Raw genomic sequence first — 72,089 nt, 5'->3', positions numbered from 1 at the left:
ACGCGGCGTTGTGTGTGTGGTAAATAATGAGGAGGACGCAGCGTTGTGTGTGGTAAATAATGAAGAGGACGCGGCGTTGTGTGTGTGGTAAATAATGAGGAGGACGTGGCGTTGTGTGGGGTAAATAATGAGGAGGACGCGGCGTTGTGTGTGTGGTAAATAATGAGGAGGACGTGGCGTTGTGTGGGGTAAATAATGAGGAGGACGCGGCGTTGTGTGTGGGGTAAATAATGAGGAGGACGCGGCGTTGTGTGTGGGGTAAATAATGAGGAGGACGCGACGGCGTTGTGTGTGGGGTAAATAATGAGGAGGACGCGGCGTTGAGTGTGGTAAATAATGAGGAGGACGCGGCGTTGTGTGTGGGGTAAATAATGAGGAGGACGCGGAGTTGTGTGGGGTAAATAATGTTGAGGACGCGGCGTTGTGTGGGGTAAATAATGAGGAGGACGCGGCGTTGTGTGTGGGGTAAATAATGAGGAGGACGCGGCGTTGTGTGTGGGGTAAATAATGAGGAGGACGCGGCGTTGTGTGTGGTAAATAATGAAGAGGACGCGGCGTTGTGTGTGGGGTAAATAATGAAGAGGACGCGGCGTTGTGTGTGAGGTAAATAATGAGGAGGACGTGGCGTTGTGTGTGGGGTAAATAATGAGGAGGACGCGGCGTTGTGTGTGTGGGGTAAATAATGAGGAGGACGCAGCGTTGTGTGTGGTAAATAATGAAGAGGACGCGGCGTTGTGTGTGTGGTAAATAATGAGGAGGACGCGGCGTTGTGTGTGTGGTAAATAATGAGGAGGACGTGGCGTTGTGTGGGGTAAATAATGAGGAGGACGCGGCGTTGTGTGTGTGGTAAATAATGAGGAGGACGTGGCGTTGTGTGGGGTAAATAATGAGGAGGACGCGGCGTTGTGTGTGGGGTAAATAATGAGGAGGACGCGGCGTTGTGTGTGGGGTAAATAATGAGGAGGACGCGACGGCGTTGTGTGTGGGGTAAATAATGAGGAGGACGCGGCGTTGAGTGTGGTAAATAATGAGGAGGACGCGGCGTTGTGTGTGGGGTAAATAATGAGGAGGACGCGGAGTTGTGTGTGGGGTAAATAATGAGGAGGACGCAGCGTTGTGTGTGGGGTAAATAATGTTGAGGACGCGGCGTTGTGTGGGGTAAATAATGAGGAGGACGCGGCGTTGTGTGTGTGGTAAATAATGAGGAGGACGCAGCGTTGTGTGTGGGGTAAATAATGAAGAGGACGTGGCGTTGTGTGTGTGGTAAATAATGAGGAGGACGCGGCGTTGTGTGTGTGGTAAATAATGAGGAGGACGCGGCGTTGTGTGTGTGGTAAATAATGAGGAGGACGCGGCGTTGTGTGTGGTAAATAATGAAGAGGACGCGGCGTTGTGTGTGGGGTAAATAATGAGGAAGACGCGGCGTTCTGTGTGTGGTAAATAATGAGGAGGACGCGGCGTTGTGTGGGGTAAATAATGAGGAGGACGCGGCGTTGTGTGGGGTAAATGAGGAGGACGCGGCGTTGTGTGTGTGTGGTAAATAATGAAGAGGACGCGGCGTTGTGTGGGGTAAATAATGAGGAGGACGCGGCGTTGTGTGGGGTAAATGAGGAGGACGCGGCGTTGTGTGTGTGTGGTAAATAATGAGGAGGACGCGGCGTTGTGTGTGGGGTAAATAATGAGGAGGACGCGGCGTTGTGTGTGTGGTAAATAATGAGGAGGACGCGGCGTTGTGTGTGGTAAATAATGAGGAGGACGCGGCGTTGTGTGTGGTAAATAATGAGGAGGACGCGGCGTTGTGTGTGTGGTAAATAATGAGGAGGACGCGCCGTTGTGTGTGGGGTAAATAATGAGGAGGACGCTGCGTTGTGTGTGGGGTAAATAATGAGAAGGACGCGGCGTTGTGTGTGGGGTAAATAATGAGGAGGATGTGGCGTTGTGTGTGGGGTAAATAATGAGGACGCGGCGTTGTGTGTGTGGTAAATAATGAAGAGGACGCGGCGTTGTGTGGGGTAAATAATGAGGAGGACGCGGCGTTGTGTGTGGGGTAAATAATGAGGAGGACGCGGCGTTGTGTGTGGGGTAAATAATGAGGAGGACGCGGCGTTGTGTGTGGGGTAAATAATGAGGAGGACGCGGCGTTGTGTGTGGGGTAAATAATGAGGAGGACGCGGCGTTGTGTGTGTGGTAAATAATGAGGAGGACGCGGCGTTGTGTGTGTGGTAAATAATGAGGAGGACGCGGCGTTGTGTGTGTGGTAAATAATGAAGAGGACGCGGCGTTGTGTGTGGTAAATAATGAGGAGGACGCGGCGTTGTGTGTGTGGTAAATAATGAGGAGGACGCGGCGTTGTGTGTGGGGTAAATAATGAGGAGGACGCGGCGTTGTGTGTGGGGTAAATAATGAGGAGGACGCGGCGTTGTGTGTGTGGTAAATAATGAGGAGGACGCAGCGTTGTGTGTGGGGTAAATAATGAGGAGGACGCGGCGTTGTGTGTGGTAAATAATGAGGAGGACGCAGCGTTGTGTGTGGGGTAAATAATGAGGAAGACACGGCGTTGTGTGTGGTAAATAATGAGGAGGAAGCGGCGTTGTGTGTGGTAAATAATGAGGAGGACGCGGCGTTGTGTGGGGGGTAAATAATGAGGAGGACGCGGCGTTGTGTGGGGGGTAAATAATGAGGAGGACGCGGCGTTGTGTGGGGTAAATAATGAGGACGCGGCGTTGTGTGTGGGGTAAATAATGAGGAGGACGCGGCGTTGTGTGGGGTAAATAATGAAGAGGACGCGGCGTTGTGTGTGGGGTAAATAATGAGGAAGACGCGGCGTTGTGTGTGGTAAATAATGAGGAGGACGCGGCGTTGTGTGTGTGGTAAATAATGAGGAGGACGCGGCGTTGTGTGTGGGGTAAATAATGAGGACGCGGCGTTGTGTGTGGTAAATAATGAGGAGGACGCAGCGTTGTGTGTGGGGTAAATAATGAGGAGGACGCGGCGTTGTGTGTGGGGTAAATAATGAGGACGCGGCGTTGTGTGTGGTAAATAATGAGGAGGACGCGGCGTTGTGTGTGGGGTAAATAATGAAGAGGACGCGGCGTTGTGTGTGTGGTAAATAATGAGGAGGACGCGGCGTTGTGTGTGGTAAATAATGAGGAGGACGCGGCGTTGTGTGTGGGGTAAATAATGAGGAGGACGCGGCGTTGTGTGTGGTAAATAATGAGGAGGACGCGGCGTTGTGTGTGGGGTAAATAATGAGGAAGACGCGGCGTTCTGTGTGTGGTAAATAATGAGGAGGACGCGGCGTTGTGTGTGGGGTAAATAATGAGGAGGACGCGGCGTTGTGTGTGGGGTAAATAATGAGGACGCGGCGTTGTGTGTGGGGTAAATAATGAGGAGGACGCGGCGTTGTGTGGGGTAAATAATGAGGAGGACGCGGCGTTGTGTGTGGTAAATAATGAGGAGGACGCGGCGGCGTTGTGTGTGGTAAATAATGAGGACGCTGCGTTGTGTGTGGTAAATAATGAGGAGGACGCGGCGGCGTTGTGTGTGGGGTAAATAATGAGGAGGACGCGGCGTTGTGTGTGGGCTAAATAATGAGGAGGACGCGGCGTTGTGTGTGGGGTAAATAATGAGGAGGACACGGCGTTGTGTGTGGCGTAAATAATGAGGAGGACGCGGCGTTGTGTGTGGGGTAAATAATGAGGAGGACGCGGCGTTGTGTGTGGGGTAAATAATGAGGAGGACGCGGCGTTGTGTGTGGGGTAAATAATGAGGAGGACGCGGCGTTGTGTGTGGGGTAAATAATGAGGAGGACGCGGCGTTGTGTGTGGTAAATAATGAGGAGGACGCGGCGTTGTGTGTGTGGTAAATAATGAGGAGGACGCTGCGTTGTGTGTGGTAAATAATGAGGAGGACGCGGCGTTGTGTGTGTGGTAAATAATGAGGAGGACGCGGCGTTGTGTGTGTGGGGTAAATATTGAGGAGGACGCGGCGTTGTGTGTGGTAAATAATGAGGAGGACGCGGCGTTGTGTGTGGGGTAAATAATGAGGAGGACGCGGCGTTGTGTGTGTGGGGTAAATAATGAGGAGGACGCGGCGTTGTGTGTGGGGTAAATAATGAGGAGGATGTGGCGTTGTGTGTGGGGTAAATAATGAGGACGCGGCGTTGTGTGTGTGGTAAATAATGAGGAGGACGCGGCGTTGTGTGTGGGGTAAATAATGAGGAGGACACGGCGGCGTTGTGTGTGGTAAATAATGAGGACGCGGCGTTGTGTGTGGTAAATAATGAGAAGGACGCGGCGTTGTGTGTGGGGTAAATAATGAAGAGGACGCGGCGTTGTGTGTGTGGTAAATAATGAGGAGGATGCGGCGTTGTGTGTGGTAAATAATGAGAAGGACGCGGCGTTGTGTGTGGGGTAAATAATGAGGAGGATGTGGCGTTGTGTGTGGGGTAAATAATGAGGAGGACGCGGCGTTGTGTGTGGTAAATAATGAGGAGGACGCGGCGTTGTGTGGGGTAAATAATGAGGAGGACGCGGCGTTGTGTGTGTGGTAAATAATGAAGAGGACGCGGCGTTGTGTGTGTGGTAAATAATGAGGAGGACGCGGCGTTGTGTGTGGTAAATAATGAGGAGGACGCGGCGTTGTGTGTGGGGTAAATAATGAGGAGGACGCGGCGTTGTGTGTGGTAAATAATGAGGAGGACGCGGCGTTGTGTGTGGGGTAAATAATGAGGAAGACGCGGCGTTCTGTGTGTGGTAAATAATGAGGAGGACGCGGCGTTGTGTGTGGGGTAAATAATGAGGAGGACGCGGCGTTGTGTGTGGGGTAAATAATGAGGACGCGGCGTTGTGTGTGGGGTAAATAATGAGGAGGACGCGGCGTTGTGTGGGGTAAATAATGAGGAGGACGCGGCGTTGTGTGTGGTAAATAATGAGGAGGACGCGGCGGCGTTGTGTGTGGTAAATAATGAGGACGCTGCGTTGTGTGTGGTAAATAATGAGGAGGACGCGGCGGCGTTGTGTGTGGGGTAAATAATGAGGAGGACGCGGCGTTGTGTGTGGGCTAAATAATGAGGAGGACGCGGCGTTGTGTGTGGGGTAAATAATGAGGAGGACACGGCGTTGTGTGTGGCGTAAATAATGAGGAGGACGCGGCGTTGTGTGTGGGGTAAATAATGAGGAGGACGCGGCGTTGTGTGTGGGGTAAATAATGAGGAGGACGCGGCGTTGTGTGTGGGGTAAATAATGAGGAGGACGCGGCGTTGTGTGTGGGGTAAATAATGAGGAGGACGCGGCGTTGTGTGTGGTAAATAATGAGGAGGACGCGGCGTTGTGTGTGTGGTAAATAATGAGGAGGACGCTGCGTTGTGTGTGGTAAATAATGAGGAGGACGCGGCGTTGTGTGTGTGGTAAATAATGAGGAGGACGCGGCGTTGTGTGTGTGGGGTAAATATTGAGGAGGACGCGGCGTTGTGTGTGGTAAATAATGAGGAGGACGCGGCGTTGTGTGTGGGGTAAATAATGAGGAGGACGCGGCGTTGTGTGTGTGGGGTAAATAATGAGGAGGACGCGGCGTTGTGTGTGGGGTAAATAATGAGGAGGATGTGGCGTTGTGTGTGGGGTAAATAATGAGGACGCGGCGTTGTGTGTGTGGTAAATAATGAGGAGGACGCGGCGTTGTGTGTGGGGTAAATAATGAGGAGGACACGGCGGCGTTGTGTGTGGTAAATAATGAGGACGCGGCGTTGTGTGTGGTAAATAATGAGAAGGACGCGGCGTTGTGTGTGGGGTAAATAATGAAGAGGACGCGGCGTTGTGTGTGTGGTAAATAATGAGGAGGACGCGGCGTTGTGTGTGGTAAATAATGAGAAGGACGCGGCGTTGTGTGTGGGGTAAATAATGAGGAGGATGTGGCGTTGTGTGTGGGGTAAATAATGAGGAGGACGCGGCGTTGTGTGTGGTAAATAATGAGGAGGACGCGGCGTTGTGTGGGGTAAATAATGAGGAGGACGCGGCGTTGTGTGTGTGGTAAATAATGAAGAGGACGCGGCGTTGTGTGTGTGTGTGGTAAATAATGAGGAGGACGCGGCGTTGTGTGTGTGGGGTAAATAATGAGGAGGATGTGGCGTTGTGTGTGGGGTAAATAATGAGGACGCGGCGTTGTGTGTGTGGTAAATAATGAGGAGGACGCGGCGTTGTGTGTGGGGTAAATAATGAGGAGGACGCGGCGGCGTTGTGTGTGGTAAATAATGAGGACGCGGCGTTGTGTGTGGTAAATAATGAGAAGGACGCGGCGTTGTGTGTGGGGTAAATAATGAGGAGGATGTGGCGTTGTGTGTGGGGTAAATAATGAGGTGGACGCGGCGTTGTGTGTGGGGTAAATAATGAGGTGGACGCGGCGTTGTGTGTGGGGTAAATAATGAGGTGGACGCGGCGTTGTGTGTGTGGTAAATAATGAGGAGGACGCGGCGTTGTGTGTGGTAAATAATGAGGAGGACGCGGCGTTGTGTGTGGGGTAAATAATGAGGAGGACGCAGCGTTGTGTGTGGGGTAAATAATGAGGTGGACGCGGCGTTGTGTGTGTGGTAAATAATGAGGAGGACGCGGCGTTGTGTGTGGTAAATAATGAGGAGGACGCGGCGTTGTGTGTGGGGTAAATAATGAGGAGGACGCGGCGTTGTGTGTGTGGTAAATAATGAAGAGGACGCGGCGTTGTGTGTGTGGTAAATAATGAGGAGGATGTGGCGTTGTGTGTGGGGTAAATAATGAGGAGGACGCGGCGTTGTGTGTGGTAAATAATGAGGAGGACGCGGCGTTGTGTGTGGGGTAAATAATGAGGAGGATGTGGCGTTGTGTGTGGGGTAAATAATGAGGAGGACGCGGCGTTGTGTGTGTGGTAAATAATGAAGAGGACGCGGCGTTGTGTGGGGTAAATAATGAGGAGGACGCGGCGTTGTGTGTGTGGTAGATAATGAGGAGGACGCGGCGTTGTGTGTGGTAAATAATGAGGAGGACGCGGCGTTGTGTGTGGTAAATAATGAGGACGCGGCGTTGTGTGTGGTAAATAATGAGGACGCGGCGTTGTGTGGGGTAAATAATGAGGAGGACGCGGCGTTGTGTGTGGTAAATAATGAGGACGCGGCGTTGTGTGTGGTAAATAATGAGGACGCGGCGTTGTGTGTGTGGTAAATAATGAGGAGGACGCGGCGTTGTGTGTGGGGTAAATAATGAGGAGGACGCGGCGTTGTGTGTGTGGTAAATAATGAGGACGCGGCGTTGTGTGTGTGGTAAATAATGAGGAGGACGCGGCGTTGTGTGTGTGGTAAATAATGAGGAGGACGCGGCGTTGTGTGTGGTAAATAATGAGGAGGACGCGGCGTTGTGTGTGTGGTAAATAATGAGGAGGACGCGGCGTTGTGTGGGGTAAATAATGAGGAGGATGCGGCGTTGTGTGTGTGGTAAATAATGAGGAGGACGCGGCGTTGTGTGGGGTAAATAATGAGGAGGACGCGGCGTTGTGTGTGGGGTAAATAATGAGGAGGACGCGGCGTTGTGTGTGTGGTAAATAATGAGGAGGACGTGGCGTTGTGTGTGTGGTAAATAATGAAGAGGACGCGGCGTTGTGTGTGGGGTAAATAATGAGGAGGACGCGGCGTTGTGTGTGTGGTAAATAATGAGGAGGACGCGGCGGCGTTGTGTGTGAGGTAAATAATGAGGAGGACGCGGCGGCGTTGTGTGTGGTAAATAATGAGGAGGACGCGGCGTTGTGTGTGTGGTAAATAATGAGGAGGACGCGGCGTTGTGTGTGTGGTAAATAATGAGGAGGACGCGGCGTTGTGTGTGGGGTAAATAATGAGGACGCGGCGGCGTTGTGTGTGGGGTAAATAATGAGGAGGACGCGGCGTTGTGTGTGGGGTAAATAATGAGGAGGACGCGGCGTTGTGTGTGGTAAATAATGAGGAGGACGCGGCGTTGTGTGTGGGGTAAATAATGAGGAAGACGCGGCGTTCTGTGTGTGGTAAATAATGAGGAGGACGCGGCGTTGTGTGTGGGGTAAATAATGAGGAGGACGCGGCGTTGTGTGTGGGGTAAATAATGAGGACGCGGCGTTGTGTGTGGGGTAAATAATGAGGAGGACGCGGCGTTGTGTGGGGTAAATAATGAGGAGGACGCGGCGTTGTGTGTGGTAAATAATGAGGAGGACGCGGCGGCGTTGTGTGTGGTAAATAATGAGGACGCTGCGTTGTGTGTGGTAAATAATGAGGAGGACGCGGCGGCGTTGTGTGTGGGGTAAATAATGAGGAGGACGCGGCGTTGTGTGTGGGCTAAATAATGAGGAGGACGCGGCGTTGTGTGTGGGGTAAATAATGAGGAGGACACGGCGTTGTGTGTGGCGTAAATAATGAGGAGGACGCGGCGTTGTGTGTGGGGTAAATAATGAGGAGGACGCGGCGTTGTGTGTGGGGTAAATAATGAGGAGGACGCGGCGTTGTGTGTGGGGTAAATAATGAGGAGGACGCGGCGTTGTGTGTGGGGTAAATAATGAGGAGGACGCGGCGTTGTGTGTGGTAAATAATGAGGAGGACGCGGCGTTGTGTGTGTGGTAAATAATGAGGAGGACGCTGCGTTGTGTGTGGTAAATAATGAGGAGGACGCGGCGTTGTGTGTGTGGTAAATAATGAGGAGGACGCGGCGTTGTGTGTGTGGGGTAAATATTGAGGAGGACGCGGCGTTGTGTGTGGTAAATAATGAGGAGGACGCGGCGTTGTGTGTGGGGTAAATAATGAGGAGGACGCGGCGTTGTGTGTGTGGGGTAAATAATGAGGAGGACGCGGCGTTGTGTGTGGGGTAAATAATGAGGAGGATGTGGCGTTGTGTGTGGGGTAAATAATGAGGACGCGGCGTTGTGTGTGTGGTAAATAATGAGGAGGACGCGGCGTTGTGTGTGGGGTAAATAATGAGGAGGACACGGCGGCGTTGTGTGTGGTAAATAATGAGGACGCGGCGTTGTGTGTGGTAAATAATGAGAAGGACGCGGCGTTGTGTGTGGGGTAAATAATGAAGAGGACGCGGCGTTGTGTGTGTGGTAAATAATGAGGAGGACGCGGCGTTGTGTGTGGTAAATAATGAGAAGGACGCGGCGTTGTGTGTGGGGTAAATAATGAGGAGGATGTGGCGTTGTGTGTGGGGTAAATAATGAGGAGGACGCGGCGTTGTGTGTGGTAAATAATGAGGAGGACGCGGCGTTGTGTGGGGTAAATAATGAGGAGGACGCGGCGTTGTGTGTGTGGTAAATAATGAAGAGGACGCGGCGTTGTGTGTGTGTGTGGTAAATAATGAGGAGGACGCGGCGTTGTGTGTGTGGGGTAAATAATGAGGAGGATGTGGCGTTGTGTGTGGGGTAAATAATGAGGACGCGGCGTTGTGTGTGTGGTAAATAATGAGGAGGACGCGGCGTTGTGTGTGGGGTAAATAATGAGGAGGACGCGGCGGCGTTGTGTGTGGTAAATAATGAGGACGCGGCGTTGTGTGTGGTAAATAATGAGAAGGACGCGGCGTTGTGTGTGGGGTAAATAATGAGGAGGATGTGGCGTTGTGTGTGGGGTAAATAATGAGGTGGACGCGGCGTTGTGTGTGGGGTAAATAATGAGGTGGACGCGGCGTTGTGTGTGGGGTAAATAATGAGGTGGACGCGGCGTTGTGTGTGTGGTAAATAATGAGGAGGACGCGGCGTTGTGTGTGGTAAATAATGAGGAGGACGCGGCGTTGTGTGTGGGGTAAATAATGAGGAGGACGCAGCGTTGTGTGTGGGGTAAATAATGAGGTGGACGCGGCGTTGTGTGTGTGGTAAATAATGAGGAGGACGCGGCGTTGTGTGTGGTAAATAATGAGGAGGACGCGGCGTTGTGTGTGGGGTAAATAATGAGGAGGACGCGGCGTTGTGTGTGTGGTAAATAATGAAGAGGACGCGGCGTTGTGTGTGTGGTAAATAATGAGGAGGATGTGGCGTTGTGTGTGGGGTAAATAATGAGGAGGACGCGGCGTTGTGTGTGGTAAATAATGAGGAGGACGCGGCGTTGTGTGTGGGGTAAATAATGAGGAGGATGTGGCGTTGTGTGTGGGGTAAATAATGAGGAGGACGCGGCGTTGTGTGTGTGGTAAATAATGAAGAGGACGCGGCGTTGTGTGGGGTAAATAATGAGGAGGACGCGGCGTTGTGTGTGTGGTAGATAATGAGGAGGACGCGGCGTTGTGTGTGGTAAATAATGAGGAGGACGCGGCGTTGTGTGTGGTAAATAATGAGGACGCGGCGTTGTGTGTGGTAAATAATGAGGACGCGGCGTTGTGTGGGGTAAATAATGAGGAGGACGCGGCGTTGTGTGTGGTAAATAATGAGGACGCGGCGTTGTGTGTGGTAAATAATGAGGACGCGGCGTTGTGTGTGTGGTAAATAATGAGGAGGACGCGGCGTTGTGTGTGGGGTAAATAATGAGGAGGACGCGGCGTTGTGTGTGTGGTAAATAATGAGGACGCGGCGTTGTGTGTGTGGTAAATAATGAGGAGGACGCGGCGTTGTGTGTGTGGTAAATAATGAGGAGGACGCGGCGTTGTGTGTGGGGTAAATAATGAAGAGGACGTGGCGTTGTGTGTGGGGTAAATAATGAAGAGGACGCGGCGTTGTGTGTGTGGTAAATAATGAGGAGGACGCGGCGTTGTGTGTGTGGTAAATAATGAGGAGGACGCGGCGTTGTGTGGGGTAAATAATGAGGAGGATGCGGCGTTGTGTGTGTGGTAAATAATGAGGAGGACGCGGCGTTGTGTGGGGTAAATAATGAGGAGGACGCGGCGTTGTGTGTGGGGTAAATAATGAGGAGGACGCGGCGTTGTGTGTGTGGTAAATAATGAGGAGGACGTGGCGTTGTGTGTGTGGTAAATAATGAAGAGGACGCGGCGTTGTGTGTGGGGTAAATAATGAGGAGGACGCGGCGTTGTGTGTGTGGTAAATAATGAGGAGGACGCGGCGGCGTTGTGTGTGAGGTAAATAATGAGGAGGACGCGGCGGCGTTGTGTGTGGTAAATAATGAGGAGGACGCGGCGTTGTGTGTGTGGTAAATAATGAGGAGGACGCGGCGTTGTGTGTGGGGTAAATAATGAGGACGCGGCGGCGTTGTGTGTGGGGTAAATAATGAGGACGCGGCGGCGTTGTGTGTGGGGTAAATAATGAGGACGCGGCGGCGTTGTGTGTGGGGTAAATAATGAGGACGCGGCGTTGTGTGTGTGGTAAATAATGAGGAGGACGCGGCGTTGTGTGTGTGGTAAATAATGAGGAGGACGCGGCGTTGTGTGTGTGGTAAATAATGAGGAGGACGCGGCGTTGTGTGTGTGGTAAATAATGAGGAGGACGCGGCGTTGTGTGTGGTAAATAATGAGGACGCGGCGTTGTGTGTGTGGTAAATAATGAGGACGCGGCGGCGTTGTGTGTGGGGTAAATAATGAGGACGCGGCGGCGTTGTGTGTGGGGTAAATAATTGGCGCAGGATATTATGTGATTTACATGGTGGTAGCGCTGATGTTTTGCGCCGGTTATAATGGTGATACCAGAACGTGCGTCGTGTCATCGCTGCGGACATCTTCGGTTACGTCAGCGGGGGATCCCGGGAACGTCAGCGCTGCAGCGGTTTTTTAGGGGTTTGTTGGACGACCCCTTGGAGGTGCGGCGGGTCCTCGGAGAGGTGACCCCGGGGTGACTGACTGATGCGTGCATCTCGCCGCCGTAGTGTTATATTATGCGCCATTGTGTAACCTCATGATGGTCGGAGGGTCCTCGCCCGCTTGTACCCCGGTTCCTCCCTGGGGGGATGGTGCGGCATTACACAGGGTACAGATGGGGCGCCCTCTTTTTAATGACAGGAGTCGGTGGGGGGTCCGTCCTCCTCGGGATAGACTGTTCTATAATTCACGTCACTGGAGAAAAACTTCTGATGTGTTAAATGTTAAGGGTATGTGCACACACACTAATTACGTCCGTAATTGACGGACGTATTTCGGCCGCAAGTCCCGGACCGAACACAGTGCAGGGAGCCGGGCATCATAGTTATGTACGATGCTAGGAGTCCCTGCCTCGCTGCAGGACAACTGTCCCGTACTGTAATCATGTTTTCAGTACGGGACAGTTGTCCTGCAGCGAGGCAGGGACTCCTAGCATCGTACATAAGTATGATGCTAGGAGCCCGGCTCCCTGCACTGAGTTCGGTCCGGGACTTGCGGTTGAAATACGTCCGTCAATTACGGACGTAATTAGTGTGTGTGCACATACCCTAAAAAGAGCACGGCCGTCCACACCAGCGCGCGTGCCCGCCCCGGATAACGAGCTCTGCAGCCGGGAGGGATACAAGGCTGCACACATAACTTCCGCTGCGTGGATTCAGTCTCCATGGTAACCGCCGTCTCTTCCTCTCTGCGTGTCACGCCTCGTCTAATGTGTCTTCTAATTAATTCAGTCGGAAAACACGCCCTCTGCTGGGCGGGGCTTTACCTGTACAGCCGTACGGTGAGCGGGATGTGGAGTGGACTGCTGCCCCCAGGTGTGACAGAGAGCGACCTCTCACCCGACGACGAGGGAGGTGACCCGGAGCCCAGCACCTCTACACCCGATACACCCGCGGTGCCTGAGAAATGCGTCACTGTACGTCCTGCTGTAAACACTTCACCCGGAATCACTTACCCGGCGCCCCAATATCTCCTTACAGCTTGACCTGTACCCCGGTATTTATCCCCTCACCCCCTCATTACTCACCTGTACCCCGGTATTTATCCCCTCACCCCCTCATTACTGACCTGTACCCCGGTATTTATCCCCCTCACCCCCTCATTACTGTCATGTACCCCGGTATTTATCCCCCTCACCCCCTCATTACTGACCTGTACCCCGGTATTTATCCCCTCACCCCCTCATTACTGAGCTGTACCCCGGTATTTATCCCCTCACCCCCTCATTACTCACCTGTACCCCGGTATTTATCCCTTCACCCCCTCATTACTGAGCTGTACCCCGGTATTTATCCCTTCACCCCCTCATTACTGACCTGTACCCCGGTATTTATCCCTTCACCCCCTCATTACTCACCTGTACCCCGGTATTTATCCCTTCACCCCCTCATTACTGACCTGTACCCCGGTATTTATCCCCCTCACCCCCTCATTACTGAGCTGTACCCCGGTATTTATCCCCCTCACCCCCTCATTACTGAGCTGTACCCCGGTATTTATCCCCCTCACCCCCTCATTACTGACCTGTACCCCGGTATTTATCCCCCTCACCCCCTCATTACTGACCTGTACCCCGGTATTTATCCCCCTCACCCCCTCATTACTGACCTGTACCCCGGTATTTATCCCCCTCACCCCCTCATTACTGAGCTGTACCCCGGTATTTATCCCTTCACCCCCTCATTACTGACCTGTACCCCGGTATTTATCCCTTCACCCCCTCATTACTGACCTGTACCCCGGTATTTATCCCCCTCACCCCCTCATTACTGAGCTGTACCCCGGTATTTATCCCCCTCACCCCCTCATTACTGAGCTGTACCCCGGTATTTATCCCCCTCACCCCCTCATTACTGAGCTGTACCCCGGTATTTATCCCCCTCACCCCCTCATTACTGTCCTGTACCCCGGTATTTATCCCCCTCATTACTGACCTGTACCCCGGTATTTATCCCCTCACCGCCTCATTACTGACCTGTACCCCGGTATTTATCCCCCTCACCCCCTCATTACTGACATGTACCCCGGTATTTATCCCCCTCACCCCCTCATTACTGAGCTGTACCCCGGTATTTATCCCCTCACCCCCTCATTACTGTCCTGTACCCCGGTATTTATCCCCCTCACCCCCTCATTACTGACCTGTACCCCGGTATTTATCCCCCTCACCCCCTCATTACTGACATGTACCCCGGTATTTATCCCCCTCACCCCCTCATTACTGAGCTGTACCCCGGTATTTATCCCCTCACCCCCTCATTACTGAGCTGTACCCCGGTATCTATCCCCCTCATTACTGACCTGTACCCCGGTATTTATCCCCTCACCCCCTCATTACTGAGCTGTACCCCGGTATTTATCCCCCTCATTACTGACCTGTACCCCGGTATTTATCCCCCTCACCCCCTCATTACTGAGCTGTACCCCGGTATTTATCCCCCTCATTACTGTCCTGTACCCCGGTATTTATCCCCCTCATTACTGACCTGTACCCCGGTATTTATCCCCCTCACCCCCTCATTACTGACCTGTACCCCGGTATTTATCCCCCTCACCCCCTCATTACTGTCATGTACCCCGGTATTTATCCCCCTCACCCCCTCATTACTGACCTGTACCCCGGTATTTATCCCCCTCACCCCCTCATTACTGTCCTGTACCCCGGTATTTATCCCCCTCACCCCCTCATTACTGTCCTGTACCCCGGTATTTATCCCCCTCACCCCCTCATTACTGTCCTGTACCCCGGTATTTATCCCCCTCACCCCCTCATTACTGACCTGTACCCCGGTATTTATCCCCCTCACCCCCTCATTACTGTCCTGTACCCCGGTATTTATCCCCCTCACCCCCTCATTACTGTCCTGTACCCCGGTATTTATCCCCCTCACCCCCTCATTACTGTCCTGTACCCCGGTATTTATCCCCTCACCCCCTCATTACTGACCTGTACCCCGGTATTTATCCCCCTCACCCCCTCATTACTGACCTGTACCCCGGTATTTATCCCCCTCACCCCCTCATTACTGACCTGTACCCCGGTATTTATCCCCCTCACCCCCTCATTACTGACCTGTACCCCGGTATTTATCCCCCTCACCCCCTCATTACTGACCTGTACCCCGGTATTTATCCCCCTCACCCCCTCATTACTGACCTGTACCCCGGTATTTATCCCCCTCACCCCCTCATTACTGACCTGTACCCCGGTATTTATCCCTTCACCCCCTCATTACTGACCTGTACCCCGGTATTTATCCCCTTCACCCCCTCATTACTGACCTGTACCCCGGTATTTATCCCTTCACCCCCTCATTACTGAGCTGTACCCCGGTATTTATCCCCCTCACCCCCTCATTACTGAGCTGTACCCCGGTATTTATCCCCCTCACCCCCTCATTACTGAGCTGTACCCCGGTATTTATCCCCCTCACCCCCTCATTACTGAGCTGTACCCCGGTATTTATCCCCCTCATTACTGACCTGTACCCCGGTATTTATCCCCTCACCGCCTCATTACTGACCTGTACCCCGGTATTTATCCCCCTCACCCCCTCATTACTGACATGTACCCCGGTATTTATCCCCCTCACCCCCTCATTACTGAGCTGTACCCCGGTATTTATCCCCTCACCCCCTCATTACTGTCCTGTACCCCGGTATTTATCCCCCTCACCCCCTCATTACTGACCTGTACCCCGGTATTTATCCCCCTCACCCCCTCATTACTGACTTGTACCCCGGTATTTATCCCCCTCACCCCCTCATTACTGACATGTACCCCGGTATTTATCCCCCTCACCCCCTCATTACTGAGCTGTACCCCGGTATTTATCCCCTCACCCCCTCATTACTGAGCTGTACCCCGGTATTTATCCCCCTCATTACTGACCTGTACCCCGGTATTTATCCCCTCACCCCCTCATTACTGAGCTGTACCCCGGTATTTATCCCCCTCATTACTGACCTGTACCCCGGTATTTATCCCCCTCACCCCCTCATTACTGAGCTGTACCCCGGTATTTATCCCCCTCATTACTGTCCTGTACCCCGGTATTTATCCCCCTCATTACTGACCTGTACCCCGGTATTTATCCCCCTCACCCCCTCATTACTGACCTGTACCCCGGTATTTATCCCCCTCACCCCCTCATTACTGTCATGTACCCCGGTATTTATCCCCCTCACCCCCTCATTACTGACCTGTACCCCGGTATTTATCCCCCTCACCCCCTCATTACTGTCCTGTACCCCGGTATTTATCCCCCTCACCCCCTCATTACTGTCCTGTACCCCGGTATTTATCCCCTCACCCCCTCATTACTGACCTGTACCCCGGTATTTATCCCCCTCACCCCCTCATTACTGACCTGTACCCCGGTATTTATCCCCCTCACCCCCTCATTACTGACCTGTACCCCGGTATTTATCCCCCTCACCCCCTCATTACTGACATGTACCCCGGTATTTATCCCCCTCATTACTGACCTGTACCCCGGTATTTATCCCCCTCATTACTGTCCTGTACCCCGGTATTTATCCCCCTCACCCCCTCATTACGGAGCTGTACCCCGGTATTTATCCCCCTCATTACTGACCTGTACCCCGGTATTTATCCCCCTCATTACTGTCCTGTACCCCGGTATTTATCCCCCTCACCCCCTCATTACTGACCTGTACCCCGGTATTTATCCCCCTCATTACTGACCTGTACCCCGGTATTTATCCCCCTCATTACTGTCCTGTACCCCGGTATTTATCCCCCTCACCCCCTCATTACTGACCTGTACCCCGGTATTTATCCCCCTCATTACTGACCTGTACCCCGGTATTTATCCCCCTCATTACTGACCTGTACCCCAGTATTTATCCCCTCACCCCCTCATTACTGAGCTGTACCCCGGTATCTATCCCCCCACCCCTCATTACTGACCTGTACCCCGGTATTTATCCCCTCACCGCCTCATTACTGTCCTGTACCCCGGTATTTATCCCCCTCACCCCCTCATTACAGACCTGTACCCCGGTATTTATCCCCCTCATTACTGACCTGTACCCCGGTATTTATCCCCCTCACCCCCTCATTACTGTCCTGTACCCCGGTATTTATCCCCCTCACCCCCTCATTACTGTCCTGTACCCCGGTATTTATCCCCCTCACCCCCTCATTACTGACCTGTACCCCGGTATTTATCCCCCTCACCCCTCATTACTGACCTGTACCCCGGTATTTATCCCCCTCATTACTGACCTGTACCCCGGTATTTATCCCCCTCACCCCCTCATTACTGACCTGTACCCCGGTATTTATCCCCTCACCCCCTCATTACTGACCTGTACCCCGGTATTTATCCCCCTCACCCCCTCATTACTGACCTGTACCCCGGTATTTATCCCCCTCATTACTGACCTGTACCCCGGTATTTATCCCCCTCACCCCCTCATTACTGACCTGTACCCCGGTATTTATCCCCCTCACCCCCTCATTACTGACCTGTACCCCGGTATTTATCCCCCTCACCCCCTCATTACTGAGCTGTACCCCGGTATTTATCCCCCTCAACCCCTCATTACAGACCTGTACCCCGGTATTTATCCCCCTCATTACAGACCTGTACCCCGGTATTTATCCCCCTAATTACTGACCTGTACCCCGGTATTTATCCCCCTCACCCCCTCATTACAGACCTGTACCCCGGTATTTATCCCCCTCACCCCCTCATTACTGACCTGTACCCCGGTATTTATCCCTTCACCCCCTCATTACTGACCTGTACCCCGGTATTTATCCCCTCACCCCCTCATTACTGACCTGTACCCCGGTATTTATCCCCTCACCCCCTCATTACTGACCTGTACCCCGGTATTTATCCCCCTCATTACTGACCTGTACCCCGGTATTTATCCCCTCACCCCATCATTACTTACCTGTACCCCGGTATTTATCCCCCTCATCACTGAGCTGTACCCCGGTATTTATCCCTTTCACCCCCTCATTACTGACCTGTACCCCGGTATTTATCCCCCTCATTACTGACCTGTACCCCGGTATTTATCCCCCTCATTACTGTCCTGTACCCCGGTATTTATCCCTTTCACCCCCTCATTACTGATCTGTACCCCGGTATTTATCCCCCTCATTACTGAGCTGTACCCTGGTATTTATCCCCCTCACCCCCTCATTACTGAGCTGTACCCCGGTATTTATCCCCTCACCCCCTCATTACTGAGCTGTACCCCGGTATTTATCCCCTCACCCCCTCATTACTGAGCTGTACCCCGGTATTTATCCCCCTCATTACTGAGCTGTACCCCGGTATTTATCCCCCTCACCCCCTCATTACTGAGCTGTACCCCGGTATTTATCCCCCTCATTACTGAGCTGTACCCCGGTATTTATCCCCCTCACCCCCTCATTACTGAGCTGTACCCCGGTATTTATCCCCCTCACCCCCTCATTACTGAGCTGTACCCCGGTATTTATCCCCTCACCCCCTCATTACTGAGCTGTACCCCGGTATTTATCCCCCTCACCCCCTCATTACTGAGCTGTACCCCGGTATTTATCCCCTCACCCCCTCATTACTGACCTGTACCCCGGTATTTATCCCTTTCACCCCCTCATTACTGACCTGTACCCCGGTATTTATCCCCCTCACCCCCTCATTACTGAGCTGTACCCCGGTATTTTCCTGAATTTATTTTTTTTTTCTTCCCAGAAATTCCTGGATCTTCAGAGGAGACGCTCAGAGCTTCAGGCCAAGTCGTGGGGGAAGAGGCGGAGACACAGGACAGGTGACTCCTCCCCCTCATCTATCTGTAATCACGTCTGTACAGTAACTGACAATCCGATTGGACTAAGACACTGATTTTACCCTTTGACTGCCAGGGACCTAACGTCCCGGCGGGAGGACGGGGAGCGCTTCTATACTGTAAATGACAGCGGGGGGTGTGCTGGCAGCATGCAGGGAGGGGAGGAGAATTGGAGGGTGTGCTGGCAGCATGCAGGGAGGGGAGGAGAATCGGGGGGTGTGCTGGCAGCATGCAGGGAGGGGAGTAGCGGCGGGGGTGTGCTGGCAGCATGCAGGGAGGGGAGGAGAGGCGGGGGGTGTGCTGGCAGCATGCAGGGAGGGGAGTAGAGGCGGGGGTGTGCTGGCAGCATGCAGGGAGGGGAGGAGAAGCGGGGGGTGTGCTGACAGCATGCAGGGAGGGGAGGAGAGGCGGGGGGTGTGCTGGCAGCATGCAGGGAGGGGAGTAGAGGCGGGGGTGTGCTGGCAGCATGCAGGGAGAGGAGTAGAGGCGGGGGTGTGCTGGCAGCATGCAGGGAGGGGAGGAGAGGCGGGGGTGTGCTGGCAGCATGCAGGGAGGGGAGGAGAAGCTTTTTGCCTACTCCTGTCCTTGTCTGGCTGTAGATGACACCTGGGGGAGGGGTCTTTTCTTTTTTTTTCCAGAAAAGGAGTGAGAAGATGAGCAGGGGCTCAACCAATCACCTCTCTGCGCCTCATTAGGCCGTTGATTGACTCCATGAGTGTAACGTTTCCCAGCGGCGTCACGAGACGCACTTGCACCGCACACAAATATCAATCCATTTTACGCTGTCTGGGCCTAGAGAGCAAAGTCTAATATATTTCTGATGGATGGGAAAGATTTCCACCACTCAGAAAATACATTTTAGTCTACGGACGTTCGCCGTGAAAAATCGTCTCCAACTAGTTCAACTAAAAAATATCCGTACTAGTCCAGGCATCCGAGAACAGCGACCGCCAAGTCCCCACAAGAAATAAACCGAGCGAGGAGAATGATTATTAACCTGGCGTTGGATCTTCTCCCTCCGTGGCCTCGTTCTTGGAGCAGCGGGGGGGGGGTCTGTCTCAGAGATGAGAACTACACTCCCTGCGCGAGTCTGAGAGGGCGGCGGCGGCCTCGTGTGATGGAAGACAACAGAGCGAGGAGAACCAATAGGATGGACACCTGGCAAGTTAGAAATCATTCTATTTTCACTATTTATTTTTGTGGTGCCAGTGTTTCCTATGGCAGCCGGGGGACCTAATAAAGGCCCCCGCTCTGCCCCTAGTTATGGCGGCTCTGCCCCTAGTTATGGCGACTCTGCCCCTAGATATGGCGGCTCTGCCCCTTGATATGGCGGCTCTGCCCCTAGATATGGCGGCTCTGCCCCTAGATATGGCGGCTCTGCCCCTAGTTATGGCGGCTCTGCTCCTAGATATGGCGGCTCTGCCCCTAGTTATGGCGGCTCTGCCCCTAGATATGGCGGCTCTGCCCCTAGTTATGGCGGCTCTGCCCCTAGATATGGCGGCTCTGCCCCTAGATATGGCGGCTCTGCCCCTAGATATGGCGGCTCTGCCCCTAGATATGGCGGCTCTGCCCCTTGATATGGCGGCTCTGCTCCTAGATATGGCGGCTCTGCCCCTAGTTATGGCGGCTCTGCCCCTAGTTATGGCGGCTCTGCCCCTAGATATGGCGGCTCTGGCCCTAGTTATGGCGGCTCTGGCCCTAGTTATGGCGGCTATGCCCCTAGATATGGCGGCTCTGCCCCTAGATATGGCGGCTCTGCCCCTAGTTATGGCGGCTCTGCCCCTAGTTATGGCGGCTCTGCCCCTAGTTATGGCGGCTCTGCCCCTAGATATGGCGGCTCTGCCCCTTGATATGGCGGCTCTGCCCCTAGATATGGCGGCTCTGCCCCTAGATATGGCGGCTCTGCCCCTAGATATGGCGGCTCTGCCCCTAGATATGGCGGCTCTGCCCCTAGTTATGGCGGCTCTGCCCCTAGTTATGGCGGCTCTGCCCCTAGATATGGCGGCTCTGGCCCTAGTTATGGCGGCTCTGGCCCTAGTTATGGCGGCTATGCCCCTAGATATGGCGGCTCTGCCCCTAGATATGGCGGCTCTGCCCCTAGTTATGGCGGCTCTGCCCCTAGTTATGGCGGCTCTGCCCCTAGATATGGCGGCTCTGCCCCTTGATATGGCGGCTCTGCCCCTAGATATGGCGGCTCTGCCCCTAGATATGGCGGCTCTGCCCCTAGATATGGCGGCTCTGCCCCTAGTTATGGCGGCTCTGCCCCTAGTTTTGGCGGCTCTGCCCCTAGATATGGCGGCTCTGCCCCTAGATATGGCGGCTCTGCCCCTAGTTATGGCGGCTCTGCCCCTAGTTATGGCGGCTCTGCCCCTAGTTATGGCGGCTCTGCCCCTAGTTATGGCGGCTCTGGCCCTAGTTATGGCGGCTCTGGCCCTAGTTATGGCGGCTCTGGCCCTAGATATGGCGGCTCTGCCCCTAGTTATGGCGGCTCTGCCCCTAGTTATGGCGGCTCTGCCCCTAGATATGGCGGCTCTGGCCCTAGTTATGACGGCTCTGGCCCTAGTTATGGCGGCTCTGCCCCTAGATATGGCGGCTCTGCCCCTAGATATGGCGGCTCTGCCCCTAGTTATGGCGGCTCTGCCCCTAGTTATGGCGGCTCTGCCCCTAGATATGGCGGCTCTGCCCCTAGATATGGCGGCTCTGCCCCTAGATATGGCGGCTCTGCAACTAGATATGGCGGCTCTGCCCCTTGATATGGCGGCTCTGCCCCTAGATATGGCGGCTCTGCCCCTAGATATGGCGGCTCTGCCCCTAGATACGGCGGCTCTGCCCCTAGATACGGCGGCTCTGCCCCTAGATACGGCGGCTCTGGCCCTAGTTACGGCGGCTCTGGCCCTAGTTACGGCGGCTCTGGCCCTAGATACGGCGGCTCTGCCCCTAGATACGGCGGCTCTGCCCCTAGATACGGCGTCTCTGCCCCTAGTTACGGCGTCTCTGCCCCTAGTTACGGCGTCTCTGCCCCTAGTTACGGCGTCTCTGCCCCTAGTTACGGCGTCTCTGCCCCTAGTTACGGCGTCTCTGCCCCTAGTTACGGCGTCTCTGCCCCTAGTTACGGCGTCTCTGCCCCTAGTTACGGCGTCTCTGCCCCTAGTTACGGCGTCTCTGCCCCTAGTTACGGCGTCTCTGCCCCTAGTTACGGCGTCTCTGCCCCTAGTTACGGCGTCTCTGCCCCTAGTTACGGCGTCTCTGCCCCTAGTTATGGCGGCTCTGCCCCTAGATATGGCGGCTCTGCCCCTAGATATGGCGGCTCTGCCCCTAGATATGGCGGCTCTGCCCCTTGATATGACGGCTCTGCCCCTAGTTATGGCGGCTCTGCCCCTAGATATGGCGGCTCTGCCCCTAGATATGGCGGCTCTGCCCCTAGATATGGCGGCTCTGCCCCTAGATATGGCGGCTCTGCCCCTAGATATGGCGGCTCTGCCCCTAGATATGGCGGCTCTGCCCCTAGATATGGCGGCTCTGCCCCTAGATATGGCGGCTCTGCCCCTAGATATGGCGGCTCTGCCCCTAGATACGGCGGCTCTGCCCCTAGATACGGCGGCTCTGGCCCTAGTTACGGCGGCTCTGGCCCTAGTTACGGCGGCTCTGGCCCTAGTTACGGCGGCTCTGGCCCTAGTTACGGCGGCTCTGGCCCTAGTTACGGCGGCTCTGGCCCTAGATACGGCGGCTCTGGCCCTAGATACGGCGGCTCTGCCCCTAGTTACGGCGGCTCTGCCCCTAGTTACGGCGGCTCTGCCCCTAGTTACGGCGGCTCTGCCCCTAGTTACGGCGTCTCTGCCCCTAGTTACGGCGTCTCTGCCCCTAGTTACGGCGTCTCTGCCCCTAGTTACGGCGTCTCTGCCCCTAGTTACGGCGTCGCTGCCCCTAGTTATGGCGTCTCTGGCCCTAGTTATGGCGTCTCTGGCCCTAGTTACGGCGTCTCTGGCCCTAGTTACGGCGTCTCTGGCCCTAGTTACGGCGTCTCTGGCCCTAGTTACGGCGTCTCTGGCCCTAGTTACGGCGTCTCTGGCCCTAGTTACGGCGTCTCTGGCCCTAGTTACGGCGTCTCTGGCCCTAGTTACGGCGTCTCTGCCCCTAGTTACGGCGTCTCTGCCCCTAGTTACGGCGTCTCTGCCCCTAGATACGGCGTCTCTGCCCCTAGATACGGCGGCTCTGCCCCTAGATACGGCGGCTCTGCCCCTAGATACGGCGGCTCTGCCCCTAGATACGGCGGCTCTGCCCCTAGATATGGCGGCTCTGCCCCTAGTTATGGCGGCTCTGCCCCTAGTTATGGCGGCTCTGCCCCTAGATATGGCGGCTCTGCCCCTAGATATGGCGGCTCTGCCCCTAGATATGGCGGCTCTGCCCCTAGATATGGCGGCTCTGCCCCTAGTTACGGCGTCGCTGGCCCTAGTTACGGCGTCTCTGGCCCTAGTTACGGCGTCTCTGGCCCTAGTTACGGCGTCTCTGGCCCTAGTTACGGCGTCTCTGGCCCTAGTTACGGCGTCTCTGGCCCTAGTTACGGCGTCTCTGCCCCTAGATACGGCGGCTCTGCCCCTAGATACGGCGGCTCTGCCCCTTGATACGGCGGCTCTGCCCCTTGATACGGCGGCTCTGCCCCTAGATACGGCGGCTCTGCCCCTAGATACGGCGGCTCTGCCCCTAGATACGGCGGCTCTGGCCCTAGTTACGGCGGCTCTGGCCCTAGTTACGGCGGCTCTGGCCCTAGTTACGGCGGCTCTGCCCCTAGATACGGCGGCTCTGCCCCTAGATACGGCGGCTCTGCCCCTAGTTACGGCGGCTCTGCCCCTAGTTACGGCGTCTCTGCCCCTAGTTACGGCGTCTCTGCCCCTAGTTACGGCGTCTCTGGCCCTAGTTACGGCGTCTCTGGCCCTAGTTACGGCGTCTCTGGCCCTAGTTACGGCGTCTCCGGCCCTAGTTACGGCGTCTCCGGCCCTAGTTACGGCGGCTCTGCCTGACGCTTGGCCTAGCGGATGACGGGCAGTAATACAGAAGTATTGCAGTGTATTAGAAAAGTGATCGGATGATCGCAGAGTGCAGTCCCCTAGTGGGACTAGTAGGAAAGTTACACATATTTGGTATCGCCGCGTCCGTATCGACCCCAGCTATAAAGTTATTACGTTATTTAACCCACGCGGTGAACGATGTAAAACAATAAAATAAAAAACAATGCAAAAATGGCTGTTTTTCTGTGAATCTTGCCTTAAAAAAAAAAAAGTGATCAAAAAGTCGCATCTACTCCAAAATGGTACCAATAAAAACGACAGGTCGTCCCGCAAAGAAGAAGCCCCCACACAACTGCATCATGGGAAAAATAAGTCACGGCTCTTCAAATATGGAGACACAAAAACAGATGTTTGGGAAAAAAGTGTTTTCACTGTATAAATATCCATATAACGTGGGTATCGTTGCAATCGGAACGTTCCGCTGAATAAAGTTATTGTGTTATTTATACCGCACAGTAAATGGCGTAAATTTAGGATGCAAAGTGTGGCGAAATTGCTGTTTTTTTCTATCACCCCCCAAAAAAAAGTTAATAAAAGTTCATCAATAAATATGTACCTGAAAATGGAGCGACTTGTCCCGCAACAAACAAGACCTTATACAGCGACGTCAACGCAAAAATAAGTTATAGCTCTTGGAATGAGACGATGGAAAAACGTAAAAAATAGCTGGGTCATGAAGGGGTTAATATCACATGACCGGTATAGGGGCGGGACTTATTAGCGTGTATCGTCTATAAGACCTTGGTTTCTTCTGCAGAGAAATGAACCAAATAAAATCTTCGTGTTAGCGCAGGAAGCCCGATCCCGTCCGTCTCGCTGATCCGGCGTCCCTCCCCCCTCTTACCCTGATCTTTTGTTCTTCATATTCTGTATCATTAGGGAGACGCCACCGGCGACCTCCGGAGGAGCAGAAGAAGGATGAAAGGTGCGGGGGTGTGATGTTTGGGGGGGATTCTCCACCGTGTAATATCCTGACTTCATGTCCTGTTGTAGCCCGGCACCAGAGAAGCTCGCCGCCCTGGACACCCTGCACAAATACTTTGGGGTCAATGATCGTCTTGACCCTCCTGTGTGTAACAAGGTCCTGAAAAAGGTGAATAATTACTCCCCCTCCCATAGTATATAAACCTGCAGTGTGGGGTCTCCACCTATAGATCTCAGGGTATATTATATCCTCCATAGTAGAGGTGTGTGGTGTCTCCACATATAGGTTTCAGGGTACATTATATCCTCCATAGTAGAGGTGTGTGGTGTCTCCACCGATAGATCTCAGGGTACATTATATCCTCCATAGTAGAGGTGTGTGGTGTCTCCACATATAGATCTCAGGGTACATTGTATCCTCCATAGTAGGGGTGGCTCCACCTATAGATCTCAGGGTACATTATATCCTCCATAGTAGAGGTGTGTGGTGTCTCCACATATAGGTTTCAGGGTACATTATATCCTCCATAGTAGAGGTGTCTCCACCTATAGATCTCAGGGTACGTTGTATCCTCCATAGTAGCGGTGTCTCCACCTATAGATCTCAGGGAACATTATATCCTCCATAGTAGGGGTGGCTCCACCTATAGATCTCAGGGTACATTATATCCTCCATAGTAGAGGGGTCTCCACCTATAGATCTCAGGGAACATTATATCCTCCATAGTAGGGGTGGCTCCACCTATAGATCTCAGGGTACATTATATCCTCCATAGTAGAGGGGTCTCCACCTATAGATCTCAGGGTATATGATATCCTCCATAGTAGGGGTGTCTCCACCTATAGATCTCAGGGAACATTATATCCTCCATAGTAGAGGTGTGTGGTGTCTCTACATATAGATCTCAGGGTACATTATATCCTCCATAGAAGTGTGTGATGTCTCCACCTATAGATCACAGGGTACATGATATCCTCCGTAGTAGAGGTGTGTGGTGTCTCCACATATAGGTCTCAGGGTACATTGTATCCTCCATAGTAGAGGTGTCTCCACCTATAGATCTCAGGGTACATTATATCCTCCATAGTAGGGGTGGCTCCACCTATAGATCTCAGGGTACATTATATCCTCCATAGTAGGGGTGGCTCCACCTATAGATCTCAGGGTACATTATATCCTCCATAGTAGAGGGGTCTCCACCTATAGATCTCAGGGTATATGATATCCTCCATAGTAGGGGTGTCTCCACCTATAGATCTCAGGGAACATTATATCCTCCATAGTAGAGGTGTGTGGTGTCTCTACATATAGATCTCAGGGTACATTATATCCTCCATAGAAGTGTGTGATGTCTCCACCTATAGATCACAGGGTACATGATATCCTCCGTAGTAGAGGTGTGTGGTGTCTCCACATATAGGTCTCAGGGTACATTGTATCCTCCATAGTAGAGGTGTCTCCACCTATAGATCTCAGGGTACATGATATCCTCCATGCTAGGGGTGTCTCCACCTATAGATCTTGGGGTACATTATATCCTCCATAGTAGAGGTGTGTGGTGTCTCCACCTATAGATCTTGGGGTACATGATATCCTCCATAGTAGAGGTGTCTCCACCTATAGATCTCGGGGTCCGTTATATCCTCCGTAGTAGGAGGAGGACGCAGCAGGTTCCTGCCTGGTCTTGGGCCCCTCCAGACATCCTGGTGTTTCCGCCTCTGGTCACGGTTTCTTCTTCTATTTGCAGTCACGGCTGGAGCAGAACTTGGATGAAGCTGTGGAGAGGGGAGACATGGCAGAGGCGGAGGAGCTGAGTGACCGCCTGGCCACTCGAGAGGTGAGTGTTGGGGGAAGCTCTACAGCCCGGTGCTAGGTCGTGGTGTTCTCAGCGGCCGGAGCTCCTGGGATGTGTCAGGCGGTGCCTCCTTGTCTTACTCAGGTTTCCAACCTTCAGGTATCTCTTCAATAGCCATGTCCTACTAATTTATAAGTAACATCTTTTCTCCATATAGAGGGGTAGAGGGGGAGCCACTGGGTTGTCCCACTCCATGGGGGGACCCTGCACCATAACCCCAGCATTAGTGGATGACCTGTTAACTAATAAGAATCCGCTGCAGAGTTTTTCTTGTAGAGTTTCCGACATAGCACTAAATACTGGGGGCTCGTTGCTTACCTGCTCCAGCCGACACTACTGCTACACCTGCGTATATCACAGCAAATACCAGGAGGCCGCTCACTATGTGATTACAAATGTAAGGGGGGAGTCTGACTGCTAAAGTCTGCCGAAATTGGTCTGTCCTAGTATGTCCTGTTCTTGCTAAGAGTTGTAGTCTCCTATTACACTTATTGCATAAACTTAACTGAACGGACTGCACAATGAACCCATCTCTAGTGACTCTGGTGACTGTTATTGGGGAGGCAATGTAGTGATGTCACTGCTGTATATAACTTATATCTGGAGGGTGGTGATGTCACTGCTGTATATAACTTATATCTGGAGAGCGGTGATGTCACTGCTGTATAATATATCTTATATCTGGAGAGCGGTGATGTCGCTGCTGTATAATATAATATATCTGGAGAGCGGTGATGTCACTGCTGTATAATATAACTGATATCTGGGGAGCGGTGATGTCACTGCTGTATATAACTGATATCTGGAGAGCGGTGATGTCACTGCTGTATATAACTTATATCTGGAGAGTGGTGATGTCACTGCTGTATATAACTTATATCTGGAGAGCGGTGATGTCACTGCTGTATAATATAACTGATATCTGGAGAGCGGTGATGTCACTGCTGTATATAACTTATATCTGGAGAGCGGTGATGTCACTGCTGTATATAACGTATATCTGGAGAGTGGTGATGTCACTGCTGTATATAACTTATATCTGGAGAGTGGTGATGTCACTGCTGTATAATATAACTGATATCTGGAGGGCGGTGATGTCACTGCTGTATAATATAACTGATATCTGGAGAGCAGTGATGTCACTGCTGTATAATATAACTGATATCTGGAGAGCGGTGATGTCACTGCTGTATAATATATCTTATATCTGGAGAGCGGTGATGTCACTGCTGTATAATATAACTGATATCTGGAGAGCGGTGATGTCACTGCTGTATAATATAACTGATATCTGGAGAGCGGTGATGTCACTGCTGTATAATATATCTGGAGAGTGGTGATGTCACTGCTGTATAATATAACTGATATCTGGAGAGTGGTGATGTCACTGCTGTATAATATATCTGATATCTGGAGAGCGGTGATGTCACTGCTGTATAATATAACTGATATCTGGAGAGCGGTGATGTCACTGCTGTATAATATAACTTTATCTGGAGAGCGGTGATGTCACTGCTGTATAATATAACTGATATCTGGAGAGCGGTGATGTCACTGCTGTATAATATATCTTATATCTGGAGAGCGGTGATGTCACTGCTGTATAATATATCTTATATCTGGAGAGCGGTGATGTCACTGCTGTATAATATAATATATCTGGAGAGCGGTGATGTCACTGCTGTATAATATAACTGATATCTGGAGAGTGGTGATGTCACTGCTGTATAATATAACTGATATCTGGAGAGTGGTGATGTCACTGCTGTATAATATATCTGATATCTGGAGAGCGGTGATGTCACTGCTGTATAATATAACTGATATCTGGAGAGCGGTGATGTCACTGCTGTATAATATAACTGATATCTGGAGAGCGGTGATGTCACTGCTGTATAATATAACTGATATCTGGAGAGTGGTGATGTCATTGCTGTATAATATAATATATCTGGAGAGCGGTGATGTCACTGCTGTATAATATATCTTATATCTGGAGAGCGGTGATGTCGCTGCTGTATAATATAACTGATATCTGGAGAGCGGTGATGTCGCTGCTGTATAATATAACTGATATCTGGAGGGCGGTGATGTCACTGCTGTATAATATATCTGATATCTGGAGAGCGGGGATGTCACTGCTGTATAATATAACTGATATCTGGAGAGCGGTGATGTCACTGCTGTATAATATAATATATCTGGGGAGCGGTGATGTCACTGCTGTATAATATAACTGATATCTGGGGAGCGGTGATGTCACTGCTGTATAATATAATATATCTGGAGAGCGGTGATGTCACTGCTGTATAATATATCTTATATCTGGAGAGTGGTGATGTCACTGCTGTATAATATAACTGATATCTGGAGAGTGGTGATGTCACTGCTGTATAATATATCTTATATCTGGAGAGCGGTGATGTCACTGCTGTATAATATAACTGATATCTGGAGAGCGGTGATGTCACTGCTGTATAATATATCTTATATCTGGAGAGCGGTGATGTCACTGCTGTATAATATAACTGATATCTGGAGAGCGGTGATGTCACTGCTGTATAATATAACTGATATCTGGAGAGCGGTGATGTCACTGCTGTATAATATAACTGATATCTGGAGAGTGGTGATGTCACTGCTGTATAATATAACTGATATCTGGAGAGCGGTGATGTCACTGCTGTATAATATAACTGATATCTGGAGAGCGGTGATATCACTGCTGTATAATATAACTGACATCTGGAGAGCGGTGATGTCACTGCTGTATAATATAACTGATATCTGGAGAGCGGTGATGTCACTGCTGTATAATGTAAGTTCTGTTGTTCATCCCGTTGCTTCTCTCCTCCATGTCTGATTTTTTTTTCAGCGCGGTTTCTTTATGATGTCGTGTAGATTAAGGATCTGGAGACTTTATAATTATTGATGAGAATAAGATGATCGGTTCTCGCGCTTAAATCCGCTCGGGCGCTTATCATTCTGTCTGTCGGGGTTATCTGCTGTATCTGGGGAAAATCTTCCCCTTGTTTGGCCGGCTTTAGAGTGCCCGCTTATTGGGTATTACTGGGTAAGGGTGAGGAGTGTCATGCGGCTTGTCTGTTTAGAGGCCGGTGCCTTGTCAGCATCTTTTAGGAACTTGTAGTCTCGTGGCCACATGAAAGATCTGAGGCTCCGTTCTCTTCTCTCACCCCTCTACCCGTGTTCTGTGTTGCCCTCCGTGAGTGGCAGGACCGCTGGCTGCAGATTACAGACCCGTCTCTTGGATGTTCCCGGGTTTGTCAGCAGAGCAGCTGTGGTTTCTACTCTTCTCCCCAAAAGGCGGACGTGGCTATCTCCATATTGCAGAACATATACGGCATGTATGGTGTCCTATTGTAGTAGCCCGCAGATACAGCTTAGCTGCAGCGACACTGCCGGTTTTCACATTTCTGCTCCCTGAGGTGGCGCCAGAGCGTCTTTACCCTCCATTCTGCCGTGACCATTAACCTCTCTCACTGCAGGTGACGACCTCTCCCGGACACTGATCAGCCTCATTTCTCTCACTAATCAGAGGCAGGAGCTGGAAGCGGCTGATAAACCCTGTGCTCCGGGGCGCGCTTCCCACAGAGCGTTAATCCCGTTCCTGTCCTAATAGGTGAAACTAATTTCTGATGTATAACATTTCTAAGCCCTTAAATAGCATCTTGGAAGGAGCAGCTTTGATGGAGGTGGCCCCGCGCCAACGAAACAAATCACCCCGGCTGAGCTCGGCTCTGCAGCCAGGGAAGTGACAGACTCTGCCCGGGAACTTGGAAGCAGCCCCCTGTATTGACTGGTACCTGGGAGCGGGGCCGGCTCAGGGGACGCCGCCATGATGACTGTGAACTTGTGAGCTGACTTGGCGTCCATGTTATCAGAGCTCTCGCAGTAGAGCCGTGTTTGCCTGGGGTGCTGATTAAGAGTCTGAACGGTAAAGCTGTTCTCCCCCCTGACCGCAGCAGCCGGATCAGTGATGGACGCTGAATGTTTGTTTATTTATCAGCATAAAGCTCGGATAATTACACACTGATTACACGCCGCCGGTTCAGGGGTTTGCGGCGGGCCTGGCCGTTGACCCAGGTGAAGTTTTGTTCTCTGCCGGGTCCAGGACGTCCTCAGACACGGTGAAAGGTTAACGTCCGGGTTCTGGCCTGGTCCACATAGCGGTGGCTGCAGCGCGGCTCTGCACTTGCCGTGGCGGCTGCGAGGTTCATTACTGCAGACAATGCCGCCGCCGTCGCCACATTAATCAGCGTGTTTTCTCTTTTAATTAAAACCATTTTAGTAAATTAAAGCCCACAGCAAAACACATATATAATTTGTTTGTAATTAGCTCCTAATTGGTGGTAGTTGGAGCTTAGCGCCCTCGGATTCTTTCTTCCTGATTGCCATTTTATTAGCGGGCTCGTCATTAATTAATCTGTTTTTCTAATTAGCTTATAAAACTGTTGATGGCACATTATTGTAAATGTGATTTTAAGTTCAAAGCGTGTTAATAAGCTTTCTCACTACACGACGAGAGATAACGGCTCAAAACACCAGTTTTATTGTTCCCCTCACCCGTTCCGCACCCCTCAGCTTCCCGTCTCTTCTGTGACGTCTCTGCAGGTGGAGTCCTAATTCTATCAGGGACAGTAATAGGAATTCCTCATCTGTAACTCTCCTCCACAGTGGAGAAAGGTGCCATCATGTCATAAAGCCGGGCACAGGGAGTGATACAGTGCGCCCCTCTTCTGGCTCTATAGATGATGGGAGGGGGTGCGGTGTGGTCTTCTGGCTCTATAGATGGGCGGGGGTGCGGTGTAGTCTGGCTCTATAGATGATGGGTGGGGGTGTGGTGTGGTCTTCTGGCTCTATAGATGATGGGCGGGGATGCGGTGTGGTCTTCTGGCTCTATAGATGATGGGCGGGGGTGCGGTGTGGTCTTCTGGCTCTATAGATGATGGGCGGGGGTGCGGTGTGGTCCTCTGGCTCTATAGATGATGGGTGGGGGTGCGGTGTGGTCTTCTGGCTCTATAGATGATGGGCGGGGGTGTGGTGTGGTCTTCTGGCTCTATGGATGATGGGCGGGGGTGCGGTGTGGTCTTCTGGCTCTATAGATGATGGGCGGGGGTTCGGTGTGGTCCTCTGGCTCTATAGATGATGGGTGGGGGTGCGGTGTGGTCTTCTGGCTCTATAGATGATGGGCGGGGGTGCGGTGTGGTGTGGTCTTCTGGCTCTATGGATGATGGGCGGGGGTGCGGTGTGGTCTTCTGGCTCTATAGATGATGGGCGGGGGTGCAGTGTGGTCTTCTGGCTCTATAGATGATGGTCGGGGGTGTGGTCTTCTGGCTCTATAGATGATGGGTGGGGGTGCGGTGTGGTCTTCTGGCTCTATAGATGATGGGCGGGGGTGCGGTGTGGTCTTCTGGCTCTATAGATGATGGGCGGGTGTGCGGTGTGGTCTGGCTCTATAGGTGGGCGGGGGTGCAGTGTGGTCCTCTGGCTCTATAGATGATGGGCGGGGGTGCGGTGTGGTCTTCTGGCTCTATAGATGATGGGCGGGGGTGCAGTGTGGTCTTCTGGCTCTATAGATGATGGGCGGTGGTGCAGTGTGGTCTTCTGGCTCTATAGATGATGGGCGGGGGTGCAGTGTGGTCTTCTGGCTCTATAGATGATGGGCGGGGGTGCAGTGTGGTCTTCTGGCTCTATAGATGATGGGCGGGGGTGCGGTGTGGTCTGGCTCTATAGATGATGGGTAGGGGTGTGGTGTGGTGTGGTCTTCTGGCTCTATAGATGATGGGTAGGGGTGTGGTGTGGTCTTCTGGCTCTATAGATGATGGGCGGGGGTGCAGTGTGGTCTTCGGGCTCTATAGATGATGGTCGGGGGAAGGATGGGAGATTGAACGATTATTTACCACATGCTACACTATTAAATGAATGTTTATCCCCTGACACTGACCCCCAACACAGTATAATGCCCCAATAGAGCCTAATAAAATACATACTCCCCTAACCCTGTTCCAACGACAAGTAGTGGAGTTCCCTCCGGTCTGTGCGGCTTGAAGCATATTTTCAGGTTCTGCTGCACTTTGCCATATACCAGGGTTTCAGGCATCCTATTGGTCCTCGGTGTCCTTAATGCCCGCCCCATTTACTTCATGTTTAGCCTCAATGCTCATAAACCACAGCGAGTCGTGCCCACCCCAATGGAATATACACACGTATGATGGCGGGCTGGTATATACAGGGATAATGGGAGTCCCTATAAATAACCCTCATCATCCCTGTAGATACAATTGGGGTGGTAAAAAAAATAAGTAAATGGGGTGGGGAATGATGACACCGTGGACCAATAAGATGCCTGAAAACTCCGGTATATTGCAGCGGACTCTGAAAATAAGCGTTCTGAGTCGATCACGACTCGGCACAGACAGTCGCGAGGTAGTGACGTCCTCATGCGTGTCTGCTCTGAGCCGTGAGCGGCTGATGTTACACAGTGAATAGTAGAGCAGGGAACGGACGGCTCTCTGCTCTACTATAGGACTGTATCTGCATCCTTAGGACACCGATACAGTTGAAACCGTGAAAAAAAACAAAATGCACAAGATGTTGGTTATCTACACTGAATTTCGGCTTTCATTTTTTTTCACAGATTAAGTGCCCAGCCCTAGTTAGGGGTGCAGTGTGGCCCTCTTCTGGCTCTATAGGCGATGGGTGGGGGTGCGGTGTGGTCTTCTGGCTCTATAGATGATGGGTGGGGGTGTGGTGTGGTCTTCTGGCTCTATAGATGATGGGCGGGGGTGCGGTGTGGTCTTCTGGCTCTATAGATGATGGGCGGGGGTGCGGTGTGGTCTTCTGGCTCTATAGATGATGGGCGGGGGTGCGGTGTGGTCTTCTGGCTCTATAGATGATGGGTGGGGGTGTGGTGTGGTCTTCTGGCTCTATAGATGATGGGCGGGGGTGCGGTGTGGTCTTCTGGCTCTATAGATGATGGGTGGGGGTGCGGTGTGGTCTTCTGGCTCTATAGATGATGGGCGGGGGTGCGGTGTGGTCTTCTGGCTCTATAGATGATGGGCGGGGGTGCGGTGTGGTCTTCTGGCTCTATAGATGATGGGCGGGGGTGCGGTGTGGTCTTCTGGCTCTATAGATGATGGGCGGGGGTGCGGTGTGGTCTTCTGGCTCTATAGATGATGGGCGGGGGTGCGGTGTGGTCTTCTGGCTCTATAGATGATGGGCGGGGGTGCGGTGTGGTCTTCTGGCTCTATAGATGATGGGCGGGGGTGCGGTGTGGTCTTCTGGCTCTATAGATGATGGGCGGGGGTGCAGTGTGGTCTTCTGGCTCTATAGATGGGCGGGGTGCAGTGTGGTCTTCTGGCTCTATAGATGATGGGCGGGGGTGCGGTGTGGTCTTCTGGCTCTATAGATGATGGGCGGGGGTGCGGTGTGGTCTTCTGCCTCTATAGATGATGGGCGGGGGTGCGGTGTGGTCTTCTGGCTCTATAGATGATGGGCGGGGGTGCGGTGTGGTCTTCTGCCTCTATAGATGATGGGCGGGGGTGCGGTGTGGTCCTCTGCCTCTATAGGTGATGGGCGGGGGTGCGGTGTGGTCTTCTGCCTCTATAGGTTATGGGCGGGGGTGCGGTGTGGTCTTCTGCCTCTATAGATGATGGGCGGGGGTGCGGTGTGGTCTTCTGGCTCTATAGATGATGGGCGGGGGTGCGGTGTGGTCTTCTGGCTCTATAGGTGATGGGCGGGGGTGCGGTGTGGTCTTCTGCCTCTATAGGTTATGGGCGGGGGCGCGGTGTGGTCTTCTGCCTCTATAGGTGATGGGCGGGGGTGCGGTGTGGTCTTCTGCCTCTATAGGTGATGGGCGGGGGTGCGGTGTAGTCTGGCTCTATAGGTGATGGGCGGGTGTGCGGTGTAGTCTGGCTCTATAGGTGGGCGGGGGTGCGGTGTGGTCTTCTGGCTCTGTAGATGATGGGCGGGGTTGCGGTGTGGTCTTCTGGCTCTATAGATGATGGGCGGGGGTGTGGTGTGGTCTTCTGGCTCTATAGATGATGGGTGGGGGTGCGGTGTGGTCTTCTGCCTCTATAGGTGATGGTTGGGGGTGCGGTGTGGTCTTCTGGCTCTATAGGTGATAGTTGGGGGTGTGGTGTGGTCTTCTGGCTCTATAGATGATGGGTGGGTGTGTGGTGTGGTCTTCTAGCTCTATAGATGATGGGCGGGGGTGCGGTGTGGTCTTCTGGCTCTATAGATGATGGGCGGGGGTGCGGTGTGGTCTTCTAGCTCTATAGATGATGGTTGGAGGTGCGGTGTGGTCTTCTGGCTCTATAGATGATGGTTGGGGGTGCGGTGTGGTCTTCTAGCTCTATAGATGATGGTTGGGGGTGCGGTGTGGTCTTCTGGCTCTAGGTGATGGTTAGGGGTGTGGTCCTCTGGCCCTATAGATGGTCGGGGTGCAGTGTACCGGTTTCCCAGCACTTTAGATGTGGGGCAGGTATTTGCACCTCTTTCTGGCCCTCGGACCTCATGGTTTTCTGCCTGCAGTGCCCCCGGTTTCCCTGTGTTTGTAGCTGCTCCAGTGTGGGGGGATTTAGTAGGAAGTGTGACCAAAATTGAAAATTGGATAAAAAACTGAATAATGTCACATTACTATAAAGACGAGGGGGTAATTTGTGCCGACTTTTTTGCTAATTTTGCTCAAGCCTCGGAATAAGGGTCTGTCACCCATTCTGTGCATCAGGCCTGACAGTGCCAATGATCCGTGAAATAGTCTGCCGCTGGCTTTGTTCTGATAAGAATGAACAAATCTGCACAAAGCCGCGCTCCTGGAATCTCATTTTCATACGAGCGCAGCCTGAAAGAAATAAGCTGTTTGCTGACTTGATTAATCAGACAATTGAGTTTTTTTCTTTGTCGCTTTGATCTTTGCCGTCTCCACGGTAACGCGGTTGACACTAAATGTTCAGCTCAAGTTAAGACAATTGGAAATTGTCGACATCATAAATGTTTTTATAAGGGTGCAGGTGAAGCGGGGAGGGGTGTCGGCTCTACCTGGTGTCGGGGGTGGCGGTGGCTCTACCTGGTGGCGGTGGCTCTACCTGGTGTCGGGGGTGGCGGCGGCGGCTCTACCTGGTGTCGGGGGTGGCTCTACCTGGTGTCGGGGGCGGCTCTACCTGGTGTCGGGGGTGGCGGCGGCGGCGGCTCTACCTGGCGGCGGCTCTACCTGGTGTCGGCTCTACCTGGTGTCGGGGGTGGTGGCGGCTCTACCTGGTGTCGGGGGCGGCTCTACCTGGTGTCGGGAGTGGTGGCGGCTCTACCTGGTGTCGGGGGTGGCGGCGGCTCTACCTAGTGTCGGGGGTGGCGGCGGCGGCTCTACCTGGTGTCGGGGGTGGCGGCCGCGGTCCTCGCCAGCTCCGCACGTTTCTATTTTGTTTTCGTAAGCTGGTATGAAGCTGCGCCCGGCCCCGTGTGGGTGAGGGGTGATACATTACAAGGGGCAGTCATTGTGTCCGGCCGAGATGATTTACACACTTTAAACCTGCAAAGTTGAAAGGAATTTAAAGGAGAGGGGAGAAAAATCCTAAATAGGTCTGTGTATTGGCTGGAGGAGCCGCCGCCGCCGCTTTACAAATCTTCTAAGTGGCTGTAAAGATGATCGCCCCGAGGGAGCCGCCAGACCCGGCTTCTGAAACCAGCTCAGCCCTTATCTTCTATCCAAGCAAAGTACCATTAATCTTCCTGAAAGACCTTTTATGGCTTTTAATATCGCCCAAATTAGAACATTTTACACCCTTGGTTCCTGGAATCTAGTGATAAAAGCCTTGGGAGCTTAGTTTTCTTGACTGCAGCCTCGGACCAGATTCCAGCTCCCTGCGATAATGTTTAGACACCTTAATTAAAATGCAGCAAAATCCGGGATGTTCCGTGTGAGAAGCGCTGCCGATTTTCTACAAAAGCCTCGTCTTGTATTATGTTCTGTATTTCTGGGCTCTGGATGAGGGTAGATAGAAGTGGCGGCTGCGCCTCTCTCCGGGTGAAGAGGTAATGTGAGCGCAGCGTGGGCACCGGGGGGCGGCCCCGTTACACAGATGGATGGGGGGGGGGTCTGGTCCTTTCCTGTGGCCTGCGCTCCAGTGGACTTGTATCATAAGCCCCCACCCTCATATACGGGTTCAGGGGTATCTGGTCCCGCATCAGAAGCTTCACTTAATGTTCCAGGAAGTGCGTGAATAGAACTACAAGGAGGCAGTAACTACTGACAGTGCAAATGGGCCAAGATTTGAGTTTATTTTTAAGGAGAAAACTAGAAGCCCCCAGGATTTTATAGCTCCGAAGCGCTCGTTACGATCGCAGCTCCGGCCCGATTCGGCCCATAACTTTATAGACGAGCTGTGGCCACGTATTGCTGTGCTCCGGTGATGTTTTCTGCTCTCGTCCTGCGGACACTGTCCTCACCATCGTCCTTATCTGAAGAGATCTCCAGCTGTGATAACGGCGCAGCCCCCTCCCTGGCATCCCGCTAATCCTGTAATCCCTATTCAGGGAGCTGCGTTCTCATCCCGTGTCTTTCTTTACAGATTGCAGTGAAGATCACAAAGGCGGCTGCTTATCACAAACACATGAAAGCCAAAGAAGAGCAGGAAACTTCCCAGGACGCCGCCAGCAAGAAGAAGCCTCTGTCCTGGGGGTGAGCACACAGAAACGAAAGACAGCTGTGTAGAGCCTGGCACCCTGGGGCCCCCGGGACAGTCACCTTTGCCAGAGCTTGTGGCCACCGTACCCCTTGAATGTCACTTTGTGGCTCCCGTACATTAGACTTTGATAAACGCTCTTGGTCCCCCCATCCGGGGACCACTCCCAGAGGCACAAGGTTTTTCAGGTCATGATGTCATCTCTAGTCGTCATTTATCAGGTGACAATTATTTATTTTCTCACTTTTCAGATTTGAGGCCAAGAAAAGATGGGAGACAAAAAGTAACATGGGCTACATGTGACGGGAGGCGACGGTCCGGACGTAGTTGTGATGTCACGGACCACTGACATCCGTCAATACGAGGAGGAGGCCGCCATGTGGTGTGGACTTTCTGCCTGTTGTATGGACTGTTCACCCAGAGGAATGGGGGGGGGGGGGAGATTGTGCCGCCTTCACCCAGATATTTCTATGATCACGAGGGAATGTCAGTGATACAATCCTCACACGCCGCCTGTATAATAAATGACGCCAGCGAGCAATAGCTGTCCTCTTATAGCAGTCATGAGGGAGAAATGTAAGAATCCCCTAATGTCTATCAAGTCCAACCTTTCTCAATAAATTGCAAGTCATTCATTGCTTGATTAATTCTAACCCTTAATGCCAGTAGTCTGTAAATAATCATCTCGCCCTTTAGTGTTATACCTCACTCCAGTGGTGAATTTACAGCTACACTGCTCAGTACTGCTGTATAATGTCCGACATGCTGCTGCTTCTAGTATGTGTTATATCTCACCCCCGTGCTGGATTCACAGCTACACTGCTCAGTACTGCTGTATAATGTCCGACATGCTGCTGCTTCTAGTATGTGTTATATCTCACCCCCGTGCTGGATTCACAGCTACACTGCTCAGTACTGCTGTATAATGTCCGACATGCTGCTGCTTCTAGTATGTGTTATATCTCACCCCCGTGCTGGAGTCACAGCTACACTGCTCAGTACTGCTGTATAATATCCTCCATGCTGCTGCTTCTAGTATGGGTTATATCTCACCACCGTGCTGGATTCACAGCTACACTGCTCAGTACTGCAGTATAATATCCTCCATGCTGCTGCTTCTAGTATGTGTTATATCTCACCCCCGGGCTGGATTCACAGCTACACTGCTCAGTACTGCAGTATAATATCCTCCATGCTGCTGCTTCTAGTATGTGTTATATCTCACCCCGGTGCTGGATTCACAGCTACACTGCACAGTACTGCTGTATAATATCCTCCATGCTGCTGCTTCTAGTATGTGTTATATCTCACCACCGTGCTGGATTCACAGCTACACTGCTCAGTACTGCTGTATAATATCCTCCATGCTACTGCTTCTAGTATGTGTTATATCTCACCCCCGTGCTGAATTCACAGCTACACTGCTCAGTACTGCTGTATAATATCCTCCATGCTGCTGCTTCTAGTAAGTGTTTTACTCATAGGAATCAGAACAAGGTCAAATGTGCAGCCTGAAGAATTTGAAAATGTAGAAGGTGATGGAACGAAACTGGAGCCGACATCACAGCAGAATATAAGTGACTTTATTAGTATAGGAAGAAGTATTTTCACTTGGCCGTGTGCCGATGGTTCCGATACCTCATCTTCCCAGCTGGTGAGTTGTCATCATGTTTGGATCTGGTCAGCCTTTGTGGCTCTTCAGCAGGTGGAGTAGGTTGTGTAGAAATTGAAAGTTACGGACATCTTCACTTTCGCTGGATTTATTTCCTGCATAATAACATTAACAGTTATCACGAAGGCAGGTCGGTCCTGAGAAATAAGCAAAGGGCAACTGGAAGCTCCCTATAAATATTTACTATGTGTGAGGCTGCGGCTCATATCCACTGATAGAAGTGTGTGCCTGTGCGTGCGTGCGTGCGCTGCAGATTTATTCCATAGTGACCACAGTAATGAGACTGTGATTACCGGGGACCATTCTAGATACATTTTGCAATCATATAACCTGAGCGTCCGGCCTCCTCGCGGTACATGTGGTCGGCTGCCTTGTTACCACGACGCTTCTCGCTCTCCAGGTGAAATGCTGCAATATCTGAGAATTATTAAGGAAGAATCAATGTGAATATTACCGACGCTCCATCACCGGGAGTCAGTGGTCGTGTGTCCTGCAGAAATAAGAGGATGGACGATCGCCCTTCTGGTGAATAGTAATGGGCGGACACATCACAGGCCGGATGTAACTGACACAATGGGAACAACCCCCAAATGTGAACATCTCGACTCCGTGATCAACAGCAACGGTTCAGCCGGTCTCGTCCTTTATCCGCCATAAACCAGCGCGTTAAGTCGGCATTAATGGCTGAACCGTTGTTGTCCAGCACCGAGTCTGGTTTTTTCTGCCTTCACCTTCGGAGTTCTGTGCTCATCTTACTGTTCGGTCATCACATCCGCCACTTTTCTCAGAATATATAAGCCACAGGGCCCATTCCGCTGGCCGTAGAGCGAAGCTCAGGACTGTTATCAGCCCGACTCCCCCAGTGCTGCTCGTTTATCGTAGCTGAATGTGAGACGGGTGCAAAGGAAATCTAACGGCAGTTCTAGTGTAAAGTCAGGAGGAGCAGCGCGGCCGTCATACCACAGGAGGGACCTTGTGACTGTAAAGTGGAGCAGCTGCCCACAAGTGCACATACTGGAGTCTGCTCTAAGGACAGCTGCTCCACTTATTGCCATCACTTACAGACAAGCAGGTAAATCCCCAGCGGATGGAGCCATGAACAACGCAGCAGCCCAGCACTTCTGGATGCTCAGCCGGCACAGGGACCAGGACTATTGGCTGTGAGACGTGTAACCACTTCTGTTATAAGGCGGCTGTGCTGTATTTTATGTTGGGTACATTTCAATCATCTGAGCGGAGGCTGGACGCCCGCACTGCGCCAGGATACGAGCTGCACTGAGGAGCGGGATGAGACTCCTACAAGACGCAGTCACAGAGCGCTGGATGGAAGACTCAATCTGTGATCTGTTCAGGAGAGGACAGAGCTCGGTCAAGGCTTCAGAAAGTTCACCTGCCGTCAGGTGCCCAGCACGAGTCTCCACATGAGTGGACAACACATCTTCACACTGTAATAAGAGCAACATCAGAGCAGTCAGTGACCGGGAAGAAACTGGATATACACGGCACGAGATGTTACACGGCACGAGATGCTACACGGCACGAGATGCTACACGGTACGAGATGCTACACGGCCTGACATTACTCTAGTTTCAGCTCAGTTCATGTCATCTGCAGATATTGACAAATAAATCTCAAGGCAAAATGACCAATGTTTGTGGAAGTGGCGGTGGTGAGGGTGAGGGCGAGGGCTTCTTTCCGTGTCAGGTTTTCCAAAAAAAAACTATAAATCTTAGTGAAAGGAGAAGGTGGTCCTACTTAGGGCTGGTATATACAGCCGGTGTATATAGGGATGATGAGCTAGGGATGATGAGCTAGGGCCGGTGTATACAGGGATGATGAGCTAGGGATGATGAGCTAGGGCCGGTGTATACAGGGATGATGAGCTAGGGATGATGAGCTAGGGCCGGTGTATACAGGGATGATGAGCTAGGGCTGGTGTATACAGGGATGATGAGCTAGGGCCGGTGTATACCGGGATGATGAGCTAGGGCCGGTGTATACCGGGATGATGAGCTAGGGCCGGTGTATACCGGGATGATGAGCTAGGGCCGGTGTATACCGGGATGATGAGGTAGGGCTGCTGCATACAGGCATGATGAGGCAGGGCTGGTGTATACCGGGATGATGAAGTAAGGCTGGTGTATACAGGGATGATGAGCTAGGGCCGGTGTATACAGGGATGTTGAGGCAGGGCTGGTGTATACCGGGATGATGAAGTAAGGCCGGTGTATACAGGGATGATGAGGTAGGGCCGGTGTATACAGGGATGATGAGGTAGGGCCGGTGTATACGGGGATGATGTTCACAGTATAATGCCCCCATAGCTGCCTCCACACAGTATAATGCCCCCATAGCTGCCTCCACACAGTGTAATGCCCCCATAGCTGCCTCCACACAGTGTAATGCCCCCATAGCTGCCTCCACACAGTGTAATGCCCCCATAGCTGCCTCCACACAGTGTAATGCCCCCATAGCTGCCTCCACACAGTATAATGCCCCATAGCTGCCCCCACACAGTATAATGCCCCCATAGCTGCCTCTACACAGTATAATGCCCCCATAACTGCCTCCACACAGTATAATGTCCCATAGCTGCTTCCACACAGTGTAATGCCCCCATAGCTGCCCCCACACAGTATAATACCCCCATAGCTGCCTCCACACAGTATAATGCCCCCATAGCTGCCCCCACACAGTATAATGCTGCCATAGCTGCCCCCACACAGTATAATGTCCCCATAGCTGCCTCCACACAGTATAATGCCCCCATAACTGCCTCCACACAGTATAATGTCCCCATAGCTGCCTCCACACAGTATAATGTCCCCATAGCTGCCACCACACAGTATAATGCCCCCATAGCTGCCCCACACAGTATAATGTCCCCATAGCTGCCCCCACACAGTATAATGTCCCCATAGCTGCCCCACACAGTATAATGTCCCCATAGCTGCCCCCACACAGTATAATGCCGCCATAGCTGCCCCCACACAGTATAATGTCCTCATAGCTGCCCCCACACAGTATAATGTCCCCACAGCTGCCTCCACACAGTATAATGCCCCCATAACTGCCTCCACACAGTATAATGTCCCCATAGCTGCCTCCACACAGTATAATGCCCCCATAGCTGCCCCCACACAGTATAATGTCCCCATAGCTGCCTCCACACAGTAGAATGTCCCCATAGCTGCCCCCACACAGAATGTCCCCATAGCTGCCCCCACACAGTATAATGTCCCCATAGCTGCCCCCACACAGTATAATGTCCCCATAGCTGCCTCCACACAGTAGAATGTCCCCATAGCTGCCCCCACACAGTATAATGTCCCCATAGCTGCCTCCACACAGTATAATACCCCCATAGCTGCCTCCACACAGTAGAATGTCCCCATAGCTGCCCCCACACAGTATAATGTCCCCATAGCTGCCTCCACACAGTAGAATGTCCCCATAGCTGCCTCCACACAGTAGAATGTCCCCATAGCTGCCTCCACACAGTAGAATGTCCCCATAGCTGCCCCCACACAGTATAATGCCCTCATAGCTGCCCCCACACAGTATAATGCCCCCACAGCTGCCTCCACACAGTAGAATGTCCCCATAGCTGCCACCACACAGTATAATGCCCCCATAGCTGCCTCCACACAGTATAATGTCCCCATAGCTGCCCCCACACAGTATAATGTCCCCATAGCTGCCTCCACACAGTATAATGTCCCCATAGCTGCCTCCACACAGTATAATGCCCCCATAGCTGCCTCCACACAGTATAATGCCCCCATAGCTGCCTCCACACAGTATAATGTCCCCATAGCTGCCCCCACACAGTATAATGTCCCCATAGCTGCCTCCACACAGTATAATGTCCCCATAGCTGCCCCCACACAGTATAATGCCCTCATAGCTGCCCCCACACAGTATAATGCCCCCACAGCTGCCCCCACACAGTATAATGCCCCCACAGCTGCCTCCACACAGTATAATGCCCTCATAGCTGCCCCCACACAGTATAATGTTCCCATAGCTGCCTCCACACAGTATAATGTCCCCATAGCTGCCTCCACACAGTATAATGCCTCCACACAGTAGAATGTCCCCATAGCTGCCTCCACACAGTATAATGTCCCCATAGCTGCCTCCACACAGTATAATGCCCCCATAGCTGCCTCCACACAGTATAATGTCCCCATAGCTGCCTCCACACAGTATAATGCCCCCATAGCTGCCCCCACACAGTATAATGTCCCCATAGCTGCCTCCACACAGTATAATGTCCCCATAGCTGCCTCCACACAGTAGAATGTCCCCATAGCTGCCCCCACACAGAATGTCCCCATAGCTGCCCCCACACAGTATAATGTCCCCATAGCTGCCTCCACACAGTATAATGTCCCCATAGCTGCCTCCACACAGTAGAATGTCCCCATAGCTGCCCCCACACAGAATGTCCCCATAGCTGCCCCCACACAGTATAATGTCCCCATAGCTGCCCCCACACAGTATAATGCCGCCATAGCTGCCCCCACACAGTATAATGTCCCCATAGCTGCCTCCACACAGTAGAATGTCCCCATAGCTGCCCCCACACAGTATAATGTCCCCATAGCTGCCTCCACACAGTATAATACCCCCATAGCTGCCTCCACACAGTATAATGTCCCCATAGCTGCCTCCACACAGTAGAATGTCCCCATAGCTGCCCCCACACAGTATAATGTCCCCATAGCTGCCTCCACACAGTATAATACCCCCATAGCTGCCTCCACACAGTATAATGTCCCCATAGCTGCCTCCACACAGTAGAATGTCCCCATAGCTGCCCCCACACAGTATAATGTCCCCATAGCTGCCTCCACACAGTATAATACCCCCATAGCTGCCTCCACACAGTAGAATGTCCCCATAGCTGCCCCCACACAGTATAATGTCCCCATAGCTGCCTCCACACAGTAGAATGTCCCCATAGCTGCCTCCACACAGTATAATGTCCCCATAGCTGCCTCCACACAGTATAATGTCCCCATAGCTGCCCCCCACACAGTATAATGTCCCCATAGCTGCCCCCCACACAGTATAATGCCCTCACAGCTGCCCCCACACAGTATAATGCCCTCATAGCTGCCCCCACACAGTATAATGCCCCCACAGCTGCCTCCACACAGTAGAATGCCCCCATAGCTGCCTCCACACAGTATAATGCCCCCATAGCTGCCCCCACACAGTATAATGTCCCCATAGCTGCCTCCACACAGTATAATGTCCCCATAGCTGCCTCCACACAGTATAATGTCCCCATAGCTGCCTCCACACAGTATAATGCCCTCATAGCTGCCTCCACACAGTATAATGTCCCCATAGCTGCCCCCACACAGTATAATGCCCCCATAGCTGCCTCCACACAGTATAATGCCCCCATAGCTGCCTCCACACAGTATAATGCCTCCATAGCTGCCCTCCACGCAGTATAATGTCCCCATAGCTGCCTCCACACAGTATAATGCCCCCATAGCTGCCTCCACACAGTATAATGTCCCCATAGCTGCCTCCACACAGTATAATGCCCCCATAGCTGCCTCCACACAGTATAATACCCCCATAGCTGCCACCACACAGTATAATGTCCCATAGCTGCCCCCACACAGTATAATGTCCCCATAGTACCTCCCACACAGAATGTCCCCATAGCTGCCTCCACACAGTATAATGCCCCATAGCTGCCTCCACACAGTATAATGTCCCCATAGCTGCCCCCACACAGTATAATGTCCCCATAGCTGCCTCCACACAGTATAATGTCCCCATAGCTGCCCTCCACACAGTATAATGCCCCCATAGCTGCCCCCACACAGTATAATGTCCCCATAGCTGCCCCCACACAGTATAATGCCCCCATAGCTGCCCCCACACAGTATAATGTCCCCATAGCTGCCTCCACACAGTATAATGACCCCATAGCTGCCTCCACACAGTATAATGTCCCCATAGCTGCCTCCACACAGTATAATGCCCTCATAGCTGCCTCCACACAGTATAATGTCCCCATAGCTGCCTCCACACAGTATAATGCCTCCATAGCTGCCCTCCACGCAGTATAATGTCCCCATAGCTGCCTCCACACAGTATAATGCCCCCATAGCTGCCTCCACACAGTATAATGTCCCCATAGCTGCCTCCACACAGTATAATGCCCCCATAGCTGCCTCCACACAGTATAATACCCCCATAGCTGCCACCACACAGTATAATGTCCCATAGCTGCCCCCACACAGTATAATGTCCCCATAGTACCTCCCACACAGAATGTCCCCATAGCTGCCTCCACACAGTATAATGCCCCATAGCTGCCTCCACACAGTATAATGTCCCCATAGCTGCCCCCACACAGTATAATGTCCCCATAGCTGCCTCCACACAGTATAATGTCCCCATAGCTGCCCTCCACACAGTATAATGCCCCATAGCTGCCTCCACACAGTATAATGTCCCCATAGCTGCCCCCACACAGTATAATGTCCCCATAGCTGCCTCCACACAGTATAATGTCCCCATAGCTGCCCTCCACACAGTATAATGCCCCCATAGCTGCCCCCACACAGTATAATGTCCCCATAGCTGCCCCCACACAGTATAATGCCCCCATAGCTGCCCCCACACAGTATAATGTCCCCATAGCTGCCTCCACACAGTATAATGACCCCATAGCTGCCTCCACACAGTATAATGTCCCCATAGCTGCCTCCACACAGTATAATGTCCCCATAGCTGCCTCCACACAGTATAATGTCCCCATAGCTGCCTCCACACAGTATAATGCCCCATAGCTGCCTCCACACAGTATAATACCCCATAGCTGCCCCCACACAGTATAATGTCCCCATAGCTGCCCCCACACAGTATAATGTCCCCATAGCTGCCTCCACACAGTATAATGTCCCCATAGCTGCCTCCACACAGTATAATGTCCCCATAGCTGCCTCCACACAGTATAATGTCCCCATAGCTGCCTCCACACAGTATAATGTCCCCATAGCTGCCCCCACACAGTATAATGTCCCCATAGCTGCCTCCACACAGTATAATGTCCCATAGCTGCCCCCACACAGTATAATGCCCCCATAGCTGCCCCCACACAGTATAATGTCCCCATAGCTGCCTCCACACAGTATAATGTCCCCACACAGTATAATGTCCCCATAACTGCCTCCACACAGTATAATGCCACCATAACTGCCTCCACACAGTAGAATGTCCCCATAGCTGCCTCCACACAGTATAATGCCCCCATAGCTGCCTCCACACAGTATAATGTCCCCATAGCTGCCCCCACACAGTATAATGTCCCCATAGCTGCCACCACACAGTATAATGTCCCCATAGCTGCCTCCACACAGTATAATGTCCTCATAGCTGCCTCCACACAGTATAATGTCCCCATAGCTGCCTCCACACAGTATAATGTCCCCATAGCTGCCTCCACACAGTATAATATCCCCATAGCTGCCTCCACACAGTATAATGTCCCCATAGCTGCCTCCACACAGTATAATGTCCCCATAGCTGCCTCCACACAGTATAATACCCCATAGCTGCCCCCACACAGTATAATGTCCCCATAGCTGCCTCCACACAGTATAATGTCCCCACACAGTATAATGTCCCCATAGCTGCCTCCACACAGTATAATGTCCCCATAGCTGCCTCCACACAGTATAATGTCCCCATAGCTGCCTCCACACAGTATAATATCCCCATAGCTGCCTCCACACAGTATAATGTCCCCATAGCTGCCCCCACACAGTATAATGTCCCCATAGCTGCCTCCACACAGTATAATGCCCCCATAGCTGCCTCCACACAGTATAATGCCCCCATAGCTGCCCCCACACAGTATAATGAGTTATTTAATAAATGTTTTACGTTTTTATCTGCTGCTGGGGCGCTGTAGTGCACGGGTCACCCCCAGGATCCCACCACCTCTTTACACCGGATATATGTGAGGCCTGATTATATCCACTCACCTCTCTAATCAGCGGTTCCTGGTGCTGAAGAATCATCTGTAAGATAAAGCCCAGGACAGAAGGAGGTGACACAGATCTCTGGCTGTAGCCGGTGAAGTCCAGCAGCAGACGCTCCTGCTCCGTCTCCTGCAGCAACGAGAGAACGGCTATGACTTCTCCTGAACACGTCACATTCTGCTCCAGGATCTCAGACCTCAGTTACTGCACATCAGTGAAAACCATCACATGGACATCGAAGGCCGCAGCCAGCGCACAGCAGAAAAAGATCGGACGCCTAAGGGCCACTTCACATCACCGTTGGCTTTCCCTTCCGGGGTTCCGTCGGAGGTTTCAGTCGACTGCGCTATTGATTCCTTCATTAAAACGGAAACCTTCCGGAATGGTGACGAACGGAAACTGTGGTTTCAGTTTGACTTTCCGTTGCGGGGTTCACTCGATGGAAACCTCCAATGCAACCCCGGAACGGAAAGCCAACTCTGATGTGAACAGGCCCTAATGTAAATATGTTCTGATTGGAAAACATTGACAAGTTGTCCAGAGCGGACAACCCATTTAATGTGACCCAGTGGCACGTCATGTCTATTTAATCCTCACATGAAATCTTAGATATCAGTTTGAGAGTAGCGGACAAGCTTCACCGCAGGACAACGTCCCTCAAGGTTATTCAGTCGCTGACTCACCTCCAAGAACGGGTAGATCTTGTGGACATATTGCCTGAACTGATCCATGTCTGTTAATGGAGATGTCACCATCTCTGATCTGAGAAGAACATAGCCCAATACTGCAGGATCCAAATCACCTTCCAGCACTGATCTCAAAAGACGCAAAACCTGGAGATGGAGACACCAAAGTTGTAAAGCTGCAACTACCGGACATGACTGGTGCCGCCTGATGCGGCTTTACCTTATTATCGGAGGAATCTCTCTTCAGCGCAACGCAGAAGTCCACAAGTCCATAGGCGCTGATGTCTCTGTTCACATAGCGTCCAGTAAAGAACTGAAGAGCGGTCTCCTGGAAAACAGACGTGACTATAAGCTTCACACCATATATCACTGTGATCTTCAGTATATAGAGGATAGATACCATATATATCACTGTGATCTGCAGTATATAGAGGATAGACACCATATATATCACTGTGATCTGCAGTATATAGAGGATAGACACCATATATATCACTGTGATCTGCAGTATATAGAGGATAGACACCATATATCACTGTGATCTGCAGTATATAGAGGATAGACACCATATATATCACTGTGATCTGCAGTATATAGAGGATAGACACCATATATCACTGTGATCTGCAGTATATAGAGGATAGACACCGTATATATCACTGTGATCTGTAGAATATAGAGGATATACACCATATATCGGTGTGATCTGCAGTATAGAGGATAGACACCATATATCAGTGTGATCTGCAGTATATAGAGGATAGACACCATATATATCACTGTGATCTGCAGTTTATATAGAATAGACACCATATATTACTGTGATCTGCAGTATATAGAGGATAGACACCATATATATCACTGTGATCTGCAGTATATAGAGGATAGACACCATATATCACTGATCTGCAGTATATAGAGGATAGACACCATATATATTACTGTGAGCTTCAGTTTATAGAGAATAGACACCATATATTACTGTGATCGGCAGTATATAGAGGATAGACACCATATATATCACTGTGATCTGCAGTATATAGAGGATAGATACCATATATCACTGTGATCTGCAGTATATAGAGGATAGACACCATATATCACTGTGATCTGCAGTATATAGAGGATAGACACCATATATATTACTGTGATCTGCAGTATATAGAGGATAGACACCATATTATATCACTGTGATCTGTAGTATATAGAGGATAGACACCATATATCACTGTGATCTGTAGTATATAGAGGATAGACACCATATTATATCACTGTAATCTGTAGTATATAGAGGATAGACCCCATATATCACTGTGATGTGTAGTATATAGAGGATAGACACCATATATATCACTGTGATCTGTAGTATATAGAGGATAGACACCATATATATCACTGTGATCTGTAGTATATAGAGGATAGACACCATATTATATCACTGTGATCTGTAGTATATAGAGGATAGACACCATATACACCATATATCAGTGTCATCTGCAGTATATAGAGGATAGACACCATATATCACTGTGATCTGCATTATATAGAGGATAGACACCATATATCAGTGTGATCTGCAGTATACAGAGGATAGACACCATATATCACTGTAATCTGCAGTATATAGAGGATAGAAACCATATATTTCACTGTGATCTGCAGTATATAGAGGATAGACACCATATATCACTGTGATCTGTAGTATATAGAGGATAGACACCATATATCACTGTAATCTGCAGTATATAGAGGATAGAAACCATATATTTCACTGTGATCTGCAGTATATAGAGGATAGACACCATATATCACTGTGATCTGTAGTATATAGAGGATATACACCATATATCAGTGTGATCTGCAGTATATAGAGAATAGACACCATATATCACTGTGATCTGCAGTATAAAGAGGACAGACACCATATATATCACTGTGATCTGCAGTATAACAGGATAGACACCATATATCACTGTGATCTGCAGAATAAAGTCGATAGACACCATATATATCACTGTGATCTGCAGTATATAGGAGGATAGACATCATATATCAGTGTGATCTGCAGTATATAGAGGATAGACACCATATATCAGTGTGATCTGTAGTATATAGAGGATATACACCATATATCAGTGTGATCTGCAGTATATAGAGGATAGACACAATATATCACTGATCTGCAGTATATCGAGGATAGACACCATATATATCACTGATCTGCAGTATATAGAGGATAGACACCATATATCACTGTGATCTGCAGTATATAGAGGATAGACACCATATATATCGCTGTGATCTGCAGTATATAGAGGATAGACACCATATATCAGTGTGATGTGCAGTATATAGAGGATAGACACCATATATATCGCTCTGATCTGCAGTATATAGAGGAAAGACACCATATATCAGTGTGATCTGCAGTATATAGAGGATAGACACCATATATCACTGATCTGCAGTATATAGAGGATAGACACCATATATATCACTGTGATCTGCAGTATATAGAGGATAGACACCATATATATCACTGTGATCTGCAGAATAAAGTCGATAGACAACATATATCACTGTGATCTGCAGTATATAGAGGATAGACACCATATATATCGCTGTGATCTGCAGTATATAGAGGATAGACACCATATATCAGTGTGATGTGCAGTATATAGAGGATAGACACCATATATATCGCTCTGATCTGCAGTATATAGAGGAAAGACACCATATATCAGTGTGATCTGCAGTATATAGAGGATAGACACCATATATCACTGATCTGCAGTATATAGAGGATAGACACCATATATATCACTGTGATCTGCTGTATATAGAGGATAGACACCATATATATCACTGTGATCTGCAGTATATAGAGGATGTACACCATATATATCACTGATCTGCGGTATATAGAGGATAGACACCGTATATTTCACTGTGATCTGCAGTATATAGGAGGATAGACACTATATATTACTGTGATCTTCAATATATAAAGGATAGACACCATATATCAGTGGGATCTGCAGTATAGAGAGGATAGACACCATATATATCACTGTGATCTGCAGTATATAGAGGATAGACACCATATATATCACTGTGATCTGCAGTATATAGAGGATAGACACCATATATATCACTGTGATCTGCAGTATATAGAGGATAGATACCATATATATCACTGTGATCTGCAGTATATAGAGGATAGACACCATATATCACTGTGATCTGCAGTATATAGAGGATAGACACCATATATATTACTGTGATCTGCAGTATATAGAGGATATACACCATATATATCACTGTGATCTGCAGTATATAGAGGATAGACATCATATGTCATTTTGATCTGCAGTATATAGAGGATAAACTATATATCACTGTGATATTCAGTATATAGAGGATAGACACCATACATCACTGTGATCTGTAGTATATAGAGGATAGACCCTATATATCACTGTAATCTGTAGTATATAGAGGAAAGACACCATATATCACTGTGATCTGCAGTATATAGAGGATAGACACCACATATCACTGTGATCTACAGTATATAGAGGATAGACACCATATATATCACGGTGATCTGCAGTATAACAGAATAGACACCATATATCACTGTGATCTGCAGTATATAGAGGATAAACACCATATATATCACTGTTATCTGCAGTATATAGGAGGATAGACACCATATATCAGTGTGATCTGCAGTATATAGAGGATAGACACCATATATCAGTGTGATTTCCAGTATACAGAGGATAGACACCATATATCAGTGTGATCTGAAGTATACAGAGGATAGACACAATATATCAGTGTGATCTGCAGTATATAGAGGATAGACACCATATATCACTGTCATCTGCAGTATATAGAGGATAGACACCATATATATCAGTGTGATCTGCAGTATATAGAGGATAGACACCATATATCACTGTGATCTGCAGTATATAGAGGATAGACACCATATATATCACTGTTATCTGTAGTATATAGAGGATAGACACCATATATCAATGTGATCTGCAGTATATAGACGATAGACACCATATATATCACTGTGATCTGCAGTATATAGAGGATAAACACCATATATATCACTGTTATCTGCAGTATATAGGAGGATAGACACCGTATATCAGTGTGATCTGCAGTATATAGAGGATAGACACCATATATCACTGTCATCTGCAGTATATAGAGGATAGACACCATATATATCACTGTGATCTGCAGTATATAGAGGATAGACACCATATGTCCCTGTGATCTGCAGTATATAGAGGATAGACACCATATGTCATTGTGATCTGCAGTATATAGAGGATAGACACCATATATATCACTGTAATCTGCAGTATATAGAGGATGGACACCATATATATCACTGTGATCTGCAGTATATAGAGGATAGACACCATATATCAGTGTGATCTGCAGTATACAGAGGATAGACACCATATATCACTGTGATCTGTAGTATATAGAGGATAGACACCATATATCACTGTGATCTGCAGTATATAGAGGATAGACACCATATATCACTGTGATCTGTAGTATATAGAGGATAGACACCATATATCTCTGTGATCTTCATTATATAGAGGATAGACACCATATATTACTGTGATCTGCAGTATATAGAGGATAGACACCATATATATCACTGTGATCTGTAGTATATAGAGGATAGACACCAAGGGTGGGTGCGCAATGCCACGAGTGGGGAGGACAATGACTTGGGCGGGGTGGACAATGACACGGGCGGGGCGGACAATGACACGGGCGGGGCGGACAATGACACGGGCGTGGGGGACAATGACACGGGCGTGGGGGACAATGACACGGGCGTGGGGGAGAATGACGGGGCGGTGTGGACGACACGGGCAGGGAGGACAATAACACGGGCAGAGAGGACAATGACACGGGCGGGGAGGACAATGACACGGGCGGGGAGGACTGACACGGCCGGGGAGGACAATGACACGGGCGGGGAGGACAATGACACGGACGGGGAGGACAATGACACGGACGGGGAGGACAATGACACGGACGGGGAGGACAATGACACGGGCGGGGACGACAATGACACGGGCGGGGACGACAATGACACGGGCAGGGGGACAATGACACGGGCGGGGTGTATGACAGTTCTGGCGTTACCTGGATTGGGAGACTTCGGGATTTTCCCTCCAGTTGGAGAATGATGGAAAGTAAAAGTTTCTGAGCCAGGGACAGGCAGATCTCCTACAGAGGATACAGGGGTGATAAGTAATTATATCTGAATACATCATGTGACTACACGCTCTGCAGGACAGACCGATAATCTGCTTTTACTAGGAGTAGAGATAGTAATGAACATCAGGCACAGAGGTGGCCCCCTCCATAGATAGACATTAGATAGTGCTTTGCAAAAGTATTCACCCCTTTCCAACACGTTGTGTAAAGGATCTGCCAGACACAGCTTCTGTGTCGATGCCCGTGGTTAATCAGTCTGCACCTGCTCCTAAGTCTGATCGAGTGACCCCTCCTTCTACCAATCAGGCTGGGAGGCTGAGGAGTGGGAGAGCCTATCACAGCCTGGCCAGACGGAGATAGCTCCCGCCCTCTGTCTATTTATACCTTCACTTCCTGCTCCTCCTTTGCCTGTGATTCTCCTGTTTCCTGGCTTTGCTGCTTGAACGATTTGTCCCTGCTTCATATTGACTCTGGCTTTACTGACCACTCTCCTGCTCTGCGTTTGGTACCTCGTACACTCCTGGTTTGACTCGGCTCGTTCACTTCTCTTGTTGCTCACGGTGTTGCCGTGGGCAACTGCCCCGTTTCCCTTAGCTTCTGTGTACCCATGTCTGTTTGTCTGTCGTGCACTTATTGAGCGTAGGGACCGTCGCCCAGTTGTACGCCGTCGACTAGGATGGGCCGTTGCAAGTAGGCAGGGACTGAGTGGCGGGTAGATTAGGGCTCACCTGTCTGTCTCCCTACACCGCCATTACACGTTGCCACCCCCACCCAAGTAAGGGTGTTGATGGTGATGTTGTCTGTGACAATCGCGTTGGTGGCGATGATGATGGTGGTGATGATCGTGTTGGTGGTGGTGGTGGTGGTGGTGATGATAATGGTGGTGGTTATGATAATGGTGGTTATGATAATGGTGGTGATGACCGTGTTGGTGGTGATAATGATGATGATAGTCATGGTAATAATAGTGGTGGTGATGGTGGCGGTAATTATGGTGATGGTGGTGATCGCGTTGGTAGTGATGATCGTGTTGGTGGTGATGATAATGGTGGTGATGATCGTGTTGGTGGTGATGATAATGGTGGTGGTGGTGGTGATGATAATGGGGGTGGTGATGGTGATGTTGGTGGTGATGACTGTGTTGGTGGTGATGGTGGCGGTAATTATGATGATGGTGATGACTGCGTTGGTGGTGATAATGATGATGATATTCGTGGTGGTGATGGTGGCGGTAATTATGGTGATGATCGTGTTGGTGGTGGTCAGCCTTTAATAGAGACATAGCCCAAGAGACTGCAGCTGTAATAGAGACATCCCCCAAGAGACTGCAGCTGTAATGGAGACCTCCGCCAAGAGACTGCAGCTGTAATAGAGACATCCCCCAAGAGACTGCAGCTGTAATAAAGAGATCCCCCAAGAGACTGCCGCTGTAATAGAGACCTCCCCCAAGAGACTGCAGCTGTAATGGAGACCTCCGCCAAGAGACTGCAGCTGTAATGGAGACTTCCCCCAAAAGACTGCAGCTGTAATGGAGACCTCCGCCAAGAGACTGCAGCTGTAATAGAGACATCCCCCAAGAGACTGCAGCTGTAATAGAGACATCCCCCAAGAGACTGCAGCTTTAGTTACTGCAATAGGCGGCTCCACAGAGTACTGACTGTCAGGGGGTGAAGACTTTTGCACATTACAGTTTTCTGTGTTTTGTCTTCATGAGAAATATTCAGACTACAGACCTGAGATAACATCCGGGGAGCCGCTCTTCTCTGCTGGAGCCGCTTTTCCAAATCCTTCTCAAATCTGAAGAAACGAATGTCCTGCAAACAAACAGAAGGTCCAGCATCCATAGATAGTCCTGGTCATGTGACGGACACACAGGTGCACTGCTCGTGACCGTTACAGACCAAGACTTCTATCCACAAACAGTAAACTATGAAGATTTCTATTAAATAACAGCAAGCAGAGATCTTGGGAACGGTGACAAGTTGAGGAAGTAGATGGGAATTCGGCGATCATCTTATACAGGGAAGAACCTTCACCTGCTGGAGCTGTAATACGCCTTTAAGAACCACTCCGTCTCTTATCCCAGAATTCCTACAAGCCGAACCCTGATGTCATGTCCCAGAAGACGGTGGAGCCTAAAACCTCCGCACTCAGGACACATGACCTGTAAAAAACGGCTCCACCCCCAATCATCCACTCACCTGGCTCCGGCCCCCCACAAGGTTCTCTACAGAAGGTTGTGTCTGACAGTCTTCCAGGGACTTCTCAGCGATTTCTGTTGCTCCTTCTCGTGAGGGACCCAGGGACACGGCTCTACACCGAGCACTGTAAGAAAAACGTAACAGTCATCCGCTACTGCACAGTACAACTGCCAAGAATACAGGAGAAGGGAAGTGGTACTGTGCAGTGTATATTTATATACAGAAGAATACTGAGAATTACACCCAGTATACAGGACAGGAGAAGTGGTACTGTGCAGTGTATATATATATACAGAATAATACAGATACTGTGAATTACACCCAGTATACAGGACAGGAGAAGTGGTACTGTGCAGTGTATATACAGAATAATACAGATACTGAGAATTACACCCAGTATACAGGACAGGAGGAGTGGTACTGTGCAGTGTGTATATACAGAATAATACAGATACTGAGAATTACACCCAGTATCCAGGACAGGAGGAGCGGGTGTGTGCTGTCTGGGTGTTGGAGGAAGCTCTTTCCGGGTGTCGGCTCTTTCCTCTCCAGGGAGATAGTTTGCTGCTTGGGATGAGAGGAAGTTCTTCCCAGCCAAGTGCTTCTCAGCCTCCTGTTACCCGGTCTAGGCCGGCGGGTAGCGGGAGCGTTCAGCAACCGGCCGAAGTTGTGGGGGTGAGAAGATCTAGTCGGGGTCACAGCGATGTGGCCCCGATCCTGCCCCCGCCTGAAACCAGGACAGAAAGCCAGGAAAGCCGCAAGGTTCCTGGTGTTACAGCCAGCAGGATCGCTCCTGGAGAAGTGCAGCAGAGCACCCATGATGGTGTGGAGGCAGATTGGGGTGAACTACGTGCCACGGAGTCAACAACCACCTTTAGCTCCCGTGTTGCGGAGTGCCTCCGTGGGTATGAGGACGCCGGGAAGGCCATTCGGAAGCTCCAGGAGGAGCTGAAAGCAGCCCGGGTTCGGTCGCACGTCACTTCTGGAGCAAAGAGGTTGGTAGTAATGGCGACTATCAGGGATCTCAAATCTGAGGTGGGTGCCCTGAAAGAAAAGCGCAAGTTTATTTTGGAGAATAGTGGACCTTTCAAGGAGAAACTCCTTAATGATGATCGGTTCCGGGCAATGAAGGGTGTCTGTGACCCTGGAAAGCAGACGGATGATGAGGGTGAGGAGGAGGAAATGTGTCCGGGTGCGTCTGGTCAGCGGAGTACGTGCAGCGAGCTGCCTGCAGAGCAAGTGGCTTTACCCATGGACTCCAGCTCAGCTGGTGAGGGGGACACCTGTGACCAGGACATCAGCAGCAGCAATTCAGGTGGGAGGCTGATGGCGGAAATACGGCAGCTCCAGTCTCCGGTGAGCCTGCAGCATTTTTCTTTTGGCGCGGACTTGGGTCCAGAGGAGAATGTTAATGCCAAGCGCGCAGCAAAGCGCAAAGCCCGGCGGCAACTAAAATCCAGAAAGGCTGGAAAAATCGTGGAGGAGGTCAGTTTTAAGTTTGTTCCCCACCCAGTGCTACCCAAGCTGGCCGCAGGGTCAGCTCGCTGCACAAGCCCCGTGATCCAGCCTAGCCCGGGCCCTGAAGTGGGTCCGGTGCAGGAAAGCGGGGAGATTAATGATGGCGTGATAATGGAGGCTGATGTCCCTGCTTGTCGTAGTAGCGGTGGCGTTTTTGGTGGCGTTTTTAAGGCGTCAATAGCGCCAGATAATGTTGGTGGCCCAGCGTTGGGTGCAGAACAAAGCTCTGGTGCTCAGGTTTCCTCTTCAGTAATGGGGGGCGGCTCGACACCAGAGCTGGCAGCGAATATTCCAGTGTCCCTGGAACCCGTTGGTGCTACTGAGCGGCGGCAGCATGAAGGGGCTGCTGGGACTGACGGCACGGTTGAATGTCCCCCCAAGCTTGCGGTCATTGGGTCCGGTGGCGCAGTCACTAGTATTCCTTTGGTGGCTGCGTCACATGAATCCCCAGCCCGGGAGCCAGCTTTGCCAGGGGTGAGGGCGAGTCTGGGCATTGCTGGCTCTAAGAAGGAAGGATTGTCTCAAGTAAATAAATGTCACGCTAATGAGGTGGAGGGGAAACCTGATGACACCGAGGCGATAACATCCGGCCCAGAAACACTTTTTACTGCTGGTCCAGAGGGTGAGGGTATGAATGGTGCCGGTACAAGTGCTGTTAATAATGGTGAGGGTATGAATGGTGCCGGTACAAGTGCTGTTAATAATGGTGAGGGTATGAATGGTGCAGGTACGAGTGATATTGATAATGGTCCCTCTCCTGTGTCTGGGGCCGGGGTGAGTGGTGGGAATGTTACTGCCAGGGGTATGAGGTCTAGTGAGGCCGGTCCATCTGCCCCCCCAGGGGTGACTACTCGCAGTTATGCCAGTGTCACTGCTGGGGCCTCCTCCTCATCTTCAGGCTCTGGGGACGGTATTTTACAGCGGCGCCTCCTGGAGGCCCTTAAAAAGGGTGAGAGAACAATAATGGTAGAGGGCCGAGTGGTTGATCTGTCCTTCTGGATAGACAGGCATGGCCTGACTGCTTTCCGAGAAGAAAGGGAAGGGGAAACTGTGTGGACCCTTCCGACAGCCGGGCCTGGGGGGGCTCGTAGGAATGTTGTTCGTCTTCGCTGGAGAGGCAATGATACGTGCCCACCTAGGGCAAAAATAGTTGAGCTTCTGTTGAAGATGAATTTCAGGGCGATCGACATCTTTGCCCTGATACATCCCTATGGCACCCCAGTATTTGACATCAGCTTTGTTCGGCCGGAGGGCCTGGAGCTCTTTTGGTCAAATTATGAGCTGGTGAAGAATGAGCCCGGCTGGCGAGACTTCGCTGTACAAGCGTTGTCTCGTCAGAGCGAAATCAAGAAGGTGACCGTCCTAACTTGTAATGAGTGTCTTTCTTGTATGGACATTATGACCTGGCTCAGCAGGTACGGGGAGGTAACGGAGGTCCCCAAAAAAAACAGGGATGAATTTGGCATCTGGTCAGGGGCCTGGACCTTTATGGTTAAATTAAAGCGTTCAGGAAGTACTGTCACCCACATCCCTTCCTCAGCCTTTTTAGGAAGGGACCGAATCCTGGCCTTTTACCAGGGGCAGCCGAAGCTCTGCCACAGGTGTGGTGACCCCACGCACTTCAGTGCCAACTGCAGAGTGCAGAAGTGTGCGTTGTGCGGGGGGATAGGTCACCTTGCCACATCCTGTGGGGATATTCGGTGTCACCTGTGTGGGGATCTAGGTCACCCATTCAGTCGCTGCCCTCGTTCCTTTGCCAACGCCATGGCGGGCCCAGCAGGAGAAAGCCGAGAGGTTGCTCCTGCCGTGGTTGGCACTGGTGGAGGTGAAGGGGCTGAGGGGCCAGGGAAGAAAGGCAAGTCACCCTCCAAGTTAAGGCGATTGGAGAACCGTCGAAGGAGTAGGGAGCTCGGGGAGCCCCAGGCAACTGGGGTAACCCTTGGCCCTGCTCCGGGGGCGAGTGTCATTGCTACTGAGGCCCTGGGGGAACAGGACTTGAATGAAGAGGTCAGGAGGTTGGAGAGGGAGGAGGAAGCCGCTTCTTGATGTTCCTCGCTATATGAAAGTATGGATGAGGACAGTAGACGGTGGCTAGATGAAAAGCGCAAGCAGGGTGCTAAAAAGAAAAAAAAGGGAGATAAGAAATCTTCTCCTCCCCTGGTCCAGGTGCCTAAGGAAAGCCCAACCGACTCACCTCTTGTTGTTCTCTCAAACCGCTTTCAAACCCTCAGGGACATCTCCTCTTCAGATGAGGAGTGTGGGGGTGAGGATGTGGCGAAGGTGACGAGGGGGTCTGTGGGGGGCGTCCAGCTTCTTGCCTCAGGGCATGCGGAACCCTCAGGGAGAAGCGCTGTCCCAGAGCCTGGAGGTGAGGTTGATAGTGGTGCTGGTGAGGAGGTGGAGGAGGGGAAGGATATGGACACATCAGCATCCCTCAAAAGGGCCCTCGGCTCTTCATCAGACAGTGATAAAAACCAGGGGAAGGGCAAGGGGAAGGGGAAAAAGGTAATCTAATTCAATCACCCAGGATGGCGGCACCCACCCCGTTGACGCTGGCATCTATTAATGTCGCCAGCATTAAATCTGACAAGGCTAGATTTGCGGCCTTTGATTTTCTCGGCCGAATTGAGGCCGACATTTTATTTTTGCAAGAGACCAGGCTGACAGACTTGGCAGCCATACATAAAGCGAAAAAGGAGTGGAGGCGTGGACCATCTTATTGGTCTCTTGCGGCCGAGCCGGGTAGCGGGGTGGCGGTTCTTTTCACCGCATCGGTAGAATGCAGACGGGTTATTGAATTAGAAATGGGGAGGTGCCTGATCTTGGATGTCCTCATGAAGGGACAGGAGCTCAGGCTCATTAACATCTATGGTCCCCAAACCAGCTGGGACCGGAAAAGTCTCTTTATGAGGATCAAGCCCTATCTTTTTACGAGTCGGCAGGTGGTCTTTGGAGGGGACTTCAATGCTGCCACGAGGTCCCAAGATAGGGGAGGTTCCAGAGACAGGCTGACTTATGACTGTGTGGCCCTAAATAGGATAGCTAGTGAGGCTCGCCTGGTGGATGTCCACATCCGGCACACCCCAGGCCACGCGGGATTCACCTTTTATCGAGGTAGTTGTAGGTCTAGAATAGATAGGTTTTATTTAAAGGAGGATGCCATCTCTTCGGCAGTGTCCGTCGTTGAGGTGGAGTTCTCCGACCACTGTTTAATTTTATTTTCTCTGAATGTTGCAGAGACCCCCCGGATGGGAAGAGGCTTTTGGAGGCTCAATTCGTCTCTCTTGGAAGAAGCGGAGATAAGACGGTCCTTTGAGGATTTCTTTCAGAGCCAGGTACCATTACTGGATCTTTGTAGCAGTAAGTCGGAGTGGTGGGAGATGTTCAAAAAAAGGGTGGCGAGTTTCTTCCGCCAGCTCTCGAGCCTCAGGAGCCTGGACAGGTACCGCCTGTATCAGGGCCTGAGGAGGAAACTCGAGCATCTTGTCTCGACTGGAGGTGACCGCGAGGACATCTCCAGAGTGAAATCTTTGCTTAAGAGTTGCCAGTATGATAGACACGCATCTTTAGTTTTTGAGAGGGATTTTGGGAAGTACCGCTCGCCCGACCCCTACAAGAACTGTAAGATGTCAGTAAATAGTAAAGTGGTTTCAGGACTGATGGACAGTACAGGATCCCTGAAAAGGTCCAGATCAGGGATCTTGGAGGTCGTCAGATCCTTTTACTCGCACCTCTTGGGAAAGATGGATCTTGATCGGGATGCGATGTCGGCTTTCCTGGCTGAAACTGTCCCCGAACCAGGAGTAGACCCCTCTCTTGGTGTCTTGGCAGAGGCGATCAGGGAAGAGGAAGTGAGACTGGCGATTGAAGGGCTTGCCCTCAAGAAGTCGCCGGGTCCAGATGGCTTAACGTCTGAATTTTACAAGACCTTTAAGGACATTTTAGTTCCCCTGTTGACTGAGGTGTTGAATGAGTGTCTTTCCTCGGGCACTTTGCCGAAGTCAATGAGGAGGTCGGCCCTGATCATCCTGTCAAAGGGTAAAGACCCATCGCACATTGAGAATTGGCGTCCCATAGCGCTACTCAATGTGGACAGAAAGGTTCTGGCAAAGGTGCTGTTTAATCGGCTGGTGAAATTTGCACCCCGGCTCCTTTCGGGGGCTCAGCATTGCTCTGTTCCAGGCCGCAGCGCGTTTAGCGCTGTACTCGGTGTCCGAGAGGCAGTGGAGCAGAGTAGGGCGGGCCGTTGGAAGGGGTACTTGCTGTCCTTGGATCAGGCAAAAGCGTTTGATCGGGTTGATCACGAGTATCTCTGGTCGGTCCTTCTGAGGTATGGTCTGCCGGGGGGGTTTGTTGATTGGCTTAAGATCTTGTATGCAGGGGCAGAGAGTTTTCCGCTTGTGAACGGTTGGATTGGCCGCTCTTTTGAGGTTGGGTCTGGGGTTCGCCAGGGTTGCCCGCTGAGCCCGCTTTTATACGTGTTCGCGATTGACCCCTTCCTTAGGAGGGTAGATCGTGGACCGTTGGTGGGAGTCAGCATGGACTTGGCAGCCTCGGAAGCCACTCTGAGAGTGGTGGCGTATGCGGATGACGTCACCGTCTTTGTGTCCTCGAGAGGGGAGGCAGAGTGGGTGATGTCTGAAGTTGACCGCTACTCGGAGGCATCCGGGTCCATGATCAACCAGGATAAGTGTAAGAGTCTCTGGCTGGGAGGGGGAGATCCTACCTTTGATCTCTCGGACACTCTTCCAGGGCCTCAGGAGTTTGTAAAAATTCTCGGCATCGAATTTGGCCAGGGGGATTACCCCAAACAAAATTGGGACAGCAGGCTAAAGATCGCCGCTCAGAAGGTCGACCAGTGGAAGGGTTGGTCTTTGACCCTCAGAGAAAGGGTCAACTTGATCAAAACTTACCTGCTCCCTTTGTTAATCTATTTGGGCAGTGTCTGCATCTTGCCAGAGCCTCTCTGGACTCGGGTCTACAGCTTGTTCTTCCAGATGTTATGGGGGAATAAGCTGAACCTAGTCAAGAGGGAGGTGACATACCGTACGAGGAGACAAGGGGGGTTGTGTATGGTCAACCCTGTGGTATTCCTGGTTAATACTTTTGTAAAGATCAACATGTCAAACCTCTGGCAAGAGAGGGCTCCTCCGTGGGTAGTCTCCTGCAGGGGGTGGTTTCGGCCTTTCTTCCAGGAATGGGAGACAGGAGGGCAAGTGAAGGACCTTCGCACGCCGCATGGGCATCTTCCGGCTTACGCTACCGTGGTTCTGAAAACAATTCGCCGGTGGGGTCTGGGGATGTGGGAGATCAGGACTCTGTCAAGGAGGCTCCTTGACAACAGGGTTCTGTTGACCCATTTCCAGAAGCCCCTGGCGCTCAGGGACTGCCCAAGTCGGGATCTGGAGGTTGGTTTGAGGGTTTTAAATTCTAGTAGGATCCCTTTAAAGTTTTGGGACTTGGCTTGGCGTTGCTTCCATGGGAAACTGTATGTGAGGGACAACTTGAAACACAGGAACCCTGAGGAAAGGGGTTGTCCCCGGGAGGAGTGTGGCGGCGTGCTGGAAAGCATGGAGCACTTCCTGCTTCATTGTCCCCTCAATACAGGGGTCTACAGCAGGGTGGGTGCCTCCATTGGTTGGCCTGGTCTGACCGGTCTCTCCTATGCGGAATGGGCCTATGGAACATTCAGACACCTGGGTGGTCGAGATCGGGGCACTTTATTCTTAGTCAGCTTAGCGGTCAGGTACGGCACGTGGAACGCACGGTGTTTTGTATCAACCAGACAAAAAACCCTCCCGGAGGAAGAGGTGGTGAGGAACATTCTCGGTGACCTGGGGAAGGTTCGTTCTTTGGAGTTCGAGAGACTGGGCACGAGTAGGGCCTCCATGCTTTGGAGGGGTTTCTCCTTCAGCGTGCCCTAGTCTAGTCGTCTCTATTCCTGGTGGGGGGCTAATGCTGCCACTGTAGCTTTTTGTTTTCTTTATAGTTGATGACGGATATAGGGCTTGCAGGTACCGAACCAGGGCCTTGTGGGTAGGATTTGTTAAGGATGTTTTATGTGTTATGTCAGGTAATGTATGCCATTGTACAGGCTGAGTCTTTACTTACTATATCTTGTAGAGTGTAGTATTTTTGTATAGATGTGAGGGGGTTAGGTGTTAGGTGGGGAGGGGGGAAAGGTGGGGAGGGGGGGGGGTACAAATAATAAGAAAAAGCCGGGCCCGATCAAAGAGACATTGAAGGATGGACGATGGTGTTGGTCGGAGCTTAGGTAAGGACTTTGGACTGGACATTGGTCTTGAATTGGATAAAAAGTCATTAATATGGGTATAATGTAGATATTATGTATATATATATATATGTACGTTCAGTATTGTTTTGTATATATTGGTTATTAATTGGTATTCATATTGTGGATTTGTGGTTGATTAGAAGGGTGGAGGGGAAAAAATAATAATAAAAAAATAAAAAAAATAAAAACATTTAAAAAAAAAAATAATAATATAGAAAATAGGGGGGGGGGGTTATTTGCCGATGTTGTGTTTTCTCATGTAGGAATTTCTCATTTTCCTTGGTTAATATATTTTGATGGGCACATGGACCGGTTAGGGTCAGTTTTTGGTTTTATTGTGGTTTAACAATTTTATTTATTTGATTTTTTTAGACTGTTACTGATTTTGTTCTTTTGAGGCGTCTGGATTGATGTTGTGACTATGAGTTTTGTGTATTTGTATTTATACTGATGTGAGTGATGTGTGGATGATGAGAGTTATGTGTGGATGATGAGAGTGATGTGTGGATGATGTGAGTTATAATACAGAAGACTGAGTGCTGGTAGGAATGTGATCTGGACCAGAGAGGAGGCGGCCGAGATTCATAATGTGTTTATAACTTGTTCATTTTGTGTTGGTTTTTGACCCGTGTATTGTATGTGCGGATTTATGGCATGTGTATGTTTGTTAACATTTATTAAAAAGATGAGAAGTGGTACTGTGCAGTGTATATATACAGAATAATACAGATACTGAGAATTACACCCAGTATACAGGACAGGAGAGGTGGTACTGTGCAGTGTATATACAGAATAATACAGATACTGAGAATTACACCCAGTATACAGGACAGGAGAAGTGGTACTGTGCAGTGTATATATATATATATATACAGAATAATACAGATACTGAGAATTACACCCAGTATACAGGACAGGAGAAGTGGTACTGTGCAGTGTATATATATACAGAATAATACAGATACTGAGAATTACACCCAGTATACAGGACAGGAGAAGTGGTACTGTGCAGTGTCATATATACAGATACTGAGAATTACACCCAGTATACAGGACAGGAGAAGTGGTACTGTGCAGTGTCATATATATATACAGAATAATACAGATACTGAGAATTACACCCAGTATACAGGACAGGAGAAGTGGTACTGTGCAGTGTCCATATATACAGAATAATACAGATACTGAGAATTACACCCAGTATACAGGACAGGAGAAGTGGTACTGTGCAGTGTATATATATACAGAATAATACAGATACTGAGAATTACACCCAGTATACAGGACAGGAGAAGTGGTACTGTGCAGTGTATATATATACAGAATAATACAGATACTGAGAATTACACCCAGTATACAGGACAGGAGAAGTGGTACTGTGCAGTGTATATATATACAGAATAATACAGATACTGAGAATTACACCCAGTATACAGGACAGGAGAAGTTGTACTGTGCAGTGTATGAATATATACAGTAGAGGTTGTGCTGTGCACGCTGTATATATAAGATGTCACAGTATATGATGGCACTTCCCTGTCCTCTCCCTCAGGCTACTTGTCGCCACTTCTGCTGCTTTACGTTTTTGTCTCCTATAACTTTATCACTGGTCATGAAACATTCTGCGCTTTCTTATAGACTTTGGGATTCAGCTCCTCAAGATCTCGTCTTCCTATTATTGTTTACACGCAGACCCTGTAAGATTTTGCTGGCCCTGCTTACACAGCTGAAGGCTTGTTACAATGTACCTGTGTTGATAATCATCTGTAAGTTAAACAGCCCGACTGTAGAGACATTTTGACCAACACTGATACATTGTAGCAAACATTTTGAAGAGGATATTCATGTTTTTTTTATATTACAGCTGTGTTGAGTTTTTTGTTTGAGGATTTAAAAAAAGAAAAAAAAAAAGAAAAAAAAAGAGAGAAATAAATAATGTTTCCATTTACTGACAGCAAGTAGAGATTGTGAAGTAAAAGACTTGAAACACTAGAAATGTTAGAAAGTTGCAGAGCTGCTATAATGATGTATCTTTATGTATATAACGCTTGTTCGGTAGCGCTCCCGATGTCACATGACCTGATATCCTGCTGCAACAATGTAACCAGGATAAGAATGAGGATAATGGATATTTCCCGGAGCCGCGCGGTCGTGTCTGGACGTGCCGGTGGATCATTTCCTTCTCTGCCTTGTCCCTGGAGTCTCGGTGATGAGCTCCTGTCTATATATTCAGCTGTACCCAGAGCACATTGACAGACACCCTGGAGTAGCCCCTGTCGGGGCCCCAGAACACGGACAGTGCTTGCAGTTTACACATTGAGCTTCACTGCGTTGTGATTGGACATGTGACTGCACACGGGGCCCTGGAGATAAGGGGCCACATTCTGTCATACCTGGAGCTGGGAGCCGCAGCACGTTTGTCAGATTGTTCTGTCACGGTGTTGCTGGGACCCCGAGTACTTGATTGAGTAATAAGGTGCCCCATAACCATCAGTCGCCCCATTTCACAACACTGGGGCTCCCCAAAGTACTCACATCTTGGCCTCCACAGTGAACATTTGGGCTTGAGGTCTGCAGATCTTTATGTGAGTGCAGCTCCTGGGGAGACGGATCTCCTGACTTCTCCCGACTTTATGAGGACACAGAACAGTCTAAAAATCAGAAGAGATTGGAAATATAAGCAATGTGCTCCTCCCCCGCTCTTCAGGTCAGTGACCATCCCCCTCACCATCACTCCTCCATGAGCTTATTGGACATCCCATTCCACAACCATAGGGGTTAAAATGGAGTTGGTCCCTTCTGTGGCTACGTGGTCTTATGGGAAGGCTTTCGACACGATTTTAGGGTGTCTCTGGGAATTGTTGCTAATTTGTGAGGTCAGGCGCTGAGGTAGAGGGAGAAGGTCTGGCTCACTATCAGCATCTGTTACAGTAATAACTAAGCATTTCGGCATCATTTACTGCCAGATAGTAATCCACTACGTGCTTTACGCCACCCTAGCCACCACTTGGCATTGTGCAGATGATCTTAGGCTTGTGCGCAGCAGCCATGGAAACCCATTTCATAAACCTCCGGACACACAGTTCTGGTGCTGATGTCACTTCTAGAGGTGGTGCGAGTCTCTGTAGAGATTACAGAAGATATGAGATTACTACACAATGCTCTTCAGTACTCAGCCGACACACTCTGTGAGTTACGTGGTCTACCGCCCGTGTTTGGTGTGGAGTAACTCGAGTGGCTGCACAGAGCCCGGACCTCAAATAGGGGCACAAATTCCCACAGACAACCAAAAATCTTGTCAGCAGAGTGGGGGCTGTTATACTGCAAGAGCTGCCAACTCCATATTAATTCCTATAATTCTGGAGAGGCTCATATAGGGTTTATGGTCAGGGGGGCACATACTTTTGGCCATAAAGTGTGCAGTCTTTTCAGCAAGAAAACGACATGTGCAGGTCCCCACACTCCTTGTCCCAGCGCTCGGCAGCTCTGCTCTTGTTTTCCGGTGAGTGCAGAGATTCTGGACACATTACATCTGACAAGTGGAGGATGAGGCGTTTTTTAAAGGTATATCACCGTTTTTTAAAATTCTCTGCATACTCTATAAAATATGGGGTGAAGAAGTAAACAGTAGGTGAGTTAAACTTTCAGGCCCAATTCTGGCTTTAACTAGGATTCTAAAGGGTTTTTCTCAGCGTTTGAAAAAAAAACAAAACCCCAAAACCCCAGAGAAGTGCCCATATGTGCCTGAATAGTCACTGGGTGATGTCACGTAACATGGGTATAAGTTATGGGGTCAGAAGCGGTTTACATTTTTTATTATAATACAAGTCTAACAGTTGAGCACCACCGATTCCCGTAGAGAATAAATGGTCGTAGCTGATCGATAGGTGGCAGTCGCTGCAGTCTGTAACACGACTTCACGCCACTGAGATCCTATATCCTTTACATTTATTATATTAGAGAAAGAAACGGACATCGTGCAACAACGTCCCGACCGCGGAAGAGAATCCTATATTATACTCACAAAGTGAAACCGTATAACCAGCATGCAGCAATTAGAAAAACCCACGTGGCGAACAACCTCTAGACCACCCGACACGAGTTTCACCTATAGCGCCTTCTGCCGGGGCATACTAGGTGCAGTGAAGTACCACAAGGATCTATACTGGGAGCAGTGAGGTACCACAAGGATCTATACAGGGAGCAGTGAAGTACCACAAGAATCTATACTGGGAGCAGTGAGGTACCACAAGGATCTATACTGGGAGTAGTGAGGTACTACAAGGATCTATGCTTGGAGCAGTGAAGTACCACAAGGATCTATACAGGGAGCAGTGAAGTACCACAAGGATCTATACTGGGAGCAGTGAGGTACCACAAGGATCTATACTGGGAGCAGTGAGGTACCACAAGGATCTATACTGGGAGCAGTGGAGTACCACAAGGATCTATACTGGGAGCAGTGAAGTACCACAAGGATCTATACTGGGAGCAGTGAAGTACCACCAGGATCTATACTGGGAGCAGTGAGGTACCACAAGGATCTATACAGGGAGCAGTGAAGTACCACAAGGATCTATACTGGGAGCAGTGAGGTACCACAAGGATCTATACTGGGAGTAGTGGAGTACCACAAGGATCTATACGGGGAGCAGTGAAGTACCACAAGGATCTATACTGGGAGCAGTGAGGTACCACAAGGATCTATACAGGGAGCAGTAAAGTACCACAACGATCTATACTGGGAGCAGTGAGGTACCACAAGGATCTATACTGGGAGTAGTGGAGTACTACAATGATCTATACTGGGAGCAGTGAAGTACAAAAAGGATCTATACTGGGAGCAGTGAAGTACAAGGATCTATACTGGGAGAAGTGGGAACAACAAGGATCTATATTGGGAGAAGTGGAGTACCACAAGGATCTATACTGGGAGAAGTGGGGACCACAAGGATCTGTACTGGGAGAAGTGGGGACCACAAGGATCTGTACTGGGAGAAGTGGGGACCACAAGGATCTGTACTGGGAGAAGTGGCGACCACAAGGATCTGTACCGGGAGAAGTGGGGACCACAAGGATCTGTACCGGGAGAAGTGGGGACCACAAGGATCTATACTGGGAGCAGTGGAGTACCTCTATAATGTAATCACCTCCTCTATAATGTAATATTGATCCCTATATAATGTAATATCGCCTCCTCTATAATATCACCTCCTCTATAATGTAATATCACCCCCTCTATAATGTAATATCACCTCCTCTATAATGTAATATCACCTCCTCTATAATGTAATATCCCCCCTCTATAATGTAATATCACCCCCTCTATAATGTAATATCACCTCCTCTATAATGTAATATCACCTCCTCTATAATGTAATATCACCTCCTCTATAATGTAATATCACCTCCTCTATAATGTAATATCACCTCCTCTATAATGTAATATCACCTCCTCTATAATGTAATATCGCCTCCTCTATAATGTAATATCGCCTCCTCTATAATGTAATATCACCTCCTCTATAATGTAATATCACCCCCTCTATAATGTAATATCTCCTCCTCTATAATGTAATATCCCCCCCCTCTATAATGTAATATCACCTCCTCTATAATGTAATATCACCTCCTCTATAATGTAATATCGCCTCCTCTATAATGTAATATCACCTCCTCTATAATGTAATATCACCTCCTCTATAATGTAATATCACCTCCTCTATAATGTAATATCACCTCCTCTATAATGTAATATCACCTCCTCTATAATGTAATATCACCTCCTCTATAATGTAATATCACCTCCTCTATAATGTAATATCTCCTCCTCTATAATGTAATATCACCCCCTCTATAATGTAATATCACCTCCTCTATAATGTAATATCACCTCCTCTATAATGTAATATCACCCCCTCTATAATGTAATATCACCCCCTCTATAATGTAATATCACCCCCTCTATAATGTAATATCACCTCCTCTATAATGTAATATCACCTCCTCTATAATGTAATATCACCTCCTCTATAATGTAACATCACCTCCTCTATAATGTAATATCACCTCCTCTATAATGTAACATCACCCCCTCTATAATGTAATATCACCTCCTCTATAATGTAATATCACCTCCTCTATAATGTAATATCACCTCCTCTATAATGTAATATCACCTCCTCTATAATGTAATATCACCTCCTCTATAATATCACCCCCTCTATAATGTAACATCACCCCCTCTATAATGTAACATCACCCCCTCTATAATGTAATATCACCTCCTCTATAATGTAATATCACCTCCTCTATAATGTAATATCACCTCCTCTATAATGTAATATCACCTCCTCTATAATGTAATATCACCTCCTCTATAATGTAATATCACCTCCTCTATAATATCACCCCCTCTATAATGTAATATCACCTCCTCTATAATGTAATATCACCTCCTCTATAATGTAATATCATCTCCTCTATAATGTAATATCACCCCCTCTATAATGTAATATCACCTCCTCTATAATGTAATATCACCTCCTCTATAATGTAATATCACCTCCTCTATAATGTAATATCACCCCCTCTATAATGTAACATCACCCCCTCTATAATGTAACATCACCTCCTCTATAATATAATATCACCTCCTCTATAATGTAATATCACCTCCTCTATAATGTAATATCACCTCCTCTATAATGTAATATCACCCCCTCTATAATGTAATATCACCTCCTCTATAATGTAATATCACCTCCTCTATAATGTAATATCACCTCCTCTATAATGTAATATCACCTCCTCTATAATGTAATATCACCTCCTCTATAATGTAATATCACCTCCTCTATAATGTAATATCACCCCCTCTATAATGTAATATCACCTCCTCTATAATATCACCTCCTCTATAATGTAATATCACCCCCTCTATAATGTAATATCACCTCCTCTATAATGTAATATCACCCCCTCTATAATGTAATATCACCCCCTCTATAATGTAATATCTCCTCCTCTATAATGTAATATCTCCTCCTCTATAATGTAATATCACCTCCTCTATAATGTAATATCACCTCCTCTATAATGTAATATCACCTCCTCTATAATGTAATATCACCTCCTCTATAATGTAATATCACCCCCTCTATAATGTAATATCACCTCCTCTATAATGTAATATCACCCCCTCTATAATGTAATATCACCTCCTCTATAATGTAATATCACCCCCTCTATAATGTAATATCACCCCCTCTATAATGTAATATCTCCTCCTCTATAATGTAATATCACCTCCTCTATAATGTAATATCACCTCCTCTATAATGTAATATCACCCCCTCTATAATGTAATATCACCTCCTCTATAATATCACCTCCTCTATAATGTAATATCACCCCCTCTATAATGTAATATCACCTCCTCTATAATGTAATATCACCCCCTCTATAATGTAATATCACCCCCTCTATAATGTAATATCTCCTCCTCTATAATGTAATATCACCTCCTCTATAATGTAATATCACCTCCTCTATAATGTAATATCACCCCCTCTATAATGTAATATCACCTCCTCTATAATGTAATATCACCTCCTCTATAATGTAATATCACCTCCTCTATAATGTAATATCACCCCCTCTATAATGTAATATCACCTCCTCTATAATGTAATATCACCCCTCTATAATGAAATATCACCCCCTCTATAATGTAATATCACCTCCTCTATAATGTAATATCACCTCCTCTATAATGTAATATCACCCCCTCTATAATGTAATATCACCTCCTCTATAATGTAATATCACCCCCTCTATAATGTAATATCACCTCCTCTATAATGTAATATCACCCCCTCTATAATGTAATATCACCTCCTCTATAATGTAATATCGCCTCCTCTATAATGTAATATCGCCCCCTCTATAATGTAACATCACCTCCTCTATAATGTAATATCACCTCCTCTATAATGTAATATCACCTCCTCTATAATGTAACATCACCTCCTCTATAATGTAATATCACCTCCTCTATAATGTAATATCACCCCCTCTATAATGTAATATCACCTCCTCTATAATGTAATATCACCTCCTCTATAATGTAATATCACCTCCTCTATAATGTAATATCACCTCCTCTATAATGTAATATCACACCCTCTATAATGTAATATCACACCCTCTATAATGTAATATCACCTCCTCTATAATGTAATATCACCCTCTCTATAATGTAATATCACCTCCTCTATAATGTAACATCACCTCCTCTATAATGTAATATCTCCTCCTCTATAATATCACCTCCTCTATAATGTAATATCCCCTCCTCTATAATGTAATATCAACCCCTCTATAATGTAATATCACCTCCTCTATAATGTAATATCACCTCCTCTATAATGTAATATCACCTCCTCTATAATGTAATATCACCCCCTCTATAATGTAATATCACCCCCTCTATAATGTAATATCACCCCTCTATAATGAAATATCACCCCCTCTATAATGTAATATCACCTCCTCTATAATGTAATATCACCTCCTCTATAATGTAATATCACCCCTCTATAATGTAATATCACCCCCTCTATAATGTAATATCACCTCCTCTATAATATCACCTCCTCTATAATGTAATATCACCCCCTCTATAATGTAATATCACCCCCTCCTCTATAATGTAATATCACCTCCTCTATAATGTAATATCACCTCCTCTATAATGTAATATCACCTCCTCTATAATGTAATATCACCTCCTCTATAATGTAATATCACCCCCTCTATAATGTAATATCACCTCCTCTATAATGTAATATCACCCCCTCTATAATGTAATATCACCCCCTCTATAATGTAATATCACCTCCTCTATAATGTAATATCACCTCCTCTATAATGTAATATCACCTCCTCTATAATGTAATATCACCTCCTCTATAATGTAATATCACCTCCTCTATAATGTAATATCACCTCCTCTATAATGTAATATCACCCCCTCTATAATGTAATATCACCTCCTCTATAATGTAATATCACCCCTCTATAATGAAATATCACCCCCTCTATAATGTAATATCACCTCCTCTATAATGTAATATCACCTCCTCTATAATGTAATATCACCCCCTCTATAATGTAATATCACCTCCTCTATAATGTAATATCACCCCCTCTATAATGTAATATCACCTCCTCTATAATGTAATATCACCCCCTCTATAATGTAATATCACCTCCTCTATAATGTAATATCACCTCCTCT

At 49.6% G+C, this 72,089-nt stretch overlaps 2 protein-coding genes across 2 annotated transcripts; one reads left to right on the top strand and one right to left on the bottom strand.

Annotated features, from left to right (window-relative positions):
• Window positions 1-12,481: 12,481 nt before the first annotated feature.
• FAM204A (family with sequence similarity 204 member A) lies at window positions 12,482-37,762 on the top strand. The gene is made up of 7 exons (XM_075842720.1): window positions 12,482-12,684; window positions 18,488-18,563; window positions 24,527-24,572; window positions 24,641-24,740; window positions 26,320-26,409; window positions 37,014-37,123; window positions 37,379-37,762. Exons 1-7 carry the CDS (start codon window positions 12,559-12,561, stop codon window positions 37,428-37,430), a joined length of 600 nt encoding a protein of 199 aa, XP_075698835.1. The 5' UTR covers window positions 12,482-12,558; the 3' UTR covers window positions 37,431-37,762.
• Window positions 37,763-38,688: 926 nt separating this feature from the next.
• On the bottom strand, window positions 38,689-65,435 carry LOC142663885 (uncharacterized). Its single transcript, XM_075842719.1, has 10 exons — window positions 65,324-65,435; window positions 54,976-55,099; window positions 54,508-54,588; window positions 52,700-52,783; window positions 47,724-47,831; window positions 47,501-47,650; window positions 46,821-46,946; window positions 40,067-40,244; window positions 39,130-39,216; window positions 38,689-38,894 (listed from the first exon to the last, which is right to left on the bottom strand). Exons 1-10 carry the CDS (start codon window positions 65,344-65,346, stop codon window positions 38,809-38,811), a joined length of 1,047 nt encoding a protein of 348 aa, XP_075698834.1. The 5' UTR covers window positions 65,347-65,435; the 3' UTR covers window positions 38,689-38,808.
• Window positions 65,436-72,089: the final 6,654 nt, after the last annotated feature.

Source organism: Rhinoderma darwinii, chromosome 11, assembly GCF_050947455.1.
Source record: "Rhinoderma darwinii isolate aRhiDar2 chromosome 11, aRhiDar2.hap1, whole genome shotgun sequence".
In the NCBI taxonomy this organism is placed as follows: domain Eukaryota; kingdom Metazoa; phylum Chordata; class Amphibia; order Anura; family Rhinodermatidae; genus Rhinoderma; species Rhinoderma darwinii.
Note: the sequence above shows the minus strand (reverse complement) of the source record. Positions and strands in the feature narration are given on the sequence as shown.

Coding starts and splice junctions, on each gene's coding strand:
- LOC142663885 (XM_075842719.1), bottom strand. CDS start 65,346: ATGTTCACTGTGGAGGCCAAGAT. Junction 46,947..47,500: donor AGATCTACCCGTTCTTGGAG/GTGAGTCAGCGA, acceptor TCGTTGCTGCAG/GAGACGGAGCAGGAGCGTCT. Junction 40,245..46,820: donor AGGAACCGCTGATTAGAGAG/GTGAGTGGATAT, acceptor CTCTTATTACAG/TGTGAAGATGTGTTGTCCAC.
- FAM204A (XM_075842720.1), top strand. CDS start 12,559: ATGTGGAGTGGACTGCTGCCCCCAGGTGTGACAGAGAGCGACCTCTCA. Junction 12,685..18,487: donor TGCCTGAGAAATGCGTCACT/GTACGTCCTGCT, acceptor TTTTCTTCCCAG/AAATTCCTGGATCTTCAGAG. Junction 18,564..24,526: donor GAGGCGGAGACACAGGACAG/GTGACTCCTCCC, acceptor CTGTATCATTAG/GGAGACGCCACCGGCGACCT.